The following is a 72,089-nucleotide window of genomic DNA, read 5'->3' as shown; positions in this document are numbered from 1 at the left end:
TAATAAAAGGGTTGATCTTTTTTAAATAGAGATACACATTTATACATATTGGTAAACTAAGATATTTACAGTGAAATTTCAAAGTCTCAAATTAGTTTAAATGTTAGGAAAAAGTTCAATTGAGAAGGTGTAAGAATATAAGAAGAGCACACTTAAGCAGGCTCAGTTCTGACTTGTCCTAAGCGGTTTCCATTTATACATGAAATGTCCGTTCCGCACCCTCATTTAAGGCAATGAACAGTAAGCAATAAATATTACACATGGCGCATAATATGTGTACCACTTCCTTGTAAAAAGTTGGAAAATTTTTGAAATTAAGATGTTTTTTACGTTTTCAATGGCTTCCTCTGCAAATGCTTATATGGTAATATATGGCACTGAAGCAAACATTTGAGAATGTTAGAGCCATAAATATTCATTGGATATAGTGATATTTAAATTCGCTTCTCCATTGTCTTAAAGCTTCTGAGTCGATTTAGTTTCTCTTACTGATGTTCGCGCCGAAGTTTGTAGTGAAAATTTGTACTACTTTTTTTATTTTTTTTTTTTTTTGATAAGTTGGGCTAAGGCACATTGAATTTTGTGTATGCAAAAACAATTTATTTTATAAAATATTTTCATAGTATAATAAAAATTTATAAAACAGTTATGTAACATTTATAATAAAAATTTAAAAATATATAATAAAATAATGAATAATATTTGTAGGAATATTGACATTTCAATTATTACGTCATAATATTAATTTTAATAATTTTTAAAAATTTAATGGAAATTAAATATTGCAGTCGAATAAATCGAAATAATATTGATGCGGCTGGTCAAAGCATCGATTTTATTTTGTAAAAATCCAACAAGCTTAGATGGTAAGCGTGCCGATGATAAAATTATGCTCTATCAGAACCATAGCATAGGAAACGTATTTTACTGCGAAAATTTAATCCCAACTTCTCAACGAATAATCCTCATATCCCAAACAAGGACTTATCAAATGACTTATAGAACAATATTCAAGAACCGAAAGCTCATTGAATTTTGAGGAACAATTAATGGAAAATAAACAATTTTTCCTTAACATATATGTATTTTATATTTTTATATTTTATATTTGCAATATTGAATACATACATATACATATATGCATAATCTGAGTAGTATTTTTTTCCCCTCTTAAGAATTTAAGAACTGAAATTTTTTTGTAAAACTATAAAATTTTTTTGATAAAAATATTTTTTCTATATTTATTTTTATTAAAAGCGCTATTTAAATTACCTACAAGAATGTGCGGCTTGCATAAAAAAATTTATTTTGAAAATTGTCCGCCATTCGAAAAATGTTGCCGACCCCCCATATCATATAAACAAAAAATTGCATAAAAAATACAAAAAGTCTGTATAGAAATTTCGGATTCATATACAAATGAATTTCGAAACTGAATGACCTCACAGATCATTTAGCTTTTTTGGTTTAAGTAAGTTTGAGTAAGGAGGCTTTAGTTAGGTGTTATTCAAACGTTATTTTAAAACTAAATTGTAAAATAATTTAAATTTGAACTTACTAATGAATTTTTTTTATATAAATTTGGTGATCTTATTACTCGTAAAATGAATTTTCGATCCTTCATTTTAAATTCATAATTTTATTTATTGTATTGTAATGCAAAATATTTCAAGTATTCATTGTCAAAATTCAAAAAAAATTTGGAATTTTTGAATATTTTGGATTTTGTATAACAAAAACAAAAATAAATAAATAAATAAAAATAATTTTGCGGTGAATCTTTTGATACACCTCCCGGTATTGTTTCAAAATCTTAACATTTATATTTTGTATTATACTTCTTCTTATTTCTGCCCCAAAATGCTATAAAAAACGAAAAAAAAATATTCCAAATTTTTTTTTTCACAATTATTTTACTTTCATTGTTTTCTTAAATTCTTATTCCTTGAACGACATGGAACACAGAAAAAAAAAATGAAAAAAGAAAATGAGAAAGACAAAATTATTTCCTTTTCATGAAAGTGCATTAATTTTCCTTTCGAGTTAAAAGTGAATTGCCCAGATCATGATAATAAATTATAATGCACCCGTATGCCCACGATTTTGCTTTCTTTGAAACCTCTAATTATTTTGTTAAAAAAATTTTTTTTTGTTTTTGTAAAAATGGAATAATGAAAATGTTAAAAAAACAAAAACCATTCCTTAAAAAATTTCTTATTCCTTTGTTTTTCCTTTTTTGCAAATGAAAATGCTTTGTCTTTTCGGGATATTTTTTGTGTTTTCTTGGCATTTTATTTTTTCTCTTTTCAGAATTTTTTATTATTTCCAGAAAATTTACTTGCAAATAAAAAAAGGCGGAAGCCATCGTGATAAGCCAAGTTGGTTTTTTTTTTCGCCTTGAAATTTTTATGTTATATTGTTACAATTCTTATATACTTTATTTATTTAAAAAAAATATATATGTTAAGAAGTGTTCGATAAAGTGCTGAAAAACATTAATTGCATATTCATAATGTAGAAATTTTAAGAGTATGTCTGCGTATGTTAAAAATAATAAAAGAAAAATTTTAATATTTTTGGAGTTTTTGTGCATGTGATTTTCAAATTGAATCAAATATTACTTGGATATTAAAATCAATAATTTCTATATTAGTATATAGATAAAATTTTTGGTTCTCTATAAATGAATAATGTCCTAAATAATGTAAAAATGAACTCTTCGTTCTAAGTTCAATAATGTTATTTAAATATCAAGTTTTGAATTTCGATTGAATGAGAAATAAGAAATGTGAAAAATTGCTATGAAAAGGTGCAGCAGAAATACCAATATTATGTTGGGAATACAAAAATATTTATTGTAAGTGCACGAATAGAGATAGGAAGAGAGGAAATTTAATGTTATTTTAAGGACTATGATTCCTCTTTTGGTTTGAAAGTGTCTAGTAAACCTTGCCCATAATGAAGTTTACATATTATTGCATAATGTTAATGGAAAAAAAAACTAAGGAGTCATAATATTAAAGCAAATATTAAAACATATGGGAAATATGAACTCTAAGTATTCTGACAAATTTTAGCGAAAATTTGAGTATTTACCAAAAAGTGGACATAATGTCAGCTCGAATGATTCAAAAATTAAAATTATGTTGCTACGAGTAAATAGGTCAACTTGACTTTACATTTATTTTTTGGTGCAAGCCCTTCTTTTCTTTTATAATTACATTTTTAAGGTCTCATTATTAATTTTTATTCGTTTACACTAACAATTTTAAAATTTTTACGGACATATTCTATTACATATTTCATGCTTACATTATTTTTCTTTATATACCACATTTCACTATAGTTAGGGTAGTATTGTCCTACTGGCGCAGTATTATTCAGAATACTCGTATAGTTAAAATTCATCATAAATTTAATAGAAATTTTTAGACATACAAAGATCAAGAAGAAAAATTATTTATTTGCAAACTTTATATTTTCTAACAAATTTGATTATAGTATGAACTAATTTTAAATTATTGTCTAAAGAAATAATTTTTAAATTTGCAAATTGTAAACATTAAGAACAAACTATCATCAGCTTTCATATTCTAATGAAAATGTTTTTTGTGTATGGCACCACATTTGCTCTTAATGTGCATTATTATTGTTTTATACTATGAGAGATTTAAGAAATTCTTTAATGTTCAATTTTGTGTTTGTGCTCATTAACAAAAAAGAAATAAAAGAAAAAAAAGAAAACAATAAAAATTTATTTTCAAAAGTATAATCAACCCAGTTTCTAAACTAATAAAAAATAATTGCATTTTTGATTCATTTTAAATTTTTCTTTCAGCTTATACACAAAACAAAAAATATCTATACAATTTGATGCTAAATTTAAAGAAGAAATATTAATAATTTTAATGAATACATACAAGCACGTATACATACATGCTTCATAAGTATGTACATATGTATACATCAACAAGTTCTCTTGCACTTTCATAATTTTGTACTTTTTTATATCTTTTCAAATTTAGTTATAGAAAACGAATTCAAAATTTTACGAAAAACGCCCGGAATCCCTCTACTCTCAAGTTAAGCATGAAAAATCATTTATTTTTGTTTAAAAGATATTCCAAGGAGGTTATTCTCCAAATGTTTTTCGAAATGATCACGCCAAATGCTCAAACAGGCTTCATCTTTTGTAGTTTAACTAGAAAACGCTTTTAAATTTTCACATAATGAATACTTCTTCATATTCCACATATACGCTATATAGTACTTTTAATTAAAGTTTTAAAAATTTCATTGAAAACGCTTGTGGAATATTGGAAAATAAAATGGGCAAAATTAGTCATAATAGGTTTAACTAATTTACATTCTGTCTGCACGTATTTAAAAATTTTTTATGGAAACAAATTTGCTTAATTGCTTTACATATCAATTTCCTTCCTGTATTCCCACTAATTTACATACAACACTGCTATTGATAAACCAAATATTATTGATAACCTAAGAAAATTTTCATTTTGTATCATTATATTTTGATCCTTATGCCTTTTATTTGATGACGTGACCAAAATTTATAATTTTTTTCCATTATGTTTGTACATATATGGAATTTTAATATATATGCATGTATGTTTATGTACATGCACATATAGTATGTATATAGGAATATTTAAAAACAAAAATGCAAATCACTAATAATGAATATTGCAATCAACATTTGCATGATATTTTGAGTTAAAAATATTTTTTTTTTCTGTAAAAACTAATTTGAATTTGATTTTGAAATATTAATCGATTGATTTAATTATATAGTTTTAAGGACATTTCATATGCAATGCGGTAAGTTTTTTGGGCTTAAAAGTTGTACAGCCTGCTTCATGTAACGGTACAAACTGAAAAAAAATCCCCATGATAACACTTTGTATGGAGACAATATTTCGGGGAGATCTAAAATCTATCTCTATAAATTTTTTTCTTTTATGAAATTTTAAGATAGAGACATTATTAAACATGAGCTTTCTCTGATTCTATGCTGTTGTAGATGAGTCTATGCTGTTACAGAGCTGTAAGTAGAGCCACAGTTCATACTTATTATCGTTTGGGATTTATTGAGAAGAATGTGATACTGCAAATATTTTTTTATACTAATTTATTTTCTTCTTAAAAAAATTTACAGTAAGCGCTGATATTGTTTTTCTTCCTGTTGTGCGTTCAATTTGAGTACAAATTTATTGAAAGCAGAACACAAATTTCTACAATTTGTGATTTCTTTCCATACTATAATTTGATTTTTCACTTCAACTCTGTTGCGCGTCCTGTAAAACCGGTCAATCAATTATATTGGAAAAAAAAATTGTTTTATAATTGCATTTTGCATCCGTTCACATATTTCATTTAATTAAATTCTATTTGTTATTCTAAGAGTGAAATTTCAATACATACAAACATATATTAGTAATTAATTTAAGTTTTATGAAAAGGCTCAAAGCAATTATAATAGAATCAATGAATTCAAAATTTATTTAAATTATTAAAAAATTTCTAATTTTATGTTTCAGATGAAGTTGTTGAATTCTCTTGCCCTTTGTTGATTACAATTTTTTACAATTTCGTTGTTACTTTGTTCTTAAATTTTGGTCAATTTTTTATGTAATTTTCAGGTAATTTTAATATTAAAGGATAAATCTACTTTAAAAATTACTTTAAAATTCCATTTTATATTTTAACATAATAAATAATAAAAAAGTATGTATATAAAATATTATTATATATAACGGTATTCAATATAGTGTCTTAAAATTTTATCTTGCATAAAATTATACGAATTTATTTTAATATTAGAATTCTGTGGACTTGCAACAATAGGAATCAAAAAATTTTTTTACAATCCAGAACGTCTTTCTTTCTTTAGTTCTAGTAATTTACATTCTTATAAATCGCATTTCATAAAAATGACAGACATGTCATTAATGTTTTTTTTTTTGATTGAAGGTGTTTGTACGTGGACTCGCTCACTGGTGCACCCTTAATGCAATTTGAAATTTGTAACGATATTTCGCTGCAAATATTAATTTTTTATATTGACTATTATGCTTATACAGCAAAATTGTTTTTTAAAATGTCAAGTATACTCGTAAGTAAGCCATGAATTCGACAGATGAAAATAGAACTCTTTCTTATATTTTAATTTTTCCTTACATATTTCGAATTATTATAATTAAATAGCATTGACTATTAGTTGCATTCTTGTTTCTTTATTTGCTATTAAAAATCTAGAATTTTAAAATTATCATTTATCTCGCATAAAGAGCATAATTCGTGAAATTATAGCGAAAAATTTTCATTGCTGTATATTGAATTGCACTTGTTATAAGTCGTAACTGCCACCTAAGAGAAAAATGAGAGAAATTATATAATTTTTGTTCTCTTAAAGAAGTTGCTTATCACACACCACACGCATACACACTCATATTAGCAAGTTTCGATCGTGTAAGTAAATTCCGAGTAAGTGTCGAATTTTTGCGTAGACATGACAATTTTGTGACGTATAAAGTTTATTGATCGAACTTCACTAAATCTCTGGAACACATTGTTATATACATGATTTCGTAATTGTATTCATAAATATATTTTTATTTTATTACAAAATTTCAAGCTCTAAATCTTTCAACCGAGTGAAGTTTTCTCTTCAATGATTATAAATTTTTTTTTTATACAATGGTCACGCATTATTTATTTTATTATAGCTAGGATATTCCATAGTTAATATATTTTTTTGTGTACTGTGCAAGCATGTATACTAATATATACCTTTTTGGAGAGGGTTGAATTTTATCTATTTTCTTATCGAATTTTTTATGATGTTAATAAATAATATCCTTATATAAATATGTACATGTAGAGTAAATTTTATATATGATATTTCCACCGCGTGGTGGAAAAATTATGAAAAATTTTTTTTTGTTTCAATTGCTTTTTTTTTTTAATTTTATTGTTTGAGTCATTGAAATTTTGCTATGTTAAAATTTGAATTTCGTGCTATAAAATTTAAATTTACTTATGGGAAGAAAACAAGAAAATTGGAAACTATATGACTTGCAAAATTTTCCCGATTGGTTTCAATGCAAATACAATTTTACTTTTTAATATAAAAATTGGTTAATTCTATAAACAGGCAGCTATAAAATAATAAAAATTCCGATTTTCTCAAAATCTTTTATTGCTACTGCAAATAATCAAAGGATTAGAAAATCACAAAATGCAATGGAATTTTTTTTTCAGCAAAAAATGCGGATTCCTAGAAACTTTTTCTTTACTAGTCGCAAAGTCATTATTCTTCAAAAATGTGTGCACAACAATAACTAATTAACAATTGGTTATACAATAATTTCTAGAAAGAAAAAATCGATATTTTTAATTATTTTCACTTAGAAAACGGGCTGCCATTAAATATTTACTAGCGAATCTATGCAAACTAAAAATAGCTAGTTGTTAGTTGGACAAAACAAACCATCAGAGAAATTCAAATTGCATAGGAAGGAAATCATAGTTATGTGTGTATACCAATATACGCACACTATATATAATATATACTCGTATATTCACGAGTCCATTTGCCTATTTGAATGTCCTTTTTTTTCAATTTAAACAAAAATTTTCATGTTTTTCATTTTGTTTGTTTTGGTTCAATTCGTTGAGAGTTTTACAAATTTTAATATCGATGAAAGTGTTGTTCTTCATCATGTTGTAAATATTGTAGTTGTTGTTGTAGTTGTTATTATTGTTTTTCATTCATTTCAATTCATTCAATTTCAATATCATGTGTACCTACATAAACAGAAACATTGAAATTATGCTGACATACATATATGTGCATATATACATTATGGCTATGTTGTACATATTATAGGCAAGTGTAGTTATGAAAAATCCATTAAATTTCAATTTATTAGCTTTGAGGTAAAAGAAAAACCAGGAAAATAGAGAAGTGTATTATATGTGTGATTGTTTTTATTTTTTAGTTTTTAGGCGAATAAATGCGAAAATATAATTTTTGTTTTAGAAAAAATCGTATGTTTTTCTATAAAATTCTTTTTTTTTCTATATGAGTTATGGTTTTTGCTAAAGTAGTGTTAAATTCAATTTTGAATTAATTTATTTTGTACTTGGATGATTCAAAATAAAGTATACTTCCGTATAGATGAAAGAGCCTTTTTCTTCGCAACGTAGTAGGTATCCACAGATAATGTACATTCCTGTTTTTCTGCATGTTAATCGTTTGATTTGCAAAAATAAGTAAGGCACAACTTGTGTATATAACAGTTTATTCTGCAGGAATCAATAAGGACACCAACTTCTACATATAATTTTTTTTTGTAAAGCGTTTCCTAATGGTTCGTTCTCTCTCTATCTTAAGAGCCCACAATTGAAGAGGCTATCCACCGTTAGCAAACCATATATGTAAGTAATATTGTTGTAAAATGAATATGCGGACCTTTTGAATAGCTTTCGTTTAACAACTTCACGAAAAGGCTTAGATTTTTTACATTGGTTCACAGAAAAAATTGGATGTAATATAAGTAAGGGATGTGTTCCTTGTCAGATATGTGTCGGTTATAGTCTTAATCTTAAAACATCCATTATACAAAATATAAAAGATCAAAAGGTGAAAATTACCATTAAGGATGATCTATTGGTGTACACACATGATGCATATGAACATTTTGTTTACATATATAAAAATTCCATTTTTTCAATTGAAAAATGGTGTGCATAAATTTGAATTACATGTTTTCATTATTTTCTGTTCATACCATGTGTTTTTTTAAGTATAGTCTGTAGACTACATAGCCTAATAGTGTAGGAATATGTACTGAGTTCATATACTGAATTCAGGAGTGAGTTTAGAAGTGAGTTCAGTTTCTGCCTTAGCTTTTAAGAATTAGATAGCATGTAAAAGTTTTAGCATGACCTCTATTGAAATTGTTTCCCTATTGTATAATTTGGGAATTGCACGGAATTTTTTTTGCTATAATTTTGTCTTCCACCAACATTTTTAGGTTAATCTATTTATTTATTTAATACTTAATGTTTTATTATATAGTGTGCATATAACGATGTTTTTTTATTTTATTAGCAATATGTGAGAAATTTTTAAGGATTAAGTTATTAAATTTCAACTAGAAAAAAAATTAAAACACAAGAATTTTCCTTTGTTTCAATTCATATTTGTGTGAGTGTGAAGCAGGATTGATGAAATTCTTATAACATTTTATTTTATTATTGAGAGAGAACGAGAATTAAAATGAACGTGAAAATAATTAAATAACAAAATGTGAATTGAATTTTTAAGAAGATACTGCTGAAAATCGCAAACAATATAGATATGCAATTGCATATTATGCTCTATTTGTGACCAATATGGTGAAATATCGTTAAAAGAAAATTACCACATTAAAAATGGGGTAAAATAATTTTATAGTTTTAGTTGAAAATTATTGCGGAATCTATATAGCACAATAAATATAAAATCGATCCTAGAATACTACAACTTTATTATGAAGGTGTTATTTTTATTAATCCTGAACATTTTTTTACTTACTACTAAAGATCGAAATCTATAATTATTAATTTATATTTCAATACAAAGTTCAACATCGAACCATATAAAATGTATTATCACATATACAAATATAATCTTATATGGTAGTTTGATTGTCATTGAATAAAATAATAAATATTGTAGGGTTAAATTTTTGACAATTAAAACCAAATTCCAGACTTTATTTTGCATTTAATAATAATTGTTATGCATACGTAAGGTGTTTGTTTAGTAACATAATAAATAAATAATGAAGAATTAAAAATTGTATTGCGAAAAAATACACAAATGCACAATACACAATCTGTATATAAGTATGTACATATGTAGATATGTCTGTGTACATAAATGTAGGAAAATATAAGTATCCTGTAGGCAAAATGTCAACAAAATTTAGGTTTGCATATAATATTAGGTATGGTAATGGTCAGTCTAATGTCTGCATTTTCTTTAAAAATTAAAATTGTATGTAGACATTTTGAATATTATAGAATAAGGATATTTAATTTATATTATATGTGTATGAATATATTTTATGAAACATGATTGCTTCAATATACACATGTATGCAAATGTGTATATTAAATTATTTGTGCATATGACAAAATATTGCAAAAATATTTTGGTGGTTCTTTTTGTTATATAATGTTTATAGAATATTAGACTTCTGCATAGAAGAAAAACAGAACTATAAATAATATTTTAAAAATATCAATATATATATAAACAGTCGGGCATAATACAGTGATCTCATGATTTCTTTGTTTAATTTATTTTGTGAGTGATTTCATATTGATTAGACGTTTTAATTTAATTCTGGTAATTCCAGAAGTTCGTGAAAACAGAGTTAAGTTGTATGTTAAAATAAATTTCATCTTTACTATTAACAGTAAATTTAAAAAAGTTGTTAATTTTTTTCATTTCATGGGGTCAATTTTGCAAATTTAAGATGGATTTTTATAAGTACGTCTCCCCGTTTAATTGCTTTAAAATTTTAAAAACTATACAACGCATTTATTCAGGCATGATTGTATTATTGTGTGTGTAACAATATTATATGATATATTATATAGGATTTTAAATAAATCATACATATATACATAAACAAGACCATAATGCATATAAAATGTTTGTATACAATACTCTTGTAGTAAACTAAATGAGAAATTTCATTTTGATAATGACATTTAAAATACATACTGTTATATTATGACAATATAGTCTAAAAATTTAAATTTTCTATATTTAGAAAATTTCTAATATTTGTCACATACATAATGGGTGATTTTTTAAGTGTTATGGTTTTATAAAATGAAAAGCACAGTATAAGAAATTTGCTTTTATACATTATTGCTTACATACATTATCTATTTTCCGGCGCTCATTACAATTGCTTACTTTGCATATATGGTAGATCTAGCGCTGCATATGTATATATTTGCTAGAGCTATGTATGATTGGCTGTTGATTGATACATTCGTATATAGTCTGTTTTTGAACCTCCCGCGTACGTATTAAAATCGTCAGAAAATCATGATACTTAGACTTTTAATATTATTTTTCGGAATAGTTTTAAAATTCATTAAAATTTTATTGAATTATAAAATTTAGCGACTCTGTTAAACAAAGGTTTCATACGTTATTCAACATTGTATTAGTTTGCTCATCACAATTCAGCAAGCCAAATAGAAGAAATTTCGTCTAGAAAATTCTATTATCCTTTATAATTATATTATAATGTCTATAAATTTTATACCTTAATTAATATTAGTTTCATAGAATATTTTTTTTAAATTCAGACTACACTCTTGAGTAATACTACTGTAAAAAATTTCATATAGAATTTTTGATTTACAATTATTTTGTTTAAATGTTGATCTCAAAAGTTTTTTTTAGATTAACAGTAATTCATGAAAATTACATTGAATAAGTTTAATTTCTATATTTTCCTTGATTTTGTAGTTGTCAAATTATTATAAACGTGCATAGAGAACTAATTGATTTAATGCTTAATATAGTTTAAATTTACGAAATCTGCCTCGTATTTTAAAATTAATAGTACGAAAACTATAATAAAATCCAAGTAAATATAAGAAAATTTTGAAAAATTGCAAAGCTGTAAAAATTTTCATTTTAAATGAATTTTTCATAATATTATTCACTTCCCATTAAAAAATGTGAAGTATGAAATTGGAATTGCATGGTTTTAATTGAAATTCGTAAAATTTTTTTAAAGTGTAAAATCCAAAATTTTTAGTTCAATAAAATTTTTAATATTAAATTTTCTAAAAAGCCAAAATAATTTTAAAAATTTCAATTTTATAATAAAATTTTTACTAGTTAATTTGTTCTTGTATTATTGTAAGAAATTCTATGTATGGTTGTGTGTGTTTGGAAAAACCATAATTTTTGCTATTAATATAAAATTATTAAAATTAATAAATTAATTGCAATTTTACAATTTTATTCTAGAGTTTTGTAAATTTTAAATATTTAATATAATTTTATTATTATGAAAAAAAAAACACAAAAATATTTACCTATAGTCCTTTTGGATTTCATAAATTTTTTTCTCAATAAAAAAACAAAAAATATTAAAAAAGCAATTAAAATGAATTGAGAATATAATTTGTATGTTGTTATATGAAATGTTTTATTACTCTTATTATATTTTAAATATACTTAGTTATAATAATTTTAATGATATTTTGTTGAGATTAGTAATAACAAGTTAAGTATATAATTGATAAAAATAATTTTAGAATTTTTGAATAACTTAACAAATAAAATTAAAACAATTTTATTAATGTAATTATATAACAGTTTATTTGGAATTTAAATGACTATATTATGTGATATACTATATATAGATGTATGGGTATACATATGTATTATTGGAATATGATAAAACAGGATAATAAATGGAATATTTTCTTTTATTATCTTTAGGTAACATTCCATATGAATGGCTTATTTCTATATTATAACAATGATGAGCTGATATTATGTTCCAATTAAGCTAAATGGTATAATAATTACGATTCTTTCCAAAATGTATTGAAAACGGTTTTAATACGCTTTTGGAAAGAAATTAAATTATATAAATATTTTTCGTAATTTTCGCAGCAAAATTTATTCAATGGATTTGTAAGGCACTCCAATTGAGTATGATCTAGGAAATAATTGCATTATAATTAATTTTATTCTTAAATATAAATTCTAATTTCTAACGAATTTAAGGAAATGTCTAGAATAAAAGCATGGCAAATTTTTGGTATCGGTTTTCTTCTAGACTTCAGGTTGTTGAAGATCTTCGTTAGAAGAAAATTTTTTTTTCAACTTCACCCCCTCTCCTGTCGCCTGTCGAAATTTGTGAAATTTGAATTTTTGGCCTTATATTTCCGAAACCGCAAGCTTTTTCAAATTTTTATAAACGCAAAAAGCTAACGGTAAATTCCATGCCATTAAATAATACAATTATGTTTCTTAACTCATGCAAATACCCCTTAAATTCGAGCATTATGTTAACGCCTGTTTAAATTTTTTTTGTGTTATATTATCATACATGGATCATCCTGAATGTATGCAATTTTTGAAATATACATATTCGTATATGAATGAAAGTAACACATTTTCTTTTTAAGAATTTTCCTTTGTGCAAGAGTCACGTTACAAACCTTTGCTTTGACCCAATTTTATTTTTTCTTGCTTTTGTCATAAAACCATATAATATTCTTAGCTCTTACGAAGGATATTAAAACTGCAACAATATAACACTTATAACAAAATATTTTGTTTCTATATTTTTGTGGTTCTAATGTCAATACCTATTAGACTAAGAGCGATTTCTTTTGATAAAATTTTGAAATTCACGTGCCAAACAAGAATTTTTTTTTAAATTATTTCATTAATCACAAAATAGTTAAAATTCCAAATTTTTTATATTTTAAATACAATTAATTTTTATATAATTTTTATGATCATTTTAAATCTTTTTATTGCTTTTTTTTTTTTTAATTTTCATTCATATATTGTAACGCATTGCAGCAATTAAATTTTACATAAATTTCAGACAAAAAAAAATTGGTCCACTTACAAGACATCAGGTGTTTTTTATTTCAAGAAAAAAAACATACTAGCTATGTTATCTATGAGAGTATTAAAAAAAAAACATGGAGTACAAAACAATAAGGAAAATGATGGCATAACAAAAAAAAAACAAAACAAAAACAAAACAGGAAAACCAATGTTTTACTCTCTAATCACATATAAAACATGAAAAGAAGAGCAAATTATCAAAAAGGTAATAACAATTAATTAAAAATATTTATCTCTTTACACTATACGCACATACATATACATATACATTGTGTATATGGAGAAAGAACCTATACAACTCTCCGCTGATATTAATTAAATTTATTTGTTGTTTTTGTCTATTTTCTCCGCATATAAAATGAAAGTAAACATAAATTTTTTGATAAATTAAAAATAAATTCCATCCATTAACTTAAGTAACAACAACAAACTGTACATGTAGTCAGAGAAAAACACATTTTTTTTTCATTTTAAATTACCTTTCACCTGATGGTCATTAAGTATCGAATTAACAACATAAAAATAAAAACAAAAGTTAAAAAAAAAATTATAATATAAAACATAAATTTTAAAAGGACTTTCTAGGTATATTCACAAACATCCATAAATGTCATTTATAAAATGGGTGTACATATATGTACGAGTAGGTATATACAATAGGAAAGGTAGCCAGCTACAGAATTTCGAATATCCAAGATGGCAATATACAAAAACTAAGGAACAGAAAAATTTTGAAAAATTCTAAAAAATTATTTTGAAAAATTTATTTTGAATATAATTCTAATTTCAAAATATCAAAATATCTAATTTCAAAATATAATTTTATTTTGAAAAATTCTAAAGGTGCTTTTTTTTCTAATACTAGATTTTCGAGTGAAAAATTTTTCGAAAACTTTCTGATTGAGAATTACACACCTTAGCCTTCGAACTAAATATTTTTGAATTTCAGAATTTTCTATTACAATCGAATGAAGTACGAAAAACGTCCACATATGTCAAAATATCTCTCTTTAAATTTATTTTGATTTTGCTATCTAGGATGTAATAAGTATTATTCGGCAATTATTCGGCAATTCTTGTTAATATTGAAACTAAAATTTGAATTTCATTGCAAATAAATTTGGAAGTATGTTACATGATCTAATAAAATTGTTTCATTTAAAATGGTTAGAGTCTATGAAAAATTTTTTTCACGGAATCTAATTGTAATTGAATCTAATATGAAAAATTCCGGGACAATTTGAAATTGTCTGGATTATTGAAATTGAGCCCGGACAATTTCACCGTTATCTGTATAACTTTGTTCACAAATTCTTTTCATCAAATTTTTTAAAGAGAAACTAAATTTAAATCTTTCAGGACATGGAACAGTGTAAATCCACGGATTAAATGTTATTTAAATAGGCAAGTACTTCATATTCTTAAAACAGGAATAAGTTTTAAGAATAAAATATTTAAAATTTGTCTCTTTCGTGTCATAACGGTACTTACATATAAATGCACATATACATAAAATAGTTTTGTCTTCTTAAGTAACTGGACACAGAGAACCCATTATAATTTTAATCCTGGCAACATTTTTTTTTTTAATTTTTAAAGGATATATTTTTGTACATTATAAGATAAAGTACTCGTATATATATATACCTGTGAATTGTGATATATGAGCTCTATATGACAATATATTTGATATGTATATATATCATATTTATATCATATATATATCATATTTATATAAGTATTTATAAAAAAGTATAACAATTAAATAATGTGAGTATGCGGTGGAAAAGATGAAAAGTCTGTATTTTATATCAAATCGTAGTTGCTCTCCAACTTCGCACGTACTAGATATTCTAACATGAGCATAAAATATATCTATATACACGTATATGTATATATACAATAGCAAATTAATTTTTTTTTATACTTATTAGAGTACTTACCTTAACCATCAAGTGGAGAAAAGGGATTTTTTTTTATTTCAATATTTTTTTCTCGTTTTGTTGCTATTTTTTTGTTTCTCCATTATTATTAATGTACAATGACTAGATATGTGTAGGTATTAAAATAAATATTTAATAATTATTCAAGGGACATCCCAAAACAAAAAAAATGAAAATAATAGCAACAACAGCAAGTAGAAGTTCAAAAACAGAAAATAAAAATAATTATAAATTTGTACGTATTTGTATTTTTATAATCTTTTAAATAAGGTGTCGGTAACTTATGACCCACGAAGTATGGGGCATCACTCAATTGATAGCTTTGCATGAATCATGTAGTAGTGTCGAAAATAAAATATAATCACACATAAATTTAGCTCTTATTGTAATATGGCACGCAAAATTAGAGAATTTCAATTAGACGAATAGAACTTACGAAACCGTGATTCTGCTGAAGTGACCTGTAACGCAGATCGAAGAAGTGTAGACCTTATATAAGTATATCAGCCGCCTTGGCCATAAAGCTCATACAAGATGTGCTAACCTGTCTCTTTTTTCCTCTTTCTGCACACTCCGTCCGCCAATTGTTCCAGTTTGTACATATGATAGTTATAACCGCAGCCTTCCGTGAGGACGCCATTCGAATCTGCATTCTTTTGACATCCAAGATATCTATAGTTTTCCTAGAGAAAAGGCCTGGATTACTGAACAGTCTCGCCTGCCTGCCATTGCTAATAGACTGTTTCAATGCAAAAATATTCTGTGACTCGAACATTTAAAATACACACTTTATAGTGGAATTTTTTTCATATATGTGATTTACAAAGGTTCCAAACCCCTGGTTTAAATATATATTTGGAAAATAAAAAATGGCAAAAGAACAAAAAAAAATTTAATCATAATGCGAACTTTGTACATATTTTTATTGTTGTTTTTATTGCTATTATTGTTGTTATTGTTATGACCTATTATGAGTTGAACATACATACATATGTACATCTACCCACCTAGATCATTAAATAGAGAAGAAGAGACACAATAATAACAATAATAATCATATTACAGGACCTACATAATATATTTACAATGGTAATGGTAAGCAAATTAAATAGAAAAAAAAATATAATATAAATTTCAACCAGAAATATCCTTGTTGAACATATAAATGATTGGTTGCGTCAGCTTTTCCTTATACACGCGATCTGAATAAATTAATTGTTAAGTTCAGAGTTGAATATCGTTTTTTGTCTCCCATCATATTTGAATTTTTAAATATTTTTTTTTTTTATTTTTAGTATAAGTATTATACTATATGTATTTTAAAGAAAATCTTCATAACAAATCCGTGTATATCTCCATATATATACATATATATGCTATATATATATGTAAATTTACAAGGAATTTTGTGAAATATTTGGGAGTATGAACCGTACTGAGCCAAAAAGAAAGAATGAAAATATTACACACACAACAATAATTTCTATCATATATCCAAATGGGATTTTAAAGGACACCATTCACTTAGACTATACCAGACTTGTTTACTATAACAAATTTTTTTTTTAATTACTTATCCAATTACAATTTACATACATACATCACGTATGAAAAATTTATTTCAGGTCTACATACATATGTATATGTAGGTACACACTTGTATTTAACTGTCGACATATTTATTTGTATGAATGCATTTTATTTTTGTGTAAAAAAATTTTTTTACTACTACTTTTTTAATATTTAAACATTAAAGTAAAAAAAATTGTAGAAAATTTTTTGGAATATTTTAAAATTGTAAGCTTAATTTTAATATTAGAGATACCAAAAAAAGACAAATTAAATATTTGGACTATTTGCATCGAAAAGAACGTACTCTTTATAATAGAATTAAATTTCGTAGAATGTTAATAAAATTTTCATTCATCTTTGATCAGAAAATGCAGAACTTTAAATAATATTCAATGCTGAGCTATCTGCGGTTTTTAACAATTAATTTTATCTAAGTTGCGTAAATCCGAAAGTATGACATTTCCAACTACAACTGTAACTATTAATGGTAAACTTATGACACTTTGCAATTTTAACACATTCCCGAAAGCAGAAAATTTATTCGCCTATTCATATGTGTATACTTATTCATACGCATACACACAAATCAAGAAAATCTGTCAGTTTTGATAACAAACAATATGTGTCAAAATTGACATTGTTATGATTTTCAATTGCAATGTAATTCTGCTAATTTTGGTAGATGTCAAAAAAAATTGAACTTTTTATAAAACAAGATTCAGTTTATGTGCGAACATGTGGTATAAACGTATTATAACAAAAAAATTTGAATGGTCCTATATAGGTGTATAGTTCCTAAAATGTTCAATATTCAAACTGAGATGTTATAGCCATAAAAGTTTGAACCTCTCTCTCTTTTTTTTTGCTCTCGCATACTCATGAGTCACTGCAAACTAAATATAAGAAATGTACTTAATGAAATTTAAAACAATGCTAATTGTATCGGTGATATAAGAACCTAAAGACAGCGTTAATTAAATTTAAATTAAAAAAAAGTGCCGATATCGTGTTCGCACGTTTATTTGTAAAGAAAGCATAAAATATGAAAAATTTTCGATTAATTACTTCTTGTATATTTCAAAAGATTTTAGGAACATGTTTATTAAGAACAATTATAAGATACAATGTAAAAAAAAAAGATAATTAGCTGAAATTTTCCATTATTTCCGAAAATTTGTGTGTATGTACATAATATGTATATATGCGAATATATGTAGGTCCAAGTATAATAAATACATATAGGATGCAAATTAATCTCAAGAGGAAATTTAAATCGTGTGTTCAATTTTCTGATTTTTTTTTTTTGTTTTTCCGTTGAAAACAAAAAATAATAAAAATTTGCCTCAACTCGTGAAAATTATGTTGAGAGAATTAAGACGTAACCGAAAATAAAATAAAATTAAGACATTAAAAATAAAATAAGTAAAGAAAAAGAAGAGAAAAAAAAACTAAGAAATATTCACTTTAACTGTAGCTTTGGCTGTGAATAATTACACATCGTTGATTTTGACTGATGCGAACTAAACCTTGCGGGGAAGTTGTTATTATTTTATCATTATTGCTCTGCTATTATTCTTTTTGTTTTCTTTCAGCAAGGCAGTTATTATATTTTTCGTATATGTAAGTATGTAAATCGCTGTAAATATTACATATACGCGTATATTAATTGTATAACTACAGAGTAAATTGAAAATTCAATATTTTTACATGATATTTTTATTAGACTCTAGTTTTATATTTTATTCGATTACATATGACTTAAATATGTTTACTAAGTTTGAAAACTCTAAAATTATTTTTTTTTAACGGAGAAGAGACTTGCCTGAAACCTGAAGGTATAAAATTAAATTTATGCCAAAAATATAGGAAAATTTTGATTTAAAATTTTAAATCTAATAAATATTGTGTAAATATATTTTCAAAGTACCCTGTAAATCTTTATATTTTGTTGTTGGTGAACTTTTGAACCTGAAAACATTGAAAAGTTGCGTTGCAGTATAAAGCAATTTAAAAATTAAATTATGACCCTGCAAAAAGATGTATAAGTATGAATATTTTCCTGCATATGTACGTTCACACTTATGTATATAATATATAATATAGAGGCAACAAAATGTGCCAATTTCAGCATACTATGTAATCATTAAACTGAAACGTACATTGGATTTTATTAATAAAGAAATTTTTGAAGGATTTTTTGTTTTTTGAAAAGGCGTTTCTTTGAAAGATCCGAATTAAATTGTTAGAAAGTTAAAATGGTCTAGATCTCTGTATACAATTAATGAGAACTTTATTTTTAAGCGTGTATTCTTTATACCTGCGGTTTTCTTAATAAATTCTTTAGATTTTAAATTTAATGTCTTAATTTTTTAACGAAAGATTGAGTGAACCTTTTTCCTTGATGAAGATTTAATGTTTGTGATGTTGTTTTTGTTATTTGTTTTTTTTTGGAAGGTTTTTTGAGTGTGTATTAAAATTAGAGCAGGTGTGAATCATTTAATTTGAGGTTCTTTATGATCCTAAATAAGAAAAAACTAAAAAAACAAAAAAAAAATTATAATAAATCAAATATTATAAAAAATCCTTTATAAATGAAAATTTTAAAAATTTTTGTTATTAAAAAATAAAAACAAAATTAAATTCGGATCCCAATAATTTTTTTTTTAACCCAAAAAATAAGTCTGTTTAGTAATTATGAGTTCTGTTTTGTTTTAAGCGGGGTTCTATTTGATATATCAAATTAGTAAAATAAAGAATTTTTTAAGGGTTTAAAATTAAAAACAAAAATTAAAAAATTAAATAAAGTTGGGTCAAACCAATGGTTTGTATTGTAGCACTTTTCCCTTCAACAAGTGAAAATTCTGCTTTTAAATACAGTCTATGTATACCTATCACACATATGTCGCTAACGCAATTGATTGTCATTTTAGTTTTTTTTTTCGTATGTTTTTAAAGGCTAATGCATAAGTGATTTGTTTGAAAATTGCTCAAATTACAGGATTGTCATTTGCTAAATCAAGCGATTGACGTGATTGACATGATCATCAAATCTTTGACATACTGGGAAAGGGCCTATTAAAATTATTTTCATTCATATAAACTATTTCTAGGATTGCATATATTTAGGATGACGCATATATGCAGTTTTTGAAATAAAGCAAAAATTAATATAAAAAGGGGTTAACATAATGCTCGATTTTAAGGGTTAATTGTGTAAGTTAAGAAAAATAATTATATTTTTTAATTTCATGGAACTTACCGTTAGCTTTTTGCGTTTATAAAAATTTGGAAAAGCTTGCGGTTTCGGAAATATAAGGTGTCAAAAATTCAAATTTCACAAATTTCAAGAGGCGATAACTTGAGAGGGGGTGGAGATGGAAAAAAATTTCTTCTAACGAAATTAACTATTTGTTAATGTCTAAAAGCCCCTAAAATTTCAAAGTTCTACATGCGGGGGTTTAGAAGAAAAACGAAAGCAAAAATTTGGAAAAAAAGGACTTTAGATAACTGTAAATTTGAACGGCCATTTTGTTTTTCTAAAGTTTAACTATAGTACACCGCTCTAGGGAAAGCAAGCCACTGCCTTTCTGCGTTTGAAAAATTTCAAAAATGCTTATTGTTTCTTTGCAACGAATAGTTAAAAAAGGCCATTTTTAGGGTTTTGGGGGGGAATAACTTCTAGAGGGGGGGAGATAGGTAAAAATTTTGTTCCACGGAAATAAGTTTCTAGTGAAGTTCTATGTATGTATGAAATTTCAGCTTTCTATCTTTAAGGGAAACAAAAATTTTTACGAAAAGATTCGTTTAAAATTTTGTGTTTCATAAATTACAATATAGAAAAAAGCTATTGTGCTTAAATTAAGATTTTATATAGCATCTGTCTAAATTAGGTGCCACATATAATTAAGTTTATTTTACCTTAACCAATCTTAGGGTCGTTAATTTAATGATGTTACCTATATACATTTTTTTTTGTTTTTCTATCTAATTGCACACTTTTGATTTTTCATTTTGTGTTCCAACAAATTGAATTTCTTTTTGAAAGAAAATCAGTGTTTAAAATAGCACGTTTCTTTGCTACTCCGAAATTTAATTTGTGAACGTTTTGAACGTTGATGGAACTTGTTAAACGGCTGTCGAACTTGTTAAAGTAATATAGAAATATTTAATAAAACAATATAAAGTATTGAATTTGGGGTAATAGGAAAATTGTAGAACTTGAACGAATAATTGAAAATTTGATAATATTTATGGCAGAGAAGGTGACAATTTTACTGAAAATCCAGTGACTTTAACTCTTACCAATTTTTAGTTTGAATCGACTTATGGTTCAAAGCTCATTTAATCTTCATACATTTGTGAAAATGAAAATATGTGCATCTGACTGTGTGATATATGTGAAGCCCTATCTGTACTATATATTGATCCGAATACCATGACTCTTTGGAAAGTTATTTAGAAAACTCTTGCAATGGTTAAAAGAAGCAGTCGGATCGATTTTTCGAACTCTGTTATACTAAATAAAATTGAAAGTCAACAAATTTCCTTATGCTTGGTATTCTTGAAAAGATCTCAACCAAATCTACAACTTTTGTTCCGGGGGATTTTTGAAAATCGATCCAGATATTTATAAAAAAAATATGTATTTCAATGAAGCAGAACAAAAATTCTCTGCCTCTCACATGTTTCGAAAATCACATTTATTCATATACGCATTAGACGGAAAAGCAAAAAATATCGTAAAATTTCTATTATACCTCTACGTTTCTCTGAGATTGCTGCAAGGCACAACTGCTTAGCTAGTTAAAAACAAAATTTGATTAAAACTTTCACTTATTAATCATAATACTTCGTTTTTTGTTACTCGTATATCCCCAGATCTCCGTAGGCTTTATATAAAAATTTTTTTTTTAATTAAAATTTTGCATAAAATTTGACTTACCTCACATCAAAATATTAATGAATTAACGAATAAAATCTAAAGGACATGGAAAGATAAAAATTATTACGAATGTTCATTAAGTGCCACCTCTTTAATTAACTAATTGTAAAAGTGGTTCCACTCCAAAATATTAGAAAAAAAAAATTTCTAAATTAACAATTTAGAAGTTCATTTTAGTTTGTTAATTTAAATTATTTTGTTTATGTTTCATTATTATGATTATTAAAAACAATAATTTCAATAATTTGCTTAATGGCTTCAATCAACATTAAAAAAAAAACTAATAAAGTGCTCTTATAAATAAATATAGATACTTATATATGTGAAAATGTATTAGTACATTGCAGAGAGAATTCCATTATCACTTAAACCACAAATTCTGCTTCATAATAATTGAAAAAAATTTTACATAACTGATGAAATTTAAAATAATATTTGATTACACAGTGTGTTTGGCTGTAGGGTTTTGGAAAGGTAAGCAATGACCAGTCGATGGATAATTGCCTTAGTAAAATTGCTGGTTTATTGCCCTATTTATGTAGATTAAAACATTAGAGGTGAAATAAATAATATCCAACAATGAAATAATTTCTGCTCAATCCATTAGTATAAGATAGGCAAACAGCTTGCATACCGAATTGAATCTCGTTTATTAAGAAATTTGCAATTACTGCGTGTTTCTTTGAACACTTTAGTAAAATTAAGTGAATAAATAAGTAGTGTGTTTTAATACAATAATATTTACTCCCAGCTTTTGTCACTATTGAAAAATTTGTAGAAACGGTAATAATTCAAATTTCGAACAATATTTCTATTAAATATTTCAATGATAACTCACCTTTTTATTAATGATTGTGGAGTATCCGCCTGAATAGCATTAGTTTAGCTAATTGCCTTTAAATTTTTCACAAACCCCAAGTTGTATCACTAAGTTAATTATTACCTCACTAATAAATAGCTTGTTTTCTGGTTAACACAGTCATTAAATTTAATTTTTCATAGATTTTTCTTGGTACCGTTTTAAAAGCATTTAAAATCGCATTTTTTCCAAATTTAATCAAATAGTAAAAAATCATAAAAAAAAAGACTAGACGAAAATGCAGGTATCAACTTGAATATGTACGTTGTATACCTTTTGTGCAACAACAATAATATTAACGTGTAGACAACAAAAATGTATGCGTATTTTCATATAGAGAAAAATTCACAATGTGGTTTCAATAACGAAATTAAATTAATTACATTGCAGCCTATCATCCTATTTTCAATTTCATCCGACTGTATTGCATATCCCTCAAAATGTCACCAACAGGAAATTCATTGTCAAAAAATATATTTCTTTTTTTTTTATTTTAATTTCTGTATAATAGAAATTTACCGCAATATGTGATATTTACGTTTATCCTCTTTGGAATCGGTTATATTTTTGTGTGTATAAATTCAAAAGTATTTTTGCTGATAAAAACCATTGACAATGGCAATGACATCTTTTTTATATTTTGCTTTCTTTTTTTTGATTTTTCAATAACTACTCTATGTAATGTGTTTGTTTTTTTCGTTTTGGTAATTTCAACCATTATATTGATATTTTGTTTTCTAGAGTTACCGTGTTGCCATTAAATGGAAAATATGCCGGAAAGAAGGCAAATTGTAAATTGCGAAGAGAAGAAACTCTGAGTGAGTAATTTTTGTGATTGTGAGCACAAGCAGTAAGCAGTAATTCTTTATTTTGAAAGAATGATACAAAAATTTCTTGCTCAAATTTTGGGAATTGGAATTGAAATGTTTTGTTAAAATCCATTTTTTTAATTTAGAGGCTCGTATCTCCAAGGTGTTATTGTACATATGGAACAATAGTTTCTATTTAAATATTTTTTTTACGTTATAGTTGAGGCAGTTTTGCCTGCATTCCATAATAAATTGTATAGCTCTGTGATTTCGAATTAAGAGACTCAAATTTTTAAAATCCAAAATTTTTTGAAAATTTTCTGAAATTTCGTTTTGTTTACACATAACTGTTAAGAACAGGATTTTTTGATAGATTCGTTGTCAGAACTCACCTGAAGCCAGGTATGATTGTTATTCGTTATTTATTATATGGTTATGAATTATGCTTATTTCTCTTCCATTTGGGTTTTTGAAACTTTGTCATTCTTTCATTTTACAATTTTCTCAAAAATTGAATATCTCTGGACGTAATCCAACTTCATGTTTTCATAAAATTCATTTGAAATATTTGTAGAACTAAAGTTGAAAACTTTTATTTCGTATAAATGCATGTCTCATGAATGAACCAAAATGACCACAACAAATTTTTCCATTAATTTTTGTTGCGTTGCAAAAAAAAAAAATAAAAATGGAACATTAAAAATAAAAGAAAAATTTTCCAATACCAATACATTAATAATTTTCATCAGTGCTCTTTTTTTTAATTCATTCGAATTCGAATATCCCATGAAGTTATAAATATTTAGATAGAAAAATTAACTTAGTTGAAAGTTTTTTTTTCTGCATCGGATAAATATCGGACAAATAATAATATGAAAATATGAAAAACTGCATTATGCGGTAGAGAAAAATAACTGAAATGAATTTGATATGAGGAACACTATGTGGAATTGCAGTATTCATGATTTTTTTTTCCAATTAAATGACATTCACATTCAAATAATAGTAGGGAGAGTATACGGAATAAACTTATGAATGATTTTAAAATATCTGATGATGACATATGCGTTTTAATATTTTTCTCATATATGCAGAACTTGGATAATATGAAGTGCAAAAATTTTGTTAATAAAAATGAAAAAAGAGTTTTCACATTCATAGATACTGGAGAAGAGACACAAAAAAGATGAAATACTGTCTCTCATTTTTATTAATACTTCTCTTCGTCATATTCATTGCCAAGTTAAGGATGTAGAAAAAAAATATAGTTTTTATCATTTTATCACGCATTTTTATTGTCATCTTTGGTTGTTCTTTGTATAAAGAGAAAATTGCATGACTCTTTAAAATTCAGTTCATCGTTTTATCATTTTTTATTTTTATTATCCTTTCATGTATGGTAAATAGAATTTATACTGTAGTGAATTTCATTTCTGTGATTCTTAACACACTTTTGAATACACTTTAATTAAAAAAAAAAAATCAAATTTTTATTAGATTAAGAGAAACTTGCAATTTTTCCTCAATACTTATACAGTTTTAGTATATAGGGATTCAATAAGAATGAATGAAATTTTTGAGGTTTTCCTGAAAGTTAATTAGATTTCTTTTGAATTTTGAACTTTTTGTTTTGTATTCAGCCAATATACAAACATATAAGACTAGTATCGGAAATTTTTAGAAATTATTCTACATCAAAATAAAGATTTAAAATTTTAGGTATTTCGTCAATTTTAACGAAAAAAATTCTGTCAATTGTTGTTTAGCCTAATCATTAAGATTTGGAAGGTAAATATATCGTAACAAATGATGTTTTATTAAGATTTTCTATTCTTGTAATCGGATTTTGTTGCATACATTTAGGAGGAATATTAAATGAATATTTTTTAAAACAGTCAATATTCTCATATTGTTTATCATTCCCCTTTAGTTAGAATCAACTGACGTGCAGAATTGAGAATTTTTGTCAGCTCTCAAAAATTTTGCAAGAAATTTAAATAATTGAAAGTTAGGGAAAGAATAAAAAACATCCCCACTGCCACAGCGTTCTTATATGTTTATTAATTCAAGTGAAACAAAAATTATACAGAGAAGAAGGGTTTTAAGGTATTAAGGCTGCAATGAAATATTAGGTTATGCTCATATTGTGACAATAAAAAAATAATTAAAATTATTGAAAATTGTCTAACCTTAAATGTGACTAAAGAGTATTGTTTTGCTTTGTTACATTTTTATCCAAGTTTCAAGATTCTAAAATGAAAGAATAAAATTTCTTCCAAAAATTTTGTTATTTTCAATGTCCTTTCAAAACCGATTCTGTTATTTTAATCCTTAAGGATAATAATAATATTTTTTTCATTTCGTTCTACGTTATTAAAACAAGTTAAATTAAAAAGCAATTGCTTAAATCAGAATGAAAGCGTTGGCAATAAATCTTTTCTAATTTTTTTCTTATAATATTTTTTTCTCTCTTTTTTTGTTTTAAATAATAAAAGTAAAAAGAGAGAAGTTTTCCTTCATAAAATAAAAAAAATATGAAAAATAAATATAAAAAAACAAAAAGAAAAATAAAGTTTTTTTTTTATTTTCATTTGGAGGAGAGCTTAATCCGGAATATATAGCCATAGTCTTGACCCTATATAAAATAATAAGAATTTTGAATTTTAAAAAAAAGGACGCTTATGTTAATAAAAGTATAAGATAGATTAGAGAATTTTTTAACTGCTGTTTAAAGGAAACGCGAATTCTATAAGAAACAGGATAAAAAAAAATTTTTTTGGAGAACAAAGTGTTGGGATACGGTAAAACTCTAAAGAACACTGAAGTGAAAATAAAAGCATTCTTTGAAAGAACAAAAAAAAAAAATGAAATAATAAAATTGTTTTCGGTTCTTGATTAAAGCAACAGCCGCTTCAACAGTATCTCAGTTATTCTTGTAAACAAAGGAAGAGAAAACTTTTTTCTCTTTTTATTTAAAAAAGAAAAATATTATTTTTTTAATACGTCTAAACAGAAAAAGTGGAGATTTCAGGAAGGTATCCTTAAAAAAATTAAGGGGATTCAATATGTGCACCCACCAACGAGTTTTCAATTTTCATACAAAAATAAAACATACATAATGTATACATATTGATTTTTTACAAGTAGTTGTGATAAAATTAAAAATTGTACAACTTGTAGTATGGGTCAATGGGTTGTAGTGTAATACAATAGACAAAATTATTCGAAATTCGAATTGTAGAAATATTTAAAAATTGTGAGAGCTCATACTGTTCGATATTATAAACATGTAGCCCCATAAGCAGTGGTAAAATCAAAGAATAACAAAATACCGAAGTGATTTGTAATATATTTTACTGTCTAACGTTTCTAAATTACCGAATTACCGAATTTTCTTAAATTTGTAAGCCTAAAATTAAAATTGTTATTTTCTTTGCATATACTAATAATAATAATTGGTATATTGTCGAACATAGTGAAAAATATATCAGATCATTCGATGATGAGGTTTTTTATTCCCATTTTCATACCCAATCCGCGCAAATATAATAGTGCCAGTATACTAAGCTCGAAATTCTTATATAATTTTTGTTGTTGTTAATCTTACCTTTATTTTATCCGGCTCTGAGTGCGGTTCGTATGACTGTCGAAATTCGAGCCTAATTGAGGGTAGTCAATGAACCAAGCAACCAAAAAAGACTGCATGTTCGGTAAAGAAAGGGACAATGCTGATTTGAATTCGTGGTAAAAATACACTGCGGACAATAAGAGGATTTCAATTAAAGCAATATTAGTTTCAGAATTAAGACCGATTTTAATTTCCCTCCTCCTAATTTTTTTTTTTTATTTTGGATTTGTTTCCATTTTATACTTTTATATTATTTGAATGTAATAAATCATTTAAGTTTTTTAATAATGTTCAGTTAAATATTTATAATATTGGGGAAAAAAACATTTGTTATACGTCTTTGTTTTGGATTTACTTTTTTCTTATTATTCTTGTATAATTTTTTTTGGTCATTCTTTTGAGAAGATAATCCATTAAAATTTTTTTAAATTTAGGACATATAAAATTCACCTTAATTTCATTTAGTTTTCCGTTTTTTTAATTTCTAAATATTATATGGATCAGAACAGTTTAACGTGAGAATTTAAGAAAAATTAAAGATATTAGAAATTTTATAGGGAGTTTTAAGTAAAATCGTATAGAATTTCGATGGAGATGCGATGTGGTACAATTTTGATATTATATTTTTTTTAATTGGTTGCTAAGTTTAAACGTTGTGGAAAATGGTATAAGGTGTTAAGTAAAATAAGGTAATATAGGATACCTTAGTTTTCTTAAAGAAAAGTAAACTATGACAAAAACCAAGTTCAAACGTTTCTATAAAAGGAGAGGAAATGATTGATGAGAAAGAGAAAATTACGCAGTACGCCACTTAAGTCGTATTATTTAGAAATGAGAGTACAACCAAATATTAATTTACATTGGATATTAATTAAATTGGATACAGAATAAGAGTGATTTTTCGCAGCGAAATATCCGAATTCATATAGAATATACACATTTATATGGGAGTGTCCAAAGTCTAGCGAAATTACCGCCGAATTCCTATTTACCATTGGCGTTTTTCTTCTTTAATATTATCTGTTTCCATTGGTGTGTGACATTATGCAAAATACTGAACAGTTGATTTTACCATTTCGCTGTTGTTCTGTGTTAACAATGGAAATTGTCCGCCGTTGCTGTTCATCGCTTTTGTTATATTCAGACAATTACTAATCATTCTATTCGTGAGAATATCATTGCCAGCACAAATATCACAATGACGGAATTCAACTATTTAAGACTTATTTTATTCTAACAGGTACATTTCATATTCCGTTCCGTTGTATAATAAAAATAAAAAATTTCAATGTTATAAACAAAGGAATTGCAACATTTTGCAAACAAAAGTTATTGTGATTAAAATTTTTTCAATTTTTTTCTAAAATCCTCAGGCAGCTGTGGCTAATGACCCAATATAAGTTGATGAATAAATTTTACTGTACGGATTTAAGGTTGGACCTTTATGCCAAATAGTTTTAAAAAAAATAACAAAATTGTATTCAAAATTTTCATTATGTTAAAAGTAGCTAGTTTGAATTCAAAATATTTGAATATTTTGAGAAAATTAAATTTCATGTTTTTGGAAAATATTTCAAGAATAATATCGGTCTTATAGCAAAAACTGATAGTAGATATTTAGAATTCTTAACATTATGTTACTAAGCACAAGCCCTAATTCCCAATTCAGTTCGCAACTATATGTACTTTTTTTTCAATTTAACCTAAATATGGTGCGTGTGTTTCAAGTACATTGATTTATAATATTTCGATTTTAGTGTATAAAGATTCTATAACATACATATATTTTAATATAGAAATATAGACAGATTAATAATTTATTTGAACAAATTTATTAAATATCTACGTGTATTTTATTATTAATCCTTACCAGTTATCACAACGTACCCATATTGGAACTTTTGGAAGGCAACATATTTATTGTATTTTTAAAAATAATAATTTCAAATACTCTTAATCATATCAATAATTTATTTCGAGTATGACTTTATGAAATTTATTTAATTTATTTTAATGAACATATACACACATACATAAATATATATTTTCAATAAAACCAATTGAAAATTAATATCGCGAAAACAAAATTAAATTTTTGGCGTAAAAATTTTCTTTTTAAAAAAAAATATGTTACACATTTTACAAAAAACAACAAAAAAAGAAAATATTAAAAATGAACACGAAAAATGGCGTATATTAAATTTTTAATATTCGTCTCTCTTAATTGAATTGATAAATCTTTATTCAGAACAAAAGTATTAATTTAAATTTTTTTTTTGTATTCAAAGTTTATTGGTTTTTTTTTTATGAATAAAAGAGAAAAATATATTTTTTATTTCCTCATGTTTTCTTTTTTCAAATTTAAAAATAAAAAAAAAAACATTATAAAATGAAAACGTAAACAAATGCGTTTAGTTGATTGTTTTTTTTTTAATCGTTCATGACAAAGCATAAAAAGATCTGATAACTTTTGCTTTCCCCAATAGATTTTTTTTTCCTATTTTCATTTACATTTTGTCAATCGTTTGTTTTAAAAAAAGCAACAATAATAATAATAAAATAAAAAATTTATCACTTAAATGCCTGGAATTTGTAAATATTTTCACCTTTATCAGAAGCCTTTTTCGCACTTTGGCAAAAAAAAAAATTTTTTTTTTCGTGGGTAAATATAGATGAAATGCGGTAGTATTCTTAATTTTTTCGTTCATTTATGATTTATTTCCAATTTGCATCCTCACAGTGTTATCCTGATTAAAAAATTCAAACTCACTAAAATTCTCGTTATTTGAATTATTGAATTAGACGATTCCCCCACAGGATTTCTTCCTCTCGATTTCTTTCTTGAGATCACTCCGAAGCATTTGTGGGCCTAGAACGTTTTCAACCTCCTCTTCACTTGCAGACTGAACCGTTATTAAGGCTCACTCTGCAATTCATGTCAATTTAAAAAACGCTCGAATACGTTAGCATTGGTTCAAAGTAGTTCACAGTGAATTCCTTAGTTTATTTCGTCTATTAATTTATTGCACCTGAGATCCCATCGGGTAATTATAGGTATTCCTCCTCCAATACTTCCTGCTAATTATCTTCTAGGTAAATTTTTTCTCGAATCTTTTCAATTTCTTTCTGTTTCTGAATCTTTTCCAAGTGGAAGGAGGCTCAGATAGTTTAAATTTATTTTTCACATTCATATATGCAGACCGCGGTCATACATTTTCATTTAATTTGGTTCATTAAGATTCGAGCATCGTCAAATATTTTCCGAAATTTTCGTAAATAGTCCAATTAGGTACTCTTCAAAGTCAAATACTTTAAGGTTTAATTATTGTATTTTAAAAAAAAAGTACTTAAGCCTTGTATTACAAATAAGTGAGAATTCTAGCAAATTAATTAAATTTGATTTTATAAGAATCCGATAGAATAAATAATATTATTTAGTGTTTTGCTCTACAATTATTTTGTGCCTATTATTTGGGTCTCGTTTTGCATTACAGATATCCCACGATTGTTTAGTTAACTTTTATATTTTTGCACTTGCTATTCTATTTTTATATTGTTTCTGTTATTGAAGGATTGCGTACAATAAATAATTCTTCATCATATTTTTTTTTTGAAAACTGTTAAGGGGAAATTTTAGGAAAATAAAATTTTGAAAAAATAAAAAGGGAAGCAGAAGGATTCACAGAAAATAAAGAAAATGAAATTGAAAGCAAGGATGTTATTGATAAATTGGTATGATGTGGTATTGATAGGTTTAATTTATTTGCTTTTCTTCTTAAAATATTTTTATGTAATCTATTAGTATACAAAGTATAATATTTGTACATATTAGAAAAATATTCTTATATAAATGTATTTCTATATATACACATTGAGATAAACACACAAAATTTTTGATTATCCTGGAAATGAAAAATTTTTTTTTTTTGAAATAAAAAAAAAAAACAAATAATGCGAGTGCACGTAATATGATTTTATAAAAATTACTTATATTTTTGATTATGAGAATTTTTCTGAGTTCGTGCCACATAATTTAAGGATAATAAAATTTTTGTTAAGATGGTTGCCAAATATTTTCGAAATAAATTTAATTGTTGAGTTATTATGAACGGTTTTGGATATCGACCTTTAAAATTTCATTGTTTTTCTTTAAGTCTATCAAGTAATTATTAAGTTACACACCGTAAAATTTGTGTCTCTGCATATGAGTGGTAGTTAATTGTCCAATCTAGAAATATTTTCGAGTTTTTGTGAAAAATTCGGAAAAAGCACTGTAAAATAATTGCTCACCGACTGTGACTGTGAAATCACCCCTCATAGACTAAAGTCTTAAAATAACGCTGTAGTGAGCTGAATAAATTATAAAACTTTATTGAATTATTGTGAGACTTTATAATGCGTTTCAAATAGTTTTCCAATACTGAAAGAAATTATTTAAATATTTTAACAGCATTCTACTTAAAATAATTTATTTTCAATATGGCAACTCTATACAATATCAAAATATATGAAACAATTCTTTACTGTGTTAAATATAATCCCAGTGATTATTAAAATATGAAAGAGAGAGAAAGAGAATTGTATAAAACAAAGTAAGATAGAAATACATAGCACAAATTGACAGCTAATTTTCATTTGAAATATTTTCTCTTGTTCTCTTATTTTTGTTTTTCCATTTTGCACTTAATCAGTGTACTTAGGTATACTTTTTATTATATTTTTAGATTTATAACAAAGTTTATGGTTATATACAATCATCTACGGATTTATATTGTTGTACTTGTAGTTGCACTCATAAAATAAGGTAACAGTTAAAACAGGAACCTACTTTTATTTCTTTGTAATTATTTTTATAATGACTTTTCTGACCTTTTTGTTTTCTTTATCTCTCTCTCTCTCTCTCTTGTTTTTTTTTATTTTTTTCCTTTTGACAAAATCTTTTCAGTAGTTTACGTTTTTAACATTATTTTCAAGTGAAAATACGACGATTTCATATTTTTTTTGTGAAAAGTAAAATGAAAAATAAACTTTGTTTGGAAGGAGTAGGACTATGGTGGAGGGAGAGGGGAGGGGGAACGGAGCAACATAATAAATAAATAATATGAATTTGCATTACAAATTAAGAATATTTTTGGAATGCATTGAAAATACGAGAGTTCTTTTAAAAATTAAAGAGCGATAAGAATATATTTGAGGGATTATTGAACACAAGGAATACCAAAAATTATTGTACAAAAATGTTTTAAGTTTTTAGTGTTAGGCTTACATTACGAGTAATAAATAGATTGCTTTATTCTAAATAGACGTCATTTTGACTTACTGATATTATAATAAGTGATCTGCGGTGGGTTCATTGTACAAGAATCAAAATAAACTAAAATCGAGTAGTTTTCGATTACTATTTTCAAGGTAGTAGATTTGTGTTAACTATGATTTTCCTATATTCCATCCTATTATAGAGCAACGAAATCAAAGAAAATATTGTCAATAAACGCTCAATTTTTAAAACCTCAAATTCCATGCACCACCTTCTTATAACGACGCTCCATTCCTATTCTATTTAAGAATATCGAACCTCCTACAACGAAGGAATTTTTTTTTAACGGGGGAAATTCTGTTTTACACCTCGTCAGTAAAATTTTTTTTTAAATTGTTTTGAATTCTCTTGTATATTTTTGATTTAAATTGAAAATAAAACGCGGAATATAAGATAAGATCCAACCAGGAAAAAAAAAACAAAAATAAAAAAAAAACAAATAAATGAAAGCAAAATTAAACTTCATATTTTATACTTTAGCACTTTTTTTTGTTTATAGGGGTGGGGGGGGGGGAAATAATTTACATAAGGCCACAAAATATATTTTCCAGTTAACTTTTATTTTAATTTTCTCTTTTTTCGTTTTTGGTTTCGGTTTTGATTTAAGCGTCGAAAAGCTTTCCATAGTTGATATTTTTCCTTTATTCGCTATTCCCGTTTTAATATTTTTTTCTTTACGTCGCGGCGAACGGGCACTTCACAATGAAGTTTGTTTGTTGGCAAAAAACACAAGTCCCTTTCCTTTTTTCTGTTTTATTAAACATTTGCGATTATAAAAGATAAGAGAGGGAGTCCTGTATAAATACAGGACTCTACACAATAAAGTGTATGTATGTATGTGCATCATTGTGTGTATAAGAAAACAATAATTTTTTTTTCATTTCTCAAATCATCATGAAAAGTTTTTTATTTTGATTTTATTTTGTTTGAGGAACTAATTTGCTGACCAAACTGTTTTTGTTTTACTGTTCGCGTATAAAGTATAAAACGCGACAGGATAAAAATGAAATAGAAAAAAAAAATTATAAATTATTAGATTTTTTTTTTTTCATTTTCTTGTTTTTTTTTATAAGTATTATATAATATTATATTATGTAAATTTATGTTGAAAAGTTATTTCAAAACTTTAACAAGTTTCGCCTCGAATTTTTTTTTGCTTTTGTTTTTTTTTTATATTGCACGTGCATATTTAATATGATAATGTTAAGTTTATGAGGGAATCTAGGATAAAATTTCGAAAATACTTATACTATTTTATTTTGTTTTTTTTTTTAGAATAACTGAGAAGAAAGTGGAAGTTTATGTTATAAAATTTTAAATTTATTTTTAAGTTATTAAAATTAATAATATTAAAGTTGTTTATAAATTGGAGGGCTTTCAGGCAAAACGCTCTAAGTTCGGAGTAAGCAAAAAATCATCTAGAAAATTTGTCTGAATTCGGATAATTGTATCGTGGCCAAAAATTTAATAAGAAAACGTCCGTCAAAAATTTGATTAAATTTTGTTTTGTTTTTTGTAGAAAATTCATGACAAACCTTGTATATTTTTTATAATAAATAAAAGTTTTTCTTACCAAAAGAATTGCCATTCCCGCGTGGACCGTCTTCTATACCATACTGAATAGTTATTACTGACTTTTAAATCTTTAAACTTAATAACTTGCTGACGAACCACCGAAATATAGTTAAAATATTTAAATATGATAGATAAATCTCCTAAATATGAATGACTTATATAATATTATCGTATATCTCAAATAAATGAGCGTCCCAGACAGATAGACATTGTATCATATGTTACCAGTTTTACAACCTATTTGCGTTCTGGAAAGTTAATATTAATATCATTAAGTGGTTGCAAGAAAAGAGAATTTTTTGAATTGAAAAGTTGTACTTGGAATAAATTAAGTTCATAGCTTAAATTTGAAATATCAAAGACAAAATTTTAGTACATTTATACAAAAACTATACATTGTTCAAATTTTCACGATAAATATGCAATGAATTCACTATTGGAATAATTTTCAGAGACACCTTTGAGTTTGGGCATGGAAATAAAATTAAGAGTTATTTTTCAGTATTCTGTTGTCTTGAGATAAGAGATTGAAAACAATTTTCGTATAATAGGTTTGAATAGTCAGTGTTCGTTAATAGATTGTGTTTTGGAAATAAAACATTATCAATTATTGAAATCATTTTGATGATTGAAATAGTGTAGGTAAAACACTAGGTTCACAGCAAAGCAGTAGATTCAAAAGTGAATTTCCACAGTTCCAAAGATGAACTTCATTACCTGTTATTCATTAATTTTTCTTTATACCTCATTTAATTTCTCTAATTCTCTTGCCTTTTGAAATTTTAATATTTTTCTGCAGATTTTAATTGTTAATGCTTTTGAATTTTTAATTTTGCTATTGTACAATTTTTCCTTTTGAAAAATTACGTTATAAAATAAAGTTCTTGACTGGCTAAATACGAAATATTATAAGATCGTAACAAATCCATTATAGTTTTTTTTTTCAATTTTGTTTCCTTTGGTTTTTCTTTTTGACATAAAAGATGGACGACCTTGTCATTGCGACGTATTAATTAATAACCGGTTATATAACCTATAAAATTGCATAATTACCATAACATTATGACTTTGTTTATTATAAATGTGCAATAATATTTTTATACTTTTGAACTTTTGTATCCCAAATCCACTTGTATTACAGGTCATATTTTTAATGGTAACATTTTGAATACTTGTGATCTAACATTTTTAATAGCATGGTGGTTTTCATGTTTTAATTTTTTTTTTTATTTGGGTTTAAAACTTTGTTATTTACTTTTTCTTGTATTTAAAAAAAATCTCAATGGTTCCATTTGGTTTTAAGTTCGTTACGCAAATTTTATGCCGGTCAAAACAAAATATAGAAAGAAAAAAAAACACAACTTGTAAATTAATATAAGAAAGGCAAAAACAAAAAGAGAAATTTCATAAAAATAACTGTTCTTTGTGGTAATTTTGCCCTTCTTTTAAAGAGGATAACTAATAATAAACAAGAGAGAAAAAAGCAGAAAAAAAAATAATTATAACAATAACAATAATGCAGAAAAAAAAAAAGTCGTTACCAAGCGTACACTCGAAGATAAACAATAATTGCATGGAGCATGTGAGAGCGAGAGAGAGAGGGTTGAAAAAAGATACAGAGGATAACACAAAAAGAAAACAAGGAAATAATAATTTTTAAGGAAATATTCATTGCACTATCAAATCAAAAAGGGCTAGATATTGTGAAAAAAAGCACATTTTCAACTTTCTAAATGGTTTTCAAAGAACTGAACTGAGGTTTAATGCAGAGGATTATAGTTGATTCTTCTAGTCTTGTTTAGGTTGACATAAAAACTATACAATTCAATAAAAACAGTGTAATGTAGTTGATTACTCTAATCTGTTTACGCTAGCTAGACTATAATATAAAGGTCGGGTATCAACATCATCGGGTCATCTCATTGCTAACCAAATTCCGCTGTTTGTCCATTCAAGTTAATGCCTGAAATAAAATCCCAATTCATTAAGCCAATTTTTTCCCCAAATTTATATTAGAATATGCTAAAAAGAACCCAAAAATGTTAATTAAACTGAATTTGAATTTTAAATCTACATTTAGTTCACTCAAATATTAAATACTTAGAGATGTACGTATATATAAAAAATAAAGTTGGGTCAAACCAATGGTTTGTATGTAGCACATTTCCCTTCAACAAGTGAAAATACTGCTTTTAAATACAGTCTATGTATTCCTATCACACTATTAAAATTATTTTCATTCACATACAAAACTATTTCTAGGATTGCATATTTTTAGGATATATTTTTAGGGGGAGATAGGTAAAAATTTTGTTCTACAAAAATAAGTTTCTAGTAAAGATCTATATACATTTAAAATTTCAGCTTTCTATCTTCAAGGGTGTAGAAGTTTTGGAAACAGACACACGGACAGACGGACGGACGGACGGACGGACGGACGGACAGAGTGAAACTAATAAGCACTTTTTTCAAAATTTTTTTGGAAAAGTGCTAAAAAGAGTAAAAAATTGTAAAACTTATGCATGTATGAACGTATGTACATAAGTATGTACGAAGGTCCGATTATGAATGAGTAAAACGACGGAACAGTCTTAATTTTAAAATATACATTGTTAGAACGTACGTACGCGTAGCCATACATATGTACACATCTATTTACATAATGTATATAAGAGACATATTTAATATTCCATTATAATTTTATGCTTTTGAAAATGAACACTGCAGAACCGCATTTTATGATGTCACTTAACATAACCTTAAAATGGAATTAATTTTTTAGATGTGTGCTTAAAAGTATGGAAAATTTTTTTTTGTTTTATTTTTACCATTTAGGTCCTTTTCTTTTTTTTCTTTTATAGTTTTTTTATAAGTTTTTATTCTATGTGTTTAACTGCACTTTTATAAGGGGAAATTTTCAGAAATTTTGCAATAATTATTTGTTTTTCTCTTTTTTTTTATATAAAATTTTGTAATTTAAAATTAAAAAATATATTTTTACATTTTTTTTATTATTTTTAATTTAAATCAACTTTATGAAGGTTATTTTTAAGTTAATTGATGTTGAGCCACACTTTTATGATGGTTTTACTGTTAGTTAGTTTGGCAAATATTAAAATATAATTTTAAATTTTATGATAATAGTAAATTCTAAAACTGGGAATAGTGGATTACGTTTTTTTTTGTTACACAGTGTATTAAATTTAATTTTTAATCGGCATGATGAATTAATAAAATAAATAAAGGAAAAAGTGAAAAATAATCTGAAGAATATAAAAAAATTATTTTAATGAAAATGCAAAATCCTCGAGTGTGACCTTGATGAAATGTTAATAATGAGATTTTTACTGGTTGATATTTTCCTGTAAGCGGAGGACAATAATATAGAGATTGATATATAGAATATAGGCTGGTATGGCAGCTACCCGAACCAGTACCCCGATCATATCCAATTTAAATCGATTCAGAATTCGACGCTGATAAAAAAACATACACTTGTGTCCATATCTCAGACCATTATTTCTTAGCGTCACAAACGGTAAGGCAAATTTAGTATACCCTTTGAACATACGTTTGTACGGGTATAAAGAAGTTTATAAATAAAGCCTGCTATTAATTTTTTGTTAATCATGACTTAATCGTAAATATACTCAAATTAAGTATGAAATATTTTCGATTTTTTTTCAAGTGTGAGTTTTTATGTTTATAACTAACCTGTCGTTCGATGCTGTTATCTTACAAGAAAGGAAGAGTGGCATTATTTTTAACTAATTTATTCTTGTGGGTTAGCAAAACTCTCGGATTCATTAAGAAATTACTCTTTATACTAAAATTTTGTTCATATATTTACGTTTTCTGTAATTAGGATGGCCCACTGATAAATTTTTTCTTAAACCTACTAAAATCTTAAATATTAAATCTGTGGCTTCAGAAAGCTGATTTTAAATCTGCTGGAATACAAGTACAATATAATAGCGCTTTAGAAAACTCGAAAAATCAATTTTGAAAAATTTAATTTTTTTTTGTTAAAACTTCCAAACTGATTTTTTGACGATATTTTTTGAGAATTTTTTCCTAAGCAATGATCCAAACACCATGTTACAATTCTAATTTAATTTTCATCACTTTACAATGGGAGTACGAGAATTGAAAATACTCTTATGCGGATAGTATGCGAAATACGCGAATTATGCAGATTTAAAGTAAAAATTTCCTTGATAAATGAATATGAACTTTCAGTTAATTGATTAAATGCGATAGTAACAGGCTGGCATGGTAGAGTGACTGCAATGAAATCAATTATACGAGGATTTTTACATTTTTATTAAGAATTGCTTTTTGAGAATGAATTAATCACATTCTTTATGATTCGGAATCTTATTTCTGATTTTTATACCCGTACGAACGTATGTTCGAAGGGTATACTAAATTTGCCTTACCGTTTGTAACGCTAAGAAATAACGGTGTTAGATATAGACTCAAGTGTATGTTTTTGATCAGCGTCAAATTCTGAGTTGATTTAGCTTTGTCTGTCCGTCCGTCCGTCCGTCCGTCCGTCCGTCCGTCCGTCCGTCCGTCCGAACGATAACTCAAAAACTAATTGAGCTAAGTTTACCAAATTTTCACAAATGATTTATTGTAGTAAGTGCCAGAACCCTATTTAAATTGGACATGATCGGGGTACCGGTTCGGGTAGCTGCCATACAACTTCAAAATTTATTTGGCTATATCTCAGAAACTATAAAAGTTATGGTATTGAAATTTCACACAAACGAATATATTAGTAGGGCCAATGTGTCACATAAAAGTCGTTGAAATTACTTGGCTCCTTCTGGTACCTGCCATACAACTTCAAAAGTTATTTGGCTATATCTCAGAAACTATAAAAGCTGTGATATTGAGATTTCACACAAGTGAATATATTAGTAGTGCCGATGTGTCTCGTAAAAATCGTTGAAATTACTTGGCTCCTTCTGGTACCTGCCATACAACTTCAAAAGTTATTTGACTATATTTCAGAAACTATTAAAGCTATGGTATTGAAATTTCACACAAACGAATATATTAGTAGGGCCAATGTGTCTCATAAAAGTCGTTGAAATTACTTGGCTCCTTCTTGTACCTGTCATACAACTTCAAAAGTTATTTGACTATATCTCAGAAACTATAAAAGCTGTGATATTGAGATTTCACACAAGTGAATATATTAGTAGGGCCGATGTGTCTCGTAAAAGTCGTTGAAATTACTTGGCTCCTTCTGGTACCTGCCATACAACTTCAAAAGTTATTTGACTGTATTTCAGAAACTATTAAAGCTATGGTATTGAAATTTCACACAAACGAATATATTAGTAGGGCCAATGTGTCTCATAAAAGTCGTTGAAATTACTTGGCTCCTTCTTGTACCTGTCATACAACTTCAAAAGTTATTTGACTATATCTCAGAAATTATAAAAGCTGTGATATTGAGATTTCACACAAGTGAATATATTAGTAGGGCCGATGTGCTTGATAAAATTCGTTAAAATTTCTTGGCTCTTTCTGGTAGGTGCCATACAACATTAATAGTAGTTTGACACAACCAGTATTTTGAATAACACATAGTACTGAAATTTTGCATAAATTAATATGGTAATACGGCAACTTAAAGTCATAGTCTGCCCCATAGTTAGTTATGGCACATTAGTTATTCGCGCATAGGATAACAAATTCGTACGGGTATCACAGAGTTGACAAGGTCAACTCTATTTTTTTTCTCGTTCAATATAAATTTTCCTTCCGAATCAAATTTTTTTTTATATTTTAAATTAATTTCAATTTTAACTTTAATTTTTATACCCGTACGAACGTATGTTCGAAGGGTATACTAAATTTGCCTTACCGTTTGTAACGCTAAGAAATAACGGTGTTAGATATAGACTCAAGTGTATGTTTTTGATCAGCGTCAAATTCTGAGTTGATTTAGCTTTGTCTGTCCGTCCGTCCGTCCGTCCGTCCGTCCGTCCGTCCGTCCGTCCGTCCGTCCGTCCGTCCGTCCGAACGATAACTCAAAAACTAATTGAGCTAAGTTCACCAAATTTTCACAAATGATTTATTGTAGTAAGTGCCAGAACCCTATTTAAATTGGACATGATCGGGGTACCGGTTCGGGTAGCTGCCATACAACTTCAAAATTTATTTGGCTATATCTCAGAAACTATAAAAGTTGTGGTATTGAAATTTCACACAAACGGATATATTAGTAGGGCCAATGTGTCTCATAAAAGTCGTTGAAAATACTTGGCTCCTTCTGGTTCCTGCCATACAACTTCAAAAGTTATTTGACTATATTTCGGAAACTATTAAAGCTATGGTATTGAAATTTCACACAAACGAATATATTAGTAGGGCCAATGTGTCTCGTAAAAGTCGTTGAAATTACTTGGCTCCTTCTGGTACCTGCCATACAACTTCCAAAGTTATTTGGCTATATCTCAGAAACTATAAAAGCTGTGATATTGAGATTTCACACAAGTGAATATATTAGTAGGGCCGATGTGCTTGATAAAATTCGCTAAAATTTCTTGGCTCTTTCTGGTAGCTGCCATACAACTTCAATAGTAGTTTGGCACAACCAGTATTTTGAAAAACACAGTACTGAAATTTTACATAAGTTAATATGGTAATACGGCAACTTAAAGTCGTAGTCTGCCCCATAGTTAGTTATGGCACATTAGTTATTCGCACATAGGATAACAAATTCGTACGGGTATCACAGAGTTGACAAGGTCAACTCTATTTTTTTTCTCGTTTTTTAATAAATTGTTTTTAATAGTCTCTTTTTTTTATACCCGTACGAACGTATGTTCGAAGGGTATACTAAATTTGCCTTACCGTTTGTAACCCTAAGAAATAAGGGTGTTAGATATAGACTCAAGTGTATGTTTTTGATCAGCGTCAAATTCTGAGTTGATTTAGCTTTGTCTGTCCGTCCGTCCGTCCGTCCGTCCCAACGATAACTCAAAAACTAATTGAGCTAAGTTCACCAAATTTTCACAAATGATTTATTGTTGTAAGTGTGAGAACCCTATTTAAATTAGACATGATCGGGGTACCGGTTCGGGTAGCTGCCATACAACTTCAAAATTTATTTGGCTATATCTCAGAAACTATAAAAGCTATGGTATTGAAATTTCACACAAACGAATATATTAGTAGGGCCAATGTGTTACATAAAAGTCGTTGAAATTACTTGGCTCCTTCTGGCAGCTGCCATACAACTTCAATAGTAGTTTGGCACAACCAGTATTTTGAAAAACACACAGTACTGAAATTTTGCATAAAGTAATATGGTAATACGGCAACTTAAAGTCATAGTCTGGCCCCATAGTTAGTTATGGCACATTAGTTATTCGCACTTAGGATAACAAATTCGTACGGGTATCACAGAGTTGACAAGGTCAACTCAATTTTTTTCTCGTTTAAAGCAATATTTGATAACGATGTAAATTTCATTTCAATTCAAGTTTTATTTCACTTGATTATTCTCTTAACAACTTTTAATTGTAGCCAAACTCTTAATGATATTTTCATCATGCATGAACAAGTACATGTTACATAAAAATCCATTATAATATTCACACATTGTATAAAAAAAAAAATTTATTTATATGGTGTGGAAAACAGAAAAAAAACAACCAAAAAACAAAAAAGTTTTTCATAAAATTTTTCTTTTTATAATATTGAAAATTAAAATTATGAAAATTCAAAAGTGATGTACCAGATTTTTTTAAAAATATTCACAATTTCCAAAATAAACAAAAGTGTAAATTGTAAAAATGAAATTTGAAAATCTGAAAAACAAAAAATTAAGAAAAAAAATAACAGAGTTGCGTTGCAACCGAAAAATTCAATTTTGTGGTTTTCCACAAATATAATGAAAACATTAATTTTTGTTTTAATTTTTTTTTTTTTTTTGAATTTTATTCCACTTAATTTTATTTTTATTTAAAATTTCAGAAAAATAAAATCAACAAACATCAATACATAAGTGTGCCATAATCATCCTTACATGCCATACAATTCATGTATGTTTGTAGGTATTTAAGATATGAAACATCTGTACATTTTGTTAACATTTAATAAATTTTATATAACAAGAAACTTAAGAAAAATGAAACAAACAAAAAAAAAGAAACTGTAAATATGGGGAAAAAATGAAACAAAATTGAAGATAAACAACCGTTACCCAAATGTTTTTCTTCTTTTCTATTTTTGTGCCGTGGAAAAGGGAAAAAAAAACAAGTAAAAACATTTAAGTCGATATTAACCGACTGAATTTTTACCCTACACCTTTTACGCAATTTGTTTTTAAAAACTAATTTTTGAGTTGTTTAAAATTAGATTTTGAGTTTGTTCGGCAACTGCTCAAACCTATTGAGCTATTTTACAGAAACTGTTACGATATAATTGAGCCTGAGCCTTAATTGTACACACGGCTTCCAAATTTCATACATTTTTACTAGTTTTTGAAATGTTTAAAAAATTTTATTACAGCTAACCGAACTCAATTAACGTAATTGTTCCAATGTTTCCAGGAAAGAAACATTTTCTGAAAGCTTGTTGTTGGCTTTACCGTTTTTTTATTGCTAGTGCTATCAGGCAGACATCATCACAGAATTTTACGTTCGGCAAGAATAAAACGGTCAGGAACTGCTGACTGATTTCTTTGAGGTTTTTTTTGAAAAAAATTTTTCGTGTGTAAGGATCATATAAATATTTATAAGGGCTTGGAATCTATTGAAGCTTGAGCAATTTATTGTTCATAACGGCATTGTAGATCTATTAACTGATGTCTATTATCTAAGCTCTAGACCAGTTTCGAAATAAGCTCCAAACTAGTTTCTGATGTTCCAGTATAACTTGTATATTTTGACATCACAGACGACTCCTTCAATTGGATACAAATTCCATACCAAAACTAGCTTTCATTGTAAAGTGTAGGGTATAAAAAATAAAATTTTTATGTTTTAATTTTTATCATTGAGTGTGTACCTTCAGTACATTCCGTTCGTCCATTTTATAGTGAAAGTGAATATTAAATAACAGAACTTATTCCAATAAGAAAAAAAGGGCTGTTCAACGAATTGATTTCTTCAATAAAGTTAAAAAAAAAACATAACGGAAGCCAGGAATCAGAATTTTTTTTTTAATTTGAATAAATAAATGAGAAGAAAGAAACTCGAGCTAAATTACAATTTTATAAAATAACACATTTTCCCTAAGAACTTCAATCTAAGGTACTGAAAATTTAGAATTCTGTTGAGAATTTATAAAGTAATATACCGTCTTCTGTAGCTCAGTTGGTAGAGCGCCCGCTAATAAAGCGGTATGTCACTGGTTCAAATCCAGTTCGAGAAGAAAAATTTTTTTGCCTTACCTCGTTCTTTTGACTAGGTCATCCATTTGTTCTGCAGTTGTATAAAGAAATTTCTATTAGTTATTTCTGCACATATGAAAAATACCTAAAAATGCTTAAAAATTAATGGTGTTCTTCTTCTTCAACCTATATAAAATAGTAGCTTTATTTCTATACAAAAACTTTTAGAAGTTTCCAGGGCTTAGAAACCAATGTTATTGAACATGTTGTACTGAAGAGTTTACAGTAATATTAAATGAACTTATAATACTCGTATATATTGAATTAAATAGAGAAAGTTTACTGTTATAATTTATAAACAAACAATGCTTTAACACTATACTACAATCAAGAAAAAGAAAAAAAAATGATAAGTGTCTGTTTTTAATAAAATACCTTTATGACACTATTGTATACACAATTTATTAGTGTAACATGAACAATGTTATTTAAATTTTTTTTCTCTTTTGAATTTCGAATAAACACAAAAATTAAATAAATTTCTAATATTTACTTTGAATAAATGAATATTTTAATTTTTTTTTTTAAATTTGTGAGAGAACAGAGCTTTTATGAATTGGACTTGAAAAGTGATGTGAATAACATTATCTTTATTTTGTTATATTAAATGGCTTCTTAAATTATTGTATGTGACATGCATATGTGTCCGTTCAGTTCCTGGTAAAATGACCTAAATATTTTAGAATTATTGATTGTGTCACTTGTTATTGGAAATATTTATAGTTTTGAAATTGATAATAATCTTGTATTAAAGATAAATTAAGATATTTTTATAAATTAGCAGAATATTTATTCAGAATTCCGTAAAATTCCTAGTAAATTTTAGTTATAACAAAATCTAAGTTCGATTGAATAATTTTTATTTAAACTAAAATTTCATTGTAAAAAGTGTGTTTATTTAATTAAATCTCCTTTTCAAACAGAAAACTTAAAGAAATTTATGGGTTTATTAGCTTTCTTAAATTTTTTAAGTTCCTGTATGAAAAACCAAACCATGTTATGGCGTCCTATTGAAAATACACGTTTTCGATTCTAAATAATTTAAAATCTTCGATGCGGTTACCACTCTGACAATAATATTTCGACAAACATCATCTTTGAAGAGGCTTTACTGATGATCGCAAAAAAACGGGTTTTTGGTAAGTTGTTTTGAGATTAACATTAAGACTTAAAAATTTTATATGCTATTGCAAATCTTTCACATTTAGTTCTTTTCCGACCTATAATTTTGTTGTATTAAGACCAATATCGAGGCTTATAATCTTTAATGCAGCTCATTAACAGACCCTCAAGTATTGTAACGTTGACTGTAATATTTTTCTATATAACTGATTTGCACAGTGCATAGGCGCGTTAAAATATCGCGACATTATGAAATTTTTTGCGAATTTAATTGAATCGATTGAATAACTTGGTCCGGAGGTTGATTAACACCATCATAACTCATAAAATGATTACATTTTTTCGTCAGTTTCTCAATGCAGAAATGACAAATCACAATTTGTTGATTTGATCTTGACAAGTCTATTGAATTTTCCTTTAAGATTAAAAACACGAACTCTAACCAGATTAAAAAGCCATTGTAGCTATATTTCATTTTTATATCTACGACATACGACAGTAACATTTTACCTTAAAGATGATTACAGCCCAATAACATCACCATTTACCATGAAATTATTAGTTAGCCATTCGCATTCTTAATTAAATTTGTACTGTCCAGCTGGTAATGGAACATGATTTTTCACTTCTTTAACAATATTATCTTTTCATCTCTCCCACATTTTTTTTTTATTATTTTATCTCTATAGTAGAAAAACTACTGAAAAAATATAAGAAAAAAAAATTAACTATTATGAGAGGTAAACTATGTTTTGAAATATTTAAGCTCCTGCACATTTTTTCTTCCTCCATAAATTCTATCCATAAGATAAAAATGAAAACAAAAAACAAATGTTCTCAGAAAGCAATTTCTATTTTTTAAAATAATTAAGTTGCGTACATTTTATTTATCTGTGAAAATATAGTAATAAAATTAAAAAAAAAAATTAAATAAAAAAATAAATTTAATTTTGTGTTTTTTTTTATCTAAAATTTGAATTTTTAAAAATCTTTACTGAATATTTCTCATAATATTGAATGAATAATAATTCTTTGTTGCAAAATGTGGAAATTTTTATTTTTTTATTGATTGCAGAGATTAAAAAATCAAAGAGGAAGCCAAAATCAACATAAGATTTTCTCTTTTTTTTTTGTTTTTTTTTCTGCATAAATCTTTAGAATGAATACGAAAAAAAAAAAATTATCTTTAATCCAAAAGGGGGCTACAAAATCAAACAAATTTGCAAATAAACCTCCACCTTTTCAAAATCTCATCCTGAAAATCTTTAATAATAAAAATAATAAAGAAACAAAGTTTTCATTTATTATTTATTTATTGTTTATGAAGTTTTACTTGCATTTGTTTTATTTATGTAGAGAAGTGTGTTTTTTTCATATTTCAGAGCATTCGTATATGGTCATTGTAAATCTTCTGTGGTACCAAAAAAATTTAAATTGAATAATTTTTTTTAATTCTAAGAAAAATGAAAAGTTAAAAATGTAGATCACATTATTCGTTATACATTCATTTTGTGCCATTGATGATCTGATATTTGACACTAACATGAATCAAAGAAAATTCATCATAATTGCTCAGACCGAATAATTTTATGGAATATTATTGTAAGTGATAAGAAAGAGACGCAAAGAATTACAGAATGTTAAATCGAAACTTCTATTCTCATGTTTCTAATTTTGCCGAATTGCCAAAGCTGGTTAAGATTTAAGATTCTAAGGTATGCATAGTTGAGTTAGGGAGTAATGATTGTTTCCTATTTTTTGATTTCATTCAATAAATTGAATTATTTTATTATAATTTACGTTAAAAGTCAAAATGAAATTAAAGTGATTTCGTGAACATCCGCATTTTATGCAAAATTAATTGAAATTTAGATTAAAGAGATGAAAAACGCCTAAAAATGTATAGGTACTTTAAGAATTTTTCATATGATCTAATTAAAAAAATAAGGCATTCCTCTACTTGCATCCTTTAATGTGTTTGTCAATATATTCAAAATTTATTTTTTTTGGAAAGGTTTCACAAAACTTTTTGTTTTCAATTTATTTAACAAAATAGAGTAATAAATAATAAATAATTCATTATTTTTCCTGTTATATCGGAAAAAAATTAATTTTGTTTGAAATTGTAATGAAAATCTATTACTCAGTTCCGGCTCTGACTTGTTGGGCACCCTGTACGTTTTCCAAAATATGCCCCTTTTCGCTTTCGAAGCCATGAACAATATACAATAAACACTGCATATTGCGCAAAGTAATTGCGCATAAGCTCTTCGGCGCCCATTGCATATGGTTATTTTGCATATTGTCAAGATCCGGCGCTGGTATTACTATATTCAGTTATTACAACTCATTCAGTATTTATTGTACTTTATTACTGCAATTTTGTAGTTCGAAATGTACTAATGTATTCTCTATTCCTTGTTACCATTGAAAAATAAAATTATAATTGTATTTGGCCATTCCATTGAGTTCTACAATATTGTTATACAAAGAAAAAATTTATTTTTTCACAATTATTATTATACAAAACTCTATAAATAAAAACCAAAAAAATGACAAAAAAAAATTATAAACAAACAAACAAAAAAAAAGAATTTGTACTCAAAAACAATTTGTACAAACCGTAGTAACTTTGTTGAACTTTAAATCTAGATATCCGAAGTTATAAAAGAAAAGTGTATATAAGAAATAAACACCAAATTGAAAATCCAAAAGACTTTTTAAAGATAAAAACAAAGGTTCACTCCTCCAAAATAAAAAAAAAAATTAACTTGAAAAAGAAATGAAAATTCTCTACTGTCAATTTTTTTTTCTCTGTGTTTTTTAACTTTTGAGTTTAAAAATAATTTTTTATTTACTCTTCTCAACTAAATTACTCAAAAAAGAAAAAAAAAAATGGAAAATATTTTTACTCAGATTTTTTCTGTTATTGTTGTTTTTTGGCACAAAAGAAAAATTAGTAAAAATTGCCATTACTTCAAGCTCTCGGTTTTTTTTTGTTGTTGTTTTCATGATCGGCGAATTTTCAGGACGGTGTATAATTCATAAAAGACGTTGTCCTGAGTACTGCATTCCTTTATTACTGTTGCTTTCTTTTCTGTTTTGTATTTTTTTTATTTTCTTATTGTTGTTATTATCGAGCACCAAAACCATTGGCACATTATTATGATATTTTCTTGTTGACGATGAGTTCTTGTCGTTGCTTTTTTTTCAGTTTTTTTTTTGGTTTTCATAATAATTGTGATATTGATGCTTGATGATTATTATGATTCTTGAAATGGGTGATGATAATACACATTGGTATATATTCGGAACTCAATATATGTACTTTAGATAGAAATGACTTTGGCCTAACTGACTTGCTAAATTTTATTGTTTTTATATGAATGTATGTATATTTGTACTTAGGTATATAAGAAGATGAAGGTTCACGAGTTTTTCTCCTTTAATTTTCTAAATTATTATTTTTCATTAATTTTCTTCAGTTTGTGTGTGCGGTCAATGGAATGGAAGTCGTATTCTTTCTCTTTTCATTTATTTGTTTTGTTTTATTTGAATTCGATTGTTTATGGATTGAGGCATTCGCCGGTATTTTTGTACATTGATTATTATTGTAGATTTTAATTTATTTATGTAGATGTGTGTATACTCTTTCGAATATATTTTTAATTTTTATTATTTTTCAGTTTCATTCAATTGATTTTTGTTTTTATTTTTTAGTAAATTCAAACGCAAAATGAATGAAAAAGAGAAACATGGATAATTTTTTCTCGTACCGTACTCTTATCGTACTATACGAGCGTATAGTAGATGCTGCTATGCGGCATAAAATTCATTGATTTGAATATCCTGATTATTCCTGGGGGAATATTTTTAGGAGCCAGACACAAAAGTTGATTTTAGACTTTTGTAAGTACAAACATTTTTTTTCTTGTTTTATTTTCTGTTTTTAATATTTCTTTTGTTTTAAAATTTTTTATTTTATTTTCTGTACCTTGTTTTACAAAAAACGTCTTTTCTTTATTCTGATGCTTTTAATGAAGGTGTTATTGTCATCATAAAAACCAGAAAGAGAAAAATAAAAGGGCATATTTTAAGGATAACAAAAGGTAATATTAAACTTACAGACTTCGAATGTAAATGATGCATTTGAAGAGAAAGATAATAAATCATATTTTTCGTTTTTTTCCATTCAACATGGAGAGAGGGGGGTCATAAAGTTAAAATGATTATTAAAAATTTTAAAATGATTATTAGTTTTTAAGTTTATAATTGAAAATGGTCCTTAAAAACACGTGTTTTATTTTTATATTAACAAAATATTTAAAAAGGTTTTCTGTTTCTAGGGAAGATTTTCTATTCTTCGAGGTAAACTTAAGATATTAGATGTCAACTATTATGAAAAGTGAAAATAACAAAAAATTTTCAAATCGCGTACTTTTACCTTAATTTTATTCTAATTTCTTCTAATTCAATTATTGGGGCTCGCTTGTCAATTATAATCAATAAAAAATAGTGAATTTTTTTCTTGCAACATTATGAAACAAATGAACTCGTACATTTTATTCAACAGAAAATTAAGAAAAAATTTTTTTTCCTTGATAAAAAAAAAAAAAATATGAATTAATGTGATGTTAAAAAATAAGAAATTTTATAGAAGCTGCTAAGATTAGATATTACACAATTAGATCTTCTTATCGGTTTCAACCAGATACAACCTTAAGGTGAGAGAGATTAAGTAATAAACGCGACAACTGGTTCGGCGGACACTGCAATCGTGCGAGTTGGGCAGGATAATACTCGGACATTTTTCAAAAACAAAAATATGTACATCACCAAATATTCCAAAGATGAAGTAGCAAAGATGCACATATGTTGCATGCTGAAGTGTGTGAGAGTTTCCAGGTTAGTACAATCATTAGTTGCTACCTGAGGATTATACAATGGGATCAAAAGCAGAACAGCCGCTGTAAATTCAGAAAGTGTTAGATTGGCAGGGAAGTGAGTTTTTTTCTATAGTAAACTTGTATTGGTTTTTACTTTCCAAATTGAAAAATAAATTAGAAATATTAATTTTTTCATAATCACAAATTTTTTTTGTAGAAAGAGCAAGTTAATAGTAAAATTTATATTGATAAGTGAAAATTTTTGGAGTAAAAAGACTGAAATATATTTCATAAAATATAAAGCGCTGATATTAGCTTTAAAAAAATAAACAACAGAACTATGTCTATAAGTAACAGAAGAATTATATAGGTATGTGTTCATAAATAAAATCATTTTTTTCTTCATTATTCTACTTTATATTCTAGTCACTTATTTGCCATATTTTTCGTCTATAACAGCATGAGTGCATAATATTTTAATTCAATTGTTTTTGTACCAGTGTGAACGAATATTCGGAGAGTATTATACATTTACCTCACTGTTTGTAATTCTTAAAAAATAAACTCTTGAGATATACATAGGTGTGTATGGTAGAATACTCCCAATACGTCCAAGCATGTTCGACTGTATAATGTTTATAGTCGGCGTCGAATTCAGAGTCGATTTTGCTATTTCTGTTAGTTCGTTTGCTCCTTACCAGTATCTCAAAAACAAATTGATTTAGGGGAGAACCAAATTTTTACAAAATACTTAAAATTATTTTATCGAATGCAAGTTTATTTAAAACTTGCATTCGATAAAACCATAGGTTTAAGTGCTGCCATATAATACTAAAAAAACAATTTGATATATCTCGCAAATAATAATTTTACAGTATTCAGATTTTCCATAAACGAGTTCAGGATTAATGTCTTTGTTCTGAAATAGAAAATAGAGACTCTACGAATTCCTTTTTTAGTTGTTTTATAACTCTTAAAGAACTTTGTTAAAAAAAAATGATATTGTACTTTTTTTTTAGGTGTATAAAAAGAAAACTCCATTTTATTCGGAATACAAAATACTTTTATTTTCGCTAATATATTTCGGGAGCTACATAAGTACTTTGTCAAACCTGATTTTCTTCTACATTGTACTTATTATATTCACTTTATCCGTCTACCGGCTCGTCAATGAAACTAATGAAAATAGTGTAGTAGATTGCTTTTAGAAGCAGTATTTTCACTTGTTGAAGGGAAAAGTGCTTCTTTACAAACCATTGGTTATGCTCAACTTTATTTATTTTTGAATAAGAGAAGAAGCTTCAAGTATATACAATTGATTTATTTAAGTATATCAGAGGAGGAAACTTCAAAAGTTAGTCACACTTATTGATAACATATTTTTGCACGAATATCATGTATAGTTAATTTTTAAAGTATTTTATGTTTTTCATTTTTTTATTTTAGTTTGTTGTAACTGATTAAATTCAGTTACATATCCCAAAAGAATATTTTTCAAGTTCGTGCATACACAGTATATTCACATAAATAAATATACATATATCTAGATTTTATATAAATGCAATTGGAATAATTTGCATTGAAATTTTCAATGCAAATTTCTCAAAAAATTCTTTAAAGATTATTGAGAATAAAAGGTAGGTGTCGTTTGTCGTTTTTCCTCATTAAAAATCTTTTTCTCATGTATTTATGTATACATTTATATAATATATGTACATAATATACAATATACGTAAGTCGCATAACATCTAAATATAATAATAAGATGGAATTTAACTTTTTGCTTCTTAATAAAATGGAATTCTGGATAAAAATTTTTGAATAATTGGCAATAAAATTCTTTTGATATATTATGTGTATACGTTTGTATGTATGTATATATAAAATATAAAATAAGAGGACAAATATAATCTCTTGTATATATGTACATTGTCAGTATATTATATTGGAATGAACGGTTGCTTACACTATTATTATATTTTAATAATTTATTTGAGGAAAAAAATAATGTGAATAATAAATTTTATTTTTAATAAACTGGTTATTTACAAAAGAGCTATGTGTATAGAAGAAAAAAATATTTTTTATAAAAATTTAATTAAATTATATAGAAATTGGTAATAACATTTTACATATTTTATATTTTGAATAATACTGATATACCTATATACATACAAATGTGTAGGGTTAAAATAAAGGAATAAAATGCATCTGCAATCGGAACTTTCCAATTAATTTAAATTGATTTTTAGTTACAAAATATTTTACCAATATTAATTATTATTATGTATGTAAAGTAAAAATAACAATTGTGAACGGAAATAATATGGTAGAACGATAAAATTTAATTTTTGCTATAGAACAAAAAAAAAAAAAGAACAAACAATATCATATGGCACCCTTAGTAATATATCACAATAAATTAAAAATAGTTAATTTTTCATTTAAGCCATATACACCATTAAAAGTGCATATTTGTTTCTTTGTCAACTTGCCGCAGTATTTAATTATTAAGCATTTTCCTTGTCTGTTGTCTCTCCCTTGTCCAATCTTTCACGCGTTAATGAATTTACAATTTAAATTGTAGCTAAATTTAAAACTGTAATATTTGGATTTGGACATAAATTTAAAAAAAAATGAGAAAAAATAGAGTTGACTGTATTACCTCTGTGATTCCCGTACAAATTTTCTATCCTATGTGCTTATAAATTTGCCATAGCTGACTATGTGACAGACTATGACTTTAAGTTGTCTTATTACCATATTAATTTATACAAAATTTCAGCATTGTGTTTTCAATATTTTCTAAGATATAACCAAACTTCTATTGAAGTTGTATACCAGCTACCACAAGAAGTAAAGAAATTTCAACGATTTTCATCACACATAACTGCACTAATAATACATTTGTTTTCACGAAATTTCTATATTATAGCTCCAGTAATTTCTGAGATAATACCAAATAACTTTTAATGAATCCTAGAACATACTTTCGTACGGTTATAAAAATTCAAGTTGAAACAGAAATAACACGAATATATTGCAGCTTTCCATTCATTTTTTTCTTAATTACTGCAAAATTACAAGATTTGGTGTTAGCCCTCTTTTAATTTGCTCTACTTTAGGAAGAAATACTTCTGTATCAAAGCAGAAACTATACTTACATAATTTTTAGCACTTTTCCAAAAATTTTTTTGAAAAAAGTGCTTATTAGTTTCACTCTGTCCGTCCGTCCGTCCGTCCGTCCGTCCGTCCGTCCGTCCGTCCGTCCGTCCGTCCGTCCGTCCGTGGACACTTTTTTTGTTTACAAAACTTCTACACCTTTGAAGATAGAAAGCTGAAATTTAATACGTACATAGATCTTCACTAGAAACTTATTTCCGTAGAACAAGATTTTTACCTATCTCCCCCCCTCTAGAAGTTATACCCCCCCAAAACCCTAGAAATGGCCTTTTTTAAATATTTGTTGCAATGAAACCATAAGCATTTTTGAAATTTTGCAAACGCAGAAAGGCAGTGGCTTGCTTCCTCTTCCGCGGTATGCTATAGTTAAACTTTAGAAAAACAAAATGGCCGTTCAAATTTACCGTTATCTAAAGTCCTTCTTTTCCAAATTTTTGATGTCGTTTTTCTTCTAGACCCCAGACAGTAGAAGCTTGAAATTTTAGGAGCTTTTACATATTAACAAATAGTTCATTTTGTTAGAAGAAAATTTTTTTCCATCTCCACCCCCTCTCAAGTTATCACCTCTTGAAATTCGTAAAATTTGAATTTTTGACACCTTATATTTCCGAAACCGCAAGCTTTTCCAAATTTTTATAAACGCAAAAAGCTAACGGTAAATTCCATGAAATTAAAAAATATAATTATTTTTCTTAACTTACACAATTAACCCTTAAAATCGAGCATTGTGTTAACCCCTTTTTATATTAATTTTTGCTTTATTTCAAAGACTGCATATATGCGTCATCCTAAATATATGCAATCTTAGAAATAGTTTTGAATATGAATGAAAATAATTTTAATAGTGTGATAGGTATATATAGACTGTATTTAAAATCAGAATTTTCACTTGTTGAAGGGAAAAGTGCTACAATACAAACCATTGGTTTGACCCAACTTTATTGATTAAAGAATGGCATTTTCATGTCGAAGAATCCCCGAACTTTAAATTCAATTTACTTGAATTTGAAAATTTCAAAATACTGTCGTGTTATTTTCACGGTGCAATATATTATAGTTAATTGGATTTCAAAATTATGTATGTATATACGAACCAAATTTTAGACGTTTAGAATTTTATATATGAATGCAAAATAAATGCATATGCACTTTACCTTTATTTATTTTGCACTTAAAATGAGTGTAATTTCCGTCAAAAATCATTAAATGTCTACCGTAATAATTTAATTGGATTAGAGTATTTTTCTATATACGCACAATGATGACAAAATATTGAATTTTAATTGATAATTGATTCAAAAAAATTTCTAATAGTAATTATAGTTCAACCAGACATAAATTAGATAATTTTTAATTTAATATATTGCAGTATATAGCAATTAACATTATTGTTTTTGCGACGCTTTCCGCCAGAATATGTTTTGTTTTTCTTTTAAAATTAAATGGGTTTCAATTGCAGCTGGCTATAATTTCATTAAGCCTGTCAGAGTTGGAAAATTTTAATTTTATCAACTTTTTTTTTGGGATCTATTTATATTTTAGTCATATAAAATTTGATAGTAAAGCAATTCGAAATACAAAAGATTAGAAAATTATTGCACTTAAACAAACAGTTTTCGAACACTATTTATTGTGTTTTATTATAAAGTATTTGTGTAGAATATGAAGTGTCCAATTATTTTACAATCCTATATCAAGAGATTTAAGAGATTTTTCAACAGAAGATGAAATCATTCAATTGTCCTTACGTTGATTGCATTAGAAAAATATATTATATTCCTTTTTTCATGTATATGAGGCGGGATATTCGAATTATAAAACTAGTGCATAATTTAATTTTCATTTACAAGAATAAAAGTGAGCAAATATAAAATTCCTAAAATGCAATATTTTAATTTTTTATTTTGTTCTTTGGAATTCTTATACGTTTTCCATCAATTGTAATCAGTTATAATTGGAGGCTCAGACGAATTACTAACAGAGACCTTTGGACTTTACCATACCAAAGACCTTATCGCAAGAGTAATAAGAAAGAAAAAGTGGGCATGGATAGGTCACACATTGCGATGACTACCTGAAACAAAAGCAAGTATTGGAGTAGAATTCGCTATAAAGAAAGAAATCGCCATGGTCAACATGACATGGACAGAAGTAAAATGCAGGGCCCCTAACAGAGTTCAAAATTTGTTCAAAATAATTTCTTTGAATTTTCTTAACAAATTTCAATAACATATTGTCTGTCATAAATGCAAAATAGGGTGTCATATAAGTGAGAAATGGTATTTTTGCATGGATACGTAAATAGGTCTATTTCCTTTTAAATTATACAATCACACAATTATTATTATTGTTATTTTTGCATATTTTATTATGTAATTCACCCGTACCTTTCCTGAATTAGTTAAAAATTTTATTAAAATCATTTTAGGTATACAAGGAAATAGGAATAGTATGTGTATATATATCGTATATGAAAAAAACATTAAATCTCGCTTAAACTTTATTAAGATCATAAAAAATTGTAAAAAATGATCATTCAATACAACCACGCTATTATGTAGATCGCGTGTTTAACTTGGATTTAAAATGGAAAATTAACAATATATTTGTGGACCTTCAATATAGTACTCATACGTATATACTCATATACATATATATAAGTATGCTATCACTATCGGGATATACATACATTATTACCTTAACTCTAGTTTATAGGTATAACATATTCAAAAAAATTATATTTAAAAATTCTGATTAAAGTCTGCAATCAAATTAAGTAGGAGGTGGAATGAATGGAAGAAATAATTTATCTTCAATCGATCCGTGTTCGATTCTATATCGATTCGATTCTTGTTGAGTTTTTTTTTTTATTAATGAAAAATAAAATGAAGAAGAATATTGTTTAGGCGAAGGAATAAATTTTACACTCATATATCTTTCAAAAAAAAATTTTTATTTAAAATTTTTAGCGTTGGCGTTTAAGCTGTATTTTAATTTATTTCATATTTTTTTGGTTGTTTTCTTTTTGTTTGGGTCTTAAATTTTGTTGATTTAATTGCAGTGTTAAAATATTGGACGAAGAGATGTTATGTTGTACATAATATATGCTTTATTACATATTCATTAGCAGGGAAATTAAAATAATTCATAATTAAAATTTTATTTTTATTAAGAAAATGCGGTTTTTGTTTTTTATGGTGTTGTCAAGAAGTAGCAAGACTCTTTAACACATGTATACGTTTGTAGGCATATATTGAATTTCGTCTTTATTTTGTGGTATGAAAGTGTAATAGAATAAAGTAATATTGAATTGGTAGTAGGTGATATAGATAGTTACTTTTATAACATATTGCAGTTGCAGAGTGAGTTCCTCTATATTTTGTATTTTAAATACTATAAATTAAGAAAATTGTCTTTAAAAATTGTGTTCCATTTAAGGCAGTAACAATTGAAAGTACTCTCAGAGTATGAGTTTGCAAATGGAGCGCTTTCCTCGACATGGCAAATCTATTATGCAGAAGCAAAAATTACCCTATAAAATATAGTCAGCCTTTCATATATTCCAAAAAATTAAATTATAAATTTGGTATATGCCTGTATGTACAAATTTTGTAAACATTGTGCGATGAATGCAAAATTTTCGGCAAATTGTACATTATAACCGGTTTTTTCAAGTAATCGCAAATAATTCGAATGAATCAAGATTACTGCAGAATTCAACCAACTGCATGAATATTTAAAAATTTGAAAATAAAACACGGAAGCCCGCTCTTTCTAAGTTTCTAAATGCTGAACACATCATTTTCGAAAAAGTCATGCAATATATTTATGCAATATGCATTTTTAAGCAATACAAAATGAAATATAAGAAAAATACTGGCAAACTGGTTTAAGAGTGGTTCTTGCAATTAATGATTTTTTGTGATTTGGTGAAATTTCATTGTAAATTTCTTCTGAAATTTATAACTGAAATGAAAAGTTTAACTGTTGCATTTCTCAAATTTCAATTCCAAATATTTCGACAAAAATTTAATAATATTAAAACAAACAATGTATATGTAACATATTACATAATAATTATATACGTTTACAATTGTGCACTTCATCTACCTTAAATCCTGAATTATTAGAAAACAGTATAGTCTATAACAAATAAATAATATAAAACTGTCTGTTAGTCTTCAATATTTTTACAAACAAAAATTTATATTAATAAATTCATGCTGTTGATAGTGAAACCATTATTCTAATATTATGTGTGATTAACAGAAATCTTATCGCTTCCGTTATTTGTCATTCTGCAATCCAATGCGCATTAATTAAAAATAATTTTTTTGTTTGTTTATAGGAACAATAAATTCTAAAATTATCTCATTATTTTTAACTATTTTAACGCTAATCATTTTAATTCACTTAAGTTAGAAATCAAATTAGAAAATAAAAGCAAAAAATTATTTACCCCTCAATTCTACAACAATTCGTAATCTGGTTTGTGGCTGCCATATTTCTATAACGTAGACTTTCTTTACACATTTTGTTGTTTCTGCTTTCGATTTCTATTATATGGTGATAAATTTGTGATGACATTGTCAAAGTAATGAATGCATTAAGATTTGTGTGCGGTTAGGTAATGGTATATGGTATAACAGAAAAATTAAAAAAGAAAAAATGGAAAAAAAATTACAAAACTATATAAAAATATTTAGAAAAAAGAAAGTCAAATTTAACACAAAATATAAAACCAAATAAAAAAAGAGAAAAAATAAAACAGAACTGCAATTGAATGCAATCTGAGAGATCGTCTATCATTCACTAAAATTCCACATTCAAGTTTTTGTTGAAAGAAAAAAATTTTCGAGTCTCGTATTTTTTTTTTTTTTCTTATACTTTTATTACAGTATCTTTTGGTTTTCGGATTATTTTTTACCGCTGTTTGGTCTACAATATTTTATTGTACAGGTCGGCGGCGTGGCGGTAAAAAAACTTTTGAAAATAATTTCAATATAAAATAGAAAAACAATTTTCTAAAATGAATAATGAAAGAATGAAAGAACCGAAGAAAGGGAAACCGATGAAATGAAGACAAAAAATTGTAAGAGAATCAACACAACCACAGAAAGCCAAGAGGAAATTTATTGCATTCAAGTTCAAAGGGGATATCAAGTGTAATTAAAACATCTTTATGTCACAATTAATTCATTTGTTTCTTTTTCATAAATTTTTTTTTTTATACTTTTGTTGTTTGTTTTTGTAAATTTTCCATTTTAATTTATTTTTGTGACTCTTTTTTTAAACATTTTATTATAATGATCAAAATAGATTGCGCAAGGCAATTTAAACTCTAATGAGGAACTTCAAAAAGAGGAATGAAATAAAAATAAAACAAAAAGAAAGAGAAAAGAAATGAAAAACAAAAAAATTTTTTTTTTTTGCTGAATAAGCCCTCTAAATACTTTAATTGCTAAATAAAATTGAAGTAATCAAATGTGCTTTGTAAGATGTACTCAGCTCATTTGAACAATTTTTTAAATCTTTTTGGATTATACCCTTTATTGTGCGAGTTTTTTTTGCAAAAAATTGTTTAGTTACATTATATATGTTATATACTTTAAATACTCCAAAACTGGAACAGAGAAACAACCGACGTCACAATTGTTTGTGTTTCCTTGGTCTCTAGATTTTAAATTTGGTATCCAAATATTATTCAGCACAACACTCGAAAGCTATACTAAGTCAAGAATAATAAGGAACCGATTATAAAAGAGACTCGCAAATTTTAATTCATTTTCATATTATTGGTTCTCAAAACTAATATAGCGAAAAAACCAAACCCGTTTTTTTGTTTAAATAATTATCGTTCCTCATCACCTGCCATAGAATAGTTACTTTGTATTAGCCTGCTATTCATATACAATAAATGTGCAAAATTAAAATTTCAAGAAAGCTGCATTGCATTTTATGGAGTTTTCAAAATTAAAAATTAAGAATTTTATGAAGGTGTATAATATTTTCCGCTTGTTGTATCATTGACGATTTTATGTTTTTCAGTTACATTGTCATTTTATCATATTATGTCAAACATATTACAATTATTTTCAAGCCCGAATTTTATATACCGAAAAACTTGCAAATATACTAACAAATATAAACATTACCAAAGTGGATTAAACTGATTTATACATTCTCTGTGACCGACAGTCGAACAAAAATATTCTAAATTTAAGAATGCAAACATCTGATGATAGAAGAACTGTATATATACGCTATATTCAAAACGAAATATAACAATATATCACTTACATTTTTAAGAATGAAATATTTGGCAGCATTAACGTGAATCTTCGATAAAAAAGAAATGTCTTTTAAATATTAAAATAATACCCTTAAAGTGTAATTAAGATTTTAAGATTTTCATAAAGCACCAAAAATTAATCATTTCTAGTCAATTAAATTCGCAAAAAACTCACAATGTTTTCTTGCTATACTCTATATGTTTTTCTTTTCTGGAAATGGGAACATTAAGATCATAAAATTTAAATTTAGTCAATTTTTCTGACATTTAAATTGCATATGGTTTCTTGGTTTTATATTATAGAAATATCATTTATTTAAAAAAAAAAAAAATTAAATTCTGCAAAACAAACAATTTGTGAAGAAGAAATTAAAGTCTAATTTATGATTTTATTAGTTTATTACATGTGTCGGAACGACTTCTAACATTTTTAAATTACTCTCGAAATGTGTCCATCACTGAGTATAAAATGATTTTCATTTTGTTTATTTCTGTGCGATTTGTGAATATTTTAAGAATTTATTTTTTATCGCGAATAAAAGAAAGGGATTTTACATAGAATCATCCCGAATAACACTATAATAACTATAATGGATATGAAAAATTGTTGAGGGATTAAAAAGAAATTAACATACCCTTAGAAATTTTATTACAGTTTTTATTTCCCACAACTACAAGCTATATAAATGCGAAAATTTTACATTAAATGTATTGTAAAACTATGCAAGAAGGTGGTAATATACAAAATTAATTATTATTTGTCGTATTCGTTATTTATGGTTTATTTAAAATAATTTTGTAATTTTGTTTCGATTTAATCTTAAAAGCACACGCAAATTTCATGTTTTAATATAGTGTTACAATGTCAAAATGAATTTGTCATCACATTTTATTAAGTAAGAGTTATTTACATCTATACAGCGGAATCATTTTATAACAAACACTTCTTATAATAAAAGCTTACCAAAATTTTTAAAATATAACCACAAAATTGTTTAATTTCTACTTTGAAGAATTTATCATGAATAATAGCACATAGTTGGTTATTAATTTTACATACTATTGTCGAGGAAATAATCTAGCTTCTAACAAGAATTTGACAACCTTTAGACCGGATTTCAAGTGAATTTCAGATTACTTTACAAGTTTTTCACATTAAATTCTAAATAATTCCAACATTACGATTAAAAGTAATGAATTACGATATTAATATTACGATAATAATATACTAATCTGAAAATATTGAGATTTTCTTTATTGATTATTTGACCCAAAATATATATGGTAAAATATCAGGAAAATTAATCTTAGTTTTTGGCTGGAGCTAGCGACTCTTAGTTCAAAACGTTATCTTACTCCTTTTCTTGAAATTTCGTGAAAAATTGTGTTTGCATATGAGATTACTTTTGTTTATTAATTTAACAATTATTGTTGATTAATTGATTTATCGCAATTATGGAACCGAAAATATGATGTTTCGTTAAAATTACAATTGCATAATCTTATCTAGTTCTTAGTATACAGGGTCATTCAGCAATAAATTGGACCCGTATACCATCCTATAAAGGGCCCAAAATGAGTAAAATTTTTGTTCGTGACATTCATGTTAAATCGGAGCCGTTCCCGAACCACAGAGACTTTAAGAAAATTTGGCGAAATTTTAACATTATACCTACAAATTTTTTTTGCTTATAGTTTCCGTTTCAAAAAAGATAGAAGCTTTGTAGCTCGGAAACGGTTCACTATCACCAATAGTGATAAAGAAAGATAAACAGATTAGTGAAAGATAAACAGATTTATCACTATCTTCCGAAAAAATTTTTACTCTTTTTCGGTCCTCTATGGTATACGGTTCCTAACTTGCTGCTGTATCACCTATAATACAATGTCTAGCACAATTAATCTTACATTTTCGTCTAGAAACTATTAGACTAGTTAAAAACACGATTTAAGATTATAAACTTACTTGAATATTTTTGAAGAAATGAAAAAAATTCCTCTAACGTTCTTAATTTTCCATATTCTTACATATTAAATTTTCTTTAACTAAATTGCGTGTGTACAATAATTATGTATAACAAATATTTTTTTAATTTTATATCTACAAAACTAATCTAATAATTTAATGTTATAAATTAATCGAATTTTGCGATAGAAATGAATTTTAAAAGAATATTTTCTGATAATTGGGAAGGAATGGGCTTGACAATTAAGCATAAGAACGCCATTACAAAATGTTCTATACTTGAAAAAAATAAAACCCATAATTAAAATTAAAATTTTAAAGAAAATTTAGCCAGTATTATACACCATAATTATTTAATTTAATATCAAACAAAGTATTTTTTAATAAAACAAATATTTGAAATTAATTGATATTTTATGCAGTATCGTATGCTACTATAAATTATAATATAAAGTTGTTATACACAGAGTGCTGATAAATTATTATTGTTATATAGATGATATATAAGTTCAGGATATGGGCTTGTCAAATAACAATTATTCACTTAAAAATAATAAAAATTTTTTTTATAAAAAAATGATTACTATGTTAAAATATGTTATACGAGTAATACTGACAACTTTATTCTTATTGGTTTCATAAAGTAATCAAAAATACAATCAATGAGCTCGAATATATATTAATAAATAAGTATATTGGATGGTCCCAAGGAAAATTGTAGTATATGTATATGAAACTATTTTTGTTCTTAGTACTTTTTAGAAAAAAAGTATTTTGGTGCGTTTGATTTTGCGTGATCAAAGTGATTTTTTAGTTGTGACTATTATTTAAAGTGAATAGAATATCGTGAAGTGAGATATTTAAAGGAAAGTTTAGTTTAAAGAGAAGTATGCAACAATTAAGAACAAAATTAGTTCAAATTTCAGCCGGCACTAGTATAAAACACAAAAATATTTATTGTGCTATTTGGAGAGCGATTTATCAGATCAGAGTTAATTTCAGGCAAAGGAGAACACTTCGATTTATTTTTCTTTGTAGCACTATACATACATATTTGAAAATACTTGTCTAGTATTCGCTAATAGCGTGAACACTGTGAAATGAGAAAATATATGTAGATCTAATTTTAGATAAGCACTTTTTTATTATTGCTTATAATTTAATGTTATGTAATTTACACTATAATATTTTGTTTTTCAAAATCTGTAGCTCACTCGCGCTTTAATCTTTTGTTATTAAAAATGTGAAGAGATCTGTAGTTCGCTTATTTCTAAGTATCTGTAGCTGTTATGTTGTTTTTCTCCTTTGTTCCCTCCTAGGAGGAGCATTAGGCTAGGTGTATGATATTGCATAGATAGTCATGTCCCAGTCTTATTGCGTCGTAAAGTTTTTAACTAGGTCGTAGGTTTTTAACTGGCTGTCGCATTTTTTTTTCTTTATATTAAATATTTAAGGTTTTTGGTATTTATTGTTTACTTTTTCTATAGTTTAACATCGAGTATTTTGGATATGTGAAAATTGTATACTCATTTTTGTATAAGTTAAGCTATAATAATATTGAATATAATTTTATAGTGAACTGACCGAGGTATAAATTCCAGACGGATAAGCGCCATAACCACTGCACCAATGGTCAGATCTGTAGCTGTTGTGCAATGTAGGCATAATATAAAATGTTTATGGGAATCCTAATTTTGCTGAATCTAAGCTGCAATAATTTTTAAAAATACTCTCGTATATATTGATTCCACAAGAAACCTGCTACCAATGGCATATTGATTTTAAAGAAATTAAAAAAAAAAACATAAAAAACATATGAAATAAGTTTCAATTCCATAAAATTTGACACCCTTTTACATAATATAAAAAGGAAAAGCTCAAATTGTCAAACATCTGTATTTGCAATCATAGAAAATGGTCGATTTGTTTTTTTTTTTCAATAAATTACAAAATGACAAAAATTCAATAAAGGGTTTTATTGCTCAAATTACTATTTGTTTTCCTCTATGGTTTTTCCATTCCAATTTCATTTATAAATAATGCATTGTGTGTCTCCAAGAGTACATTAAGTATTTTTAATATAAATATTGCATGTTTAAATGCACTCCATCTTTGAAAAAAAAAAATAATTTCAACAATCTTCTAATCATTATGTTTAAAATACTGTTGATGACTGACCAATTCTTTTTAACTTAAAATTATGGAAAAGGTGTCTTTATTCCCCCAGTTTTTTATTCGATCAAGTTCTGTTTTATGCTTTCTTTTTATTATTTTGTATACGTACATATATGTTTATGAATTCAACTTGTTTTAGTATGGGGCTGTTAAATACATACATTTGTATGCAATGCATATAAGTTGGGAAATAAATTCAAGTGAAAATATAATTTTCATTTTTAGTGTTATGATACTTGCTTTTGTTATTGTTGTTGTTGCTGCTTATTACTTGTTTCTATATTAATAAATTTTTTTACACTCATTCATGACAATAATTGTGGAAAAGCAGATGGTGTGACGCCCTTTGCCATTGGTCATTTTTATTTATATTGAGTGAATAATTATGATGCTTTTTTTTTTATTTTTTATTTTTATTCTCTTTCATTTACAGCTCTTAATTTTATGATTGTACTGTGGAATGGACTTTTGTTTAGTAGTTTTTAATGTTTTAAAATAAAAAGAAGTAAAGGAGAAAACGCTTATATAATCGACATTAAACGCAATGAAATTATATTGTTCCTTGTAGACCTACATACGAGTACGTATATTTTATATGTGATATACGACTTTGAATGCAATGAATCCATCATTTTGGTAATTTTCTTTTCATGAAATTTTTTAGGGTTTCATTTTTTAGGGTGTAAAAAATTTCGTACTTTAAAAAAAAATTGGTTTGTTCTTTTGTAATCACCTGTCGATTTTTTTTTTGTTTTTGTTTTTATTTTCACTTTAAAATATGGCGAAAGTGTGTTTTTTATACTTGTTTATAATCAAAAAGAAAAAAAATAATAGTGCTTGAAAACCACTTAACGTATAAATATTTGTAAGGGCGTTCATTTTAAACAACCAATGATGTCTTAATTTTTTTTTTCGTTTGAATTTTACTCTTTCTGTTTCCCATATTTAAAAATTTCCACAGTTAAATAGTTCTATATATGCATACAAAGTGTGCCGTTAGTGAATTTAATTAAAATGTAGAGTTTGGAAAATGGAGGTATGGAAATGGGGCTTAATTTGAATTATGGGTCTCATTTCTCTCATGAATATATTTTTGGGTACCCACCATAAAACACCATTTTTGATTACACAAACATATTTTAAACCTAATTTCAGTTATATATCAGATGAATTGCTTAGACCAAGCATCAAGTGCCCTGCAAATTAATATTGCATGAAAGAGCCAAAACAATTATCGTTTAGACGCACAAAAGTTCGACTATCAGATTGCCTAGCAAAATTGCTTTCACTTGATCAGGGAGGAAAAAGAGTTAGTAAGGGTGGAGTTTATTAGTATGAGAGACACAAAAAATAATTGGATTAATTTTTGAAAAAAACAAAAACAAAAATTAGTGCATAATTCATAGTACATAATTCATAGTCATTTATAATTCAAATTCCTAGAAAGTACAGACCTGAAAGCACCCTTACCTAAGACCAAGATTAAAACACCGGATTAGAACTGACGGCGTGCAACGGCTCATTCCTAACATAATCCGAACTATGATGATGAAAATTGAAAAACTCCATTGACTTTCGGTTGTTCCAGCATCTGCTCCAATAAAAACGGTGAAACAACCTTCTCCGAGACAAATTGATGAATAAAAACCACGTCAACGATTATTCTACGAAAGCACAACGTTTGCAACTCTAACAATAATGACCTATAACAAAGAATTTTCAGCAAAATATGGATTATAAATGAAATTTTTCTACTTTCGACCTATTTCATACGCCATATTGCAGCTTTTCTTCAAATTTAGTTTAATGAAGTAAAGATTTTGAACTCGATAGTATGATATACTCTGTACATGAATTTAAAAATTTAATCAACTTGCGGCAGCCTAATTTAATATAATGATTTACCTGCGTGAAACAATAGTTTAAGATAAAAGTAACACTGCATAAAAAAAAAAACAAAAACAGATAACCATTTAGATTTAAAAAAAAAAACAAAACTGAATTACAATGTTATCTTTAGGCTCTTCCGGTCCTATGCGCGTTTAGAACGCAGATTAAAACTTAAAATGATTATAGAAAGAGATGTGTGTAACTTGTTCTTTTTTTTTTTGTTCCAAAAAATTCGATTTGATGCGAAGAGCAATTAAAGGTGATAAATTTTTCGGTACATATTTTTATTTTTTTATATTTCATTTTGTTTCTTGTTTTGCCCAACTAAAAATTATTCTTTTGTTTTAAAAAATATTTTGAATTTTTTTTAGAAAAAAAAACAAAAAATTCTTTTTTAATTTCCTCAACAAAAACTTTTCAAAATGGAAATTTTGAAGAACAGATTTTTTTATGCAAATTATATGTTATGGTAACAATGTGATTACTACCTTTTCCACAAATATTACCATATTAAAAGAAAAAAGAGAAAAACAAAAAGATGATGAGTAAATTTTGTTTCGACTAGGAACGATTTATGTCCCGCATAGATGACTTTTTTCATTAATGGACACAATTATTAATTCTATTGTTCGGTAAAATGATGATGATATTTTAAATATTAATAATAAAAGGAATAAAAAAAAAATATTTTAATAACTTCATTAAAAATTAATATGAAAAAATAAATAAAGTAGAAAAAACGAAAAATTTTAATTTTAAGGTGCTGTTTAATATTTTAATTTATTTTTGAGAAAATAATTGTGAAGAAATTCATTTGAATATGTATAGACGCTTTAATTGGAAGCTGAGTAGCTAATGTTTGATAAAAAGAATAATGAAATGATTTTAGAGGCGGTATACAGTTATAAACGTGATGTTTTTGTCGTTAAAATAAAATTAATACAAATTGTTTTTTTTTTGGGTGTAAGATTAATAGTGTTAAAATATGCCGAAAATTTTCCAAGAAAAAAATTTATAAGTAAAGAGAAAACTAAAATTTTTTGTTTCTATTTTTCCAAAGCATTTAATATTATCAAAGATTATAAAATATTAGGTTTGTTATGTAGAACTTAGCTATTAGCTCTCGGGAACTGAAGTATTTAAGAGTTTTGAGCTAGTTCTTAGTTATTTTACTACTATAAGTACATTTTTATACTATAGAAGTTTTAAGCTATAATAAACATTCAATTCCTCTTTTAGTGACACGTAGCATAAGATGACCCGGTTATGTTTCCTCAATTTATTGAGTTTCTCAATTTATAGCTAGACACAGTAATACTGAAAATTTGTTCAGGGATTTGATGTTAGAATGGTTGTTCGACATAAATTGTTGATATACTTTTCAAAAGTTAAGGCGAAGACATATCTGAATGTCGGTCATCTCAACTTGAAATACATTGAGAAATGCTGAAATAGGCTCGAAGAAATCGGTTCTTGTGCAAAATATTCCCAAGACCATCTCGTCATGGATATTTGAGAAATCAGTGTATTAAATGTATATTTTGATGGTTGAGTAACCTGCAGCCTCTTCGTTAGTTTGTTATAGAACCTTAAAACCAAATATATTATTCCCAATTTCAGATTTATTCTTTACGATCGCAAGAGGAATTGCGTACAGATGTGTCAATTTTCTCGTAGTGAAGCGTAACAAGGTTTTCCTGCTCCAATTTAGTCTGAGCCGTATAGTAAAACCTCAACCTACTCCTAGCGATGAGAATTGTTATCAGTAAAGACATATGATCTCAATTAATTGATAAAAAAGCTCATCATGAATTCCATTTATCACCCCCTGTTGCAAGGGTTCTAGTAAAATCTGATACAATCTCGACCGCTGTCCTGAATTTCTTGTGAGAAAAGATGTCAATATCCTATTTTGTTGTTAGACGCGTAAAGATAACTTTAATTCTCCGTTAATTATCACGGTGCGGTGTTCTTCATATTCCCAAGTCAGTAGAAATATTTCTGATAATAATGTTGTGTCTATTCTATCTATTTATATCGCCTTTTCAGTAGTCATTTTAGGGAAACCTTATTTTTTGTAAAAAATGCAAATGTAAACACAATCATAGAAATTATAAGTTAAAAATTGAAGGACTTTTAAGTTCTTTTGTTTTGGTATTACATAATGGGCTTAAAAAAATTTTAACAAGAGTCTGTTATGACCAAATCATAAAAACACCTTCATATTATTAAAATTCCCAATTAAAATTGATTCAGGAATCTTATTTATGCTTATTCTTAATAAATCTAATTATGAACTTTTAATTGAAACTTTAATGGGATTTCGAACAAGTTTTTTTCCTTTTTTTGTTTTCCTATAATCACTACCTAAACAAAACATATAATTTATTTTCAAAAGGAAAAAAAAAGGGAATATATAGAAATTTAAGATTGCATTACACATCACGTACCTTTCTAAAAAAAATTTTTAAAGGAGCAACTTTTCTCAATTGTAAAGGTCTTCAAATAAAGATTATGATACTTTTTTTTTTTGGTTATTTTTTTGTTTAATATTTTGAATGGAATAAGTTTGTAAATCATGTGTGTGTACTTGTATGGTATTTTTCTGGTTCAATAAAATAAAATTTTACTCTAATAATTATTTCCGTTTTTTGAAATAAATAAAAAACTAAATATTTTTTTTTTTTTGTAGAAAAAAAAATCCAAATTTATGGCAAATATACTGATGAATTGATTTTAAAATTTTAAGAATTCAATAAAGGTAGAGTTCTGTAATAGTTTTCTTTGTTCAAAAATTGGATCAGTTAGTTTTGGGGTCAGTTAGTTTCGGGATCAGTTACTTATTCAATGTTATCAAGACGACGGTTAGCATGCACAACGTCGAATATTTTATTTAATTAATTTGCAACTTTTATCATTCTGTAGAAATTTGCCAAAACCCGATGAGCCATTTTTTTGGCCAATTTGAGTTAATGATAAAAATGAAATGTTAAAGAGTCAATCTTTGCTTTACCAACACTCCATGAGCAAATTAAGAAATAACAATATTAAAAGTTATTGAAGCCATAAGCAGATAATCTTAACTAATAACTTTTACAAAGTTGCAGAACTCGATATTTAACTTATCGGGATTCAGAAATTTGCTGATATCGGATTTTAGCTAATTTTCACAGGATTAATATAGGAAATGTGATGTAACAAGTATAAAGAAATTTTATTGTGAGAATTTATTTTAGAAAAAGAAACTAAATTCATTCACCTTATAGATTATGCTAGAAAAATCGTCAGCTCAAGAGAATTCGAAAACTTGGTGGATTTGTCGCATACATAATAGGCTGGTTTTATTTGAATACGGTATTACATTACGTGTCTTAGTTGGGATGTTGTAAGAATGTAATGAGTTAGACATATGAATTACCTATCAACTTAGTGTAAATTTTTTTGATTTACTTGCATACTAGATTTGTGCAATAGCTTTACGCGTCTAATCGAATTAATTGTCATATTGCAAGTAAAAAAGGTTACAATTTCGATCAAACGATAAACTTATCTATATTTTAAAATTTGTAATTTGGAAAATAATTTAGAAACCATCCAGTGCTCTCTTCATTCATAAATTTGTATAGGACTGAAGAAAGAAGTTTGGAAAAATATCATTTTATAACAACAATACTTAAATGTTATTTTCGGTCAGTTTTGTCCAAATCTGGTACAATTTTTTTTTTCAAATTAAGTTTCTTTACCAATCTATACGAAATAATATTTTTTTCATATTTTGCTTTACGAGTATAACATTCTTTTATTTTTGAATTCTCATAACTTTCCAATGTGCATACTTGTATTATTTTCATTTCAAAATGCTCCACACATCATTTTATTCCGTCTTAACACAGAAACAAAAAAAGTGAAGTCTCAAAATCCCCTATCTAATTTCCACATTTTCCTATTTTTTTTTTCCATATTTTTTAAATAACGAATAAAAATGAAACTAAAAAATTTTTCTTTATACTTTATTTTTAGTTTTATTCTTTATAGGTAAATCCTTTTTATTCTTTTTATATAACCATGTTTGTATCTACTACATTTAGTTTTAGTATTAAAGGAACAAAAAATTATTTTAGAATTCAAACAAATGATATGAAACCTGAGAATCTAGAGAAGATTCAAAATAATAATAAAAAAATAATCTAAATCTTCTATCAGGTTTGGGAAAAAATACAGAGAAAAAAAATAGGGAAATAGAAAAAATAGAAGGAAATTCTGAAGCATCAAGAGTTTTTTTGTTTATTGAAATGTAAAAAAAGTAAAAACAAGAACTATAATTCTTTAAAAAATTTGAAATAAAAATTAGAGAAACGTTTTTTTTTGCAGGTTTTGTTTGGTTTTAGCAAAGTTATTAAAAATATTTTAGAAATAACAGCACCTAATTGTATGTTGAACATTTGACGTGGATGCAGGATAGTGTTTTTTCAGAAATTGAGTGGAATGAAGAGAAATGTGAATATCAAATTCGTATGGACTCGCATGAAACTGCAAAGCAAAAGCAAGCGAGCAGGGTATTAATAATTGTCTGACTAGAATTCAATTTACTGCGAATTTATTATAAATATTACGTATTTTTCCCATTTTCATATGCTTCAAAATTAACTACTCTGGAAATTTTTTAAACTTCGATTTTGCGGCGTTTTTTACTTATATAATTTCTGTAAAAATAAAAAACTAACACGAAATGCCAAGAATATAATCTTAATAGTTTATCTTAACTCATTTACTTAACTGTTGAGTTAAGTTACGTTAAAACTCCTTTCAATTTGTTTTTTTCTTTGCTCATCCTAAATGTATGCAATTATTTGATATATTTTGGTATATTAACGAAAGTAAGTTAAGTAGCTATAGTAGATTCCTTGTATTCCATAGGTTTGTATTCAAATTCGCATTTATACAGCTGAACCATCGCATGCAAATAAGCAATCAAACAGTTTGTAATTTGTTACAAACTGATTGCAATTTTTAACACATTCGGTTCAAATCGAATTGTCAATCCACTAACTGACGCGATTCTACAATCCAGCAGTAATTGTAAAACTAAAAATTGCATGTCTGCCTCAGCCTTAAGAATACGCCCACACGTAAGTCCTACTTGAGGTACGAATAATTGGTTTGATCCGAATTTATTTTTTTCCTATTCAATAAGAAAAATTTACTTTTTATTCAGATTTAATCAAAAATGAAATTCAACTGATTTTCATTTTCGAACATTTAATTAATTTTTTTTTATCTCATTCTAAGAAAACTGAAATGAGTGAAATGAAAACTTGGGGCATTGATTTCTGTTTTTACGATTGATTCTGCAGAAACAAGAAACCTAGGGCTATCCCATTACTTTACTTTTTATTGAACATTTTTGAAAAAGACCATACTCTAAATTGAGTTTCCAGAGAAATTTGTTTGACTTGATCTATTTAAAGACTCAAGCTCTATTTCATGAGTGAATTTTGTACAAATCACTCCAAAATTTATTAACTTTCATGTTAAAAATTTCATATTTTCATTTCATCTTCATTTAAAATTAAACCTAAAATTTTCTTTCATTTTTTCTTTAAAAGAAAAACAAAAACGAAACGTTATTAAGAAAATGCAATTTTCTGATATTTTATTCATTTTGTTAATATCCTTGTTCTTTTTTCAGAAAATTCAAGATTCGTTTTCAATAAAAAAACATATCAAATATAAATTCCATCCTTAATAATAAAAAAATCATATAAACTTGTTCATGTTGTTCCAGAATGCATAATATATAGAAGGAAGCATGTACATTGGTGGGTGTCATGCATATGTTAGTGAAAAATCTAGTTTTTATACCTGAAATAGGTTTTATCAACAGGTGTATAAAGTTTTTAATAATTTCTAGTATTCTTTAAAATATTAAATGTATGTGTAAGGGTTGTATAGAGTAAAAAAAAAATGTAAAACAAAGAAAATGAATTTCTTTTCCCGTTATTTATTTCTCAATATTGCAAGAAATCTAACCGGGGTCCTTCTCATAATGCCTGGGTATTTTTTTTTTGATTCTTTAATTGAAATTTTTTATTTGATCTTAGATTTATGAATTCCTTTGCCTTTTTATTAATAATGCAAAAGTTTGGACATTTACTGCTTGAAAAATTCTTTCCTGCCCTTCTTATGACTTCTAATCTTGCTTATTATTGAAATTTTTGAATTACACTAATTAAAATTATCTAAAAAAATTGTATTTATAATTTTAATTGTATTTATGATATTATATGGACAAATAAATGAACGAAATTTTGTACTTTAACTTACAGGGTGCTAAAATCAGACTAAAATTATATTGCATAATGTATGGTTTGTGCACTTAAGCTTCAAAAGACAAATATTATTAAAAATTCAATTATATAAAGAGTATTGGTAAAATTTATGCAAGAAAAGTATATATGAAAATTGGACGAATTAAATGATAGATAAAATTGTTTACCATCACATAAGATGGTAAACAATTTTACGCATGATTTTTGATCAATTTCCGGGAAAAACATATACTCGTTTTCGAGCTACAGCTTATTGAAAAAAAAAGTACCAGATTCTTCCTGCATATAAATAAATGAGTATGACTTCGAAACAAAGATTTACCATAGAGGACAATTGATTGCTTGATAGTTGACGGCTCTTTATTTTCGGTGTCACAATCAACTTGATCTGAGCCATAGTTTTTGAGATAGAGCTCGTCAAAATCAGAATTTTGAATTTTTTTGGAACTTTTTTAAAAAAAACTCGAAATTTCTCGAGAATAAT

The sequence above is a fragment of the Condylostylus longicornis genome, unplaced genomic scaffold (genome assembly GCF_029603195.1).
Source record: "Condylostylus longicornis isolate FDR11 unplaced genomic scaffold, ASM2960319v2 ptg000080l, whole genome shotgun sequence".
Classification (NCBI taxonomy): Eukaryota; Metazoa; Arthropoda; class Insecta; order Diptera; family Dolichopodidae; genus Condylostylus; species Condylostylus longicornis.
Note: the sequence above shows the minus strand (reverse complement) of the source record.